The sequence below is a fragment of the Vombatus ursinus genome, unplaced genomic scaffold (assembly GCF_900497805.2).
Source record: "Vombatus ursinus unplaced genomic scaffold, bare-nosed wombat genome assembly UNPS02014953.1, whole genome shotgun sequence".
NCBI lineage: Eukaryota > Metazoa > Chordata > Mammalia > Diprotodontia > Vombatidae > Vombatus > Vombatus ursinus.
In genome coordinates this window covers 179,171-251,259 of record NW_020954731.1, presented here as the reverse complement: position 1 = coordinate 251,259, position 72,089 = coordinate 179,171, and the positions used below count along the sequence as shown (strand labels likewise).

Sequence of the window (72,089 nt, the reverse complement as noted above, 5' to 3'; positions counted from 1 at the left end):
GAAATATGGAGACCGCTTGGTCAGATATATTACTCAGCAGAACATAAGCGACCTTATGGTTTGAGAAAAAAAAATTAAGATAACAATTTCCTAACTGGTTGCCTCTTTTGATTCCAGAACCATTGATGACTCAATAAACTCCCAGTTTCCCCAGGGAACTGCTCCACCCTCCAGGGTACCATGCAGGCCTTAAATCACAGCACTACTACATTCCTTCTTATGGGCCTCCCAGGCCTAGAGAAAATGTACATCTGGCTCTCTATCCCATTGTGTACCATGTATATGGTGGCTGTCGCTGGAAACAGCTTGATTCTGTGGGTGGTAAAGTCAGAAACAGTTCTTCACCAGCCAATGTACTACTTCCTGTCCATGTTGGCTATGACTGACCTGGGGCTTTCTTTTTCCACACTGCCCACCATGCTAACCACCTACCTGCTGGGCCAACGGGAAGTGAAGGTGAATGCATGCCTAGCCCAGCTCTTTTTCATCCACACTTTTTCTGTCATGGAATCCTCTGTGCTTCTCTCCATGGCTTTTGACCGCTTTGTGGCCATTTGTAATCCACTGCGCTATACAACCATCCTGCCCAGCCCCCGAGTTGTTGGCCTGGGCTTTGCAATTGTGGTCCGTAGTGTTGGACTACACCTCCCTGCCCCCATCATGCTGAAAAAACTTCCCTACTGCCATATTGGTCAACTCTCCCATTCCTATTGCCTGCATCCAGACGTCATGAAGCTTGCTTGTGTGGATACTCGTGTCAACAGTGCTTATGGGCTCTTTGTGGTACTCTCCACTCTTGGCATGGACTCTATGCTTATCGTGGCTTCTTATGTGCTGATCCTCCATGCTGTCCTCACCATTGCTTCCAAGGCAGAGAGGCTTAAGGCCCTTAATACATGTGTCTCGCACATTTGTGCAGTGCTGCTCTTCTATACACCTATGATTGGCCTGTCCATGATCCACCGTTTTGGGAAGCAGGCTTCACCCTTTATCCGGGTACTCCTCTCCTACCTGCATTTTCTCATGCCACCTATGCTCAATCCCATTGTCTATACTATCAAGACCAAGCAGATACGTCAGAAGATCTTCCACTTTTTCAAGTCTAATGGAGACAGAATAAGGGTTGGGCAAGAACACTGAGCCCTAGCATATTGGGCTAGGAAGGGACAATGGTGTTACACAATGCAGAAGGAAAATATCTCCTTTTGCAAGGTAGGGATAATCACCACCACTTCCTTATCTGATGGAAAAAAGATATAAACCCTGTCTTCTGGAAGCCTCCTATTTGTGGAGGTGACACGACCCCATTTCTGCAGATATTCATCTGGTGTAGGAGACATAATTCCCTGGTTTGATATAAATTACCTGACCTTCTTTCTTGAAGAATTTCTGAGCTTATTTAAGGGATACAGCTCCCTATTCTTTTTTTTTCATAAATCAGCATTTATTAAAGTTCAAGAACAGGTTATGGAGAGGGTGGGGGGCACACTGAGGACAAAGAGTCAAAAGTGGAAACCTAGGTGTGAGGGAGGAGAGAGGAGACAGGGGGACCAGAGCCTCTCATCTGTATCTGCTCTAGACAGGGTTGATCCTGATTTCTGAGGCTTGGTCAAAGACACACGATGAAGCACACGATAACGTGAAGTTCCAGGGGGTACAGTTTTATGAAAACATCAAGGGGTGGTCAACGTTACACATCCAACCAAAGGTGGGGGCTCAGATTCATAGAAGTTTGATGAGTTCCATCCCACTTATTTCAGCTCTTATGAAACATTCTTTAGTTAGTCTTTGTGCTAAAGAATTCTTTCACTGCCTCTCTAACTTCTTGTACTTTGCTTCTAGTTTCTTTGAATATGCATCCAGCTTGCAGGCTGCCTGCTCAAGAGCTGCTACTTGCTCCTCCATTAAAGTGATCTGATCCAGATAAGGCCGAAGTGCTGCACGTTTCTGGTTTAAGTCCTTTAGGTTTCTACTTATGTTTACTGCAATAATTTTCATTTCTAGATACTTCAAGCTAGTCAGTTTGTTCATATTTTCCAGAAGTTTATAGTCTTAACTGGTGGCTGTCAGCTTACCTCTCAGGTACGTGGCCATTTTGGAGAACATATCCTGGCACAGCCCCAGTGATGTCTGCCTCGGCGGGCTCCGTGGCCTCCTTGGCTGTCTCCACCACTGCATTGTCTAGACCGAGGATGAAAGGAAGGATAAAAGATGGAGAGAAGGATGGGGATGGGAAAGGAGAGGGACAGGGGAGAGGAGAGAAGCAGGGAGAGGGGAAAGAAGAGGAGGGGAGGGAAGGGGAGAGGAGGGGGAAAGGAAAGGGAAGAAAAAGGCACAGTTCTCTATTCTGGTGGGAGAGATATGGCCCCTTACTTTAGAGAATCTCTAGTGTAATAAAAGAGAAATGGCCCTTGGTCTGGTGGTAAGGGCAAGATTCCCACACAAAAGACAACGACCAATTATAAAAACTTTTTTTTTGAAAAAATCAGCCCTTTGATTTCATCGGTATTTGAAACCCCCAGTAAGGAAATTTCTTCTATCAGCAGTAGATGTGTACCCACTCTGCACCTTAACAGTGTTAGAGAGTTACCTAGGGAGAATGAGAGATGTGATGTCTTGCCCACAGTCACTCACATAGGTTGTATCAGATATAGGACTTGAATCAAAATCTTTCCGACTCCCAGATCAACATTCTACCTACTATGTTTAAAACCACACAAACACATATAAATTATTGTATTTAAATGTTGAATAAACATAGAACAGTGGAAATCATCAGTCAGGAAAAAATAATGAATAAGTACATAAGTGAAAAAAAATATTGTATCTGTTATTTTCTGAGCACATAATCAGGGAAGGTTTCCTGAAGGAGTTGACTGTTGAATGAGAGTATTATTGAATGAAGAAAAGGGTGGGGGAGTAAGAGTGGGAGGATAAACAAGTGAAAAATAGCATGGAGGGAAATACACAATTAGTCATAATTATCATATTAGTTATTATAAATATGAATGGGGTGAACTCACCCATAAAATGGAAGTGGACAGCAGAATGGAATAAAAAAAAACAAACAGAATCCTACATTACGTTGTATTTGAAGAAGAGAGACACAGGGTAAAGGTAAGGGGCTGGAGCAGAATCTATTATTCTTCAGCTGAAGCAAAGAAAGCAGGGGTAGCAATCATGATTTCAGACAAAGCAAAAGCAAAAATAGATCTAATTAAAAGAGATAAAGAAGGAAACTATATTATACTGAAAGGTACCATAGACAATGAATTCATATCAATACTAAATATATATGCACCAAATGGTATAGGATCTAAATTTTTGAAGGAAAAGTTGAATGAGTTACAAGAGGAAATAGATAATAAAACTATGCAAGTAAGGGACCTCAACCTTCCCCGCTAAGAATTAGATAAATCTAATCCCAAAATAAACAAGAAAGAAGTTAAGGAAGTAACAAAAAATCTAGAAAAATTAAATATGATAGATTTCTAAAGAAAATTGAATGAGGATAGAAAGGAATATAACTTTTTTTCTCATCAGTACATAGCACCTACACAAAAACTGACCATCTATTACAACATTAAAAACCTCACAATCTAATGCAGAAATGCAGAAATAGTGAACATATTTTTTCAGATCATAATGCAATAAAAAGTACATTTAATAATAGACAATGGAAAGTGAGATTAAAAAAAATTAATTGGAAATTAAATAATTGAATGCTAAAAAGAGCAAATGAGTGAAAGAACAAATCATAGAAACAATCAATAATTTCATTAAAAGAAAATGACAACAATGAGACAATGTGCCAAAATTTATGGAGTGTAGCCAAAGTAGTACTTGGGGGAAATTTATATCTCAAATTATTTAATCAATAAAACAGAGAAAAAACAGATCAATGAATCTAGCATGTAACTAAAAAAATCTAGAAAAAATTAAAAATCTGAAATTAAACACCAAATTGTAAATCCTGAAAATCAAAGAAGAGATTAATAAAATTGAAAGAAAACCATTGAACTAATAAGTAAAACTCGAAGCTGGTTTTATGGGAAAAAAATACATAAACCATAGATTAATTTGATTTAAAAAAAGAAAGAAGAAAATCAAATTACTAGAATCAAGAAATAAAGGGTGAACTCACCAACAATGAAAAGGAAATTAAGATAATTATTAGGAGCTATTATGCCCAATTACATAGCAATAAATCTTACAATCTAAATGAAATGGATGAATACATACAAAAATATAAATTACCTAGATTAACAGAAGAAATGAAATGAATAAATCACCAAGTAAGTCCTAGAAGAAGAAATTGAACAAGACATCAATGAACTTTCTAAGAAAACATCCCCAGGACCAGAGGGATTCACAACATAAGTCTACCAAACATTTAAAGAACAATTAATCCCAAAACTATATAAACTATTTGGAAAAATAGGCAAAGAAGGAGTCCTACCAAATTCTTTTTATGACACAAGTATGGTGCTGATATCCAAACTAGGAAGAGTCAAAATAGAGAAAGAAAATTATAGACCAGTTTCCCTAAGGAATATTGATGCAAAAATTTTAAATAAAATACTAGCAAGGAGATTACAGATACATCACAAAGGATTATACGTTATGACCAGGTAGAATTTATACCAGGAATGCAGAATTGGTTCAATATTAGGAAAACTATTATCTTAATTGACCATATCAATAACAAAACAAATGGAAATCATATGATTATCTCAATAGATGCAGGAAAAGCCTTTGTCAAAATGTAGCACCCTATTCCTATTAAAAGCACTAAAGAGCATAGGAATAAATGAAGCTTACTTAAAATGGCAAGTAATATTTATCTAAAATCATGAGCAAGCATTATCTGTAATTGGAATAAGCTAAAAGCCTTCCTAATATAACCAGTGGTGAAGCAAGGAGCCCCACTGTCACCTCTATTATTTAATATTGTACTAGAAATGTTAGTTGTAGCAATAAGAGAAGAAAAACAAATGGAAGGAATTAGAATAGGTAGCAAGGAAACAAAACTATCACTCTTTGCAAGATGATATGATGTTATACTTAGAAAATATTAGAGAACCACTAAAAATCTACTTGAAATTATTAACTTTAACAAAGTTGCAAGATACAAAATAAACCTTCATAATCTATCAGAGTTTCTATATGTTACCAACAAAGCCCAGCAGCAAGAGATAGAAAGAGAAATTCCATTTAAAATGACTATAGAAATAAAAAAAAAATCCTTGGGAGTCCACCTGTCAAGACAAACTCAGGAACTATATGAACACAACTATAAAACACTTTTTCCACACAAATAAAGTCAGATCTAAACAATTGGAAAATATTAATTGCTTATGGCTAGGCCAAGCCAATATAACAAAAATGACAGGTCTACCTAAATTAATCTATTTATTTGGTGCCATACCAATCATATTATCACAAATATTTTATAGAGAAAGAAGAAATAATAAAATTCAACTGGAAGAACAAAAGCTCAAGGATCTCAAGAGAATCATTTTTAAAAATGGGAAAAAAAGGTGTTCTAGGCATACCAGAGCTCAAACTGTACTATAAAGTGGTAATTATCAAAACAATATGGTACTGGCTAAGAAATAGAGTGTTGGATCAGTGGAATAGATTAGGTATTAATTACATTATATGAAATGACCATTGTAATCTAGTATATGATACACCCAAAGATCCAAGTTTTTGGAACAAAAACTCATTATTTGGCAAAAACTGGAAAACTAGAAAATAATATGGCTAAAACTAGGTATAGACCAACTTCTCACATTAAGACATGATTTACACACAAAGGGTGACACCATAAGCAAATTAAAAGTATATGGAAAAGTTTATCTGTCAGATTTATGGATAAGGAAGAATTTAGGACCAAAGAAGATATAGAGCACATTACAAAATGTTAAATAGATAATTTTAATTATATAAAAATGTATAAACAAAACCAACTGAACCAAAATTATAAGGAAAGCAGAAAAAATGAGAAGGGATTTGTAACAAGTATATTTGATAAAGGCTTTATTTCTCAACTATAAAGGGAACTAAGTCAAATTTATAAAAGTACAAGTCATTCCCCAATTGACAGATGGCCAAAGGATATGAACAGGCAGTTTTCAGACAAAGAAATCAAAACCAACTAGAGACATATGAAAAAAAATACTCTAAATCACTATTGATCAAAGAAATGCAAATTAAAACAACTCTGAAGTGCCACCTCACTTTTATTAGAGTGGCTAATATGACAGAAAAAGGAAAATGTTGGATATTGGAGGGAATGTGGGAAAACTGGGACACTAATGCACTGCTGGTAGATCTATAAGCTGATCCGATCATTATGGAAAGCAATTTGGAACTATTCCCAAACGGCTATAAAACTGTGGATACCCTTTGATACAGCAAGAACACTGATAGGTCTATATCCCAAAGATATCCAAAGAAGAGGAAAAGGACCTGTTTGTACAAAAATATTTATATCACCTCTTTCTGTGGTGGGTAATAATTGGAAATCAGAAGGATGGATATCAATTGGGGAATGGCTGAACAAGCTATGGTATATGATTCTAATGAAATATTATTGTGCTATAAGAAATGACAAGCGGCATGATTTCAAAAAATCTTGGACTTACATGAAGTAATGCATAGTGACATGAACAGCACCAGGTGAACATTGCACACAGTAACAGCAATATTGTCCCGTGAAAAAATGTAAATGACTTAGCTACTCTCAGTAATACAATGATACAAGACAATCCCAAAGGACTAATGATGAAGCAAACTATCTGCCTCCAGAGAAAGAACTGATATTGATTGAATGCAGATTGAAGCATGTTGTTTTTCACTTTTTTTTCATTTTTTTCTTTTATTTGAGTCTTTTTGTACAAAATGACTAATATGGAAATGTTTCGCATAATTGCACGTGTATAATCTATATCTGATTGCTTACTGTCTCAGGAAAGGAGGAGGCTGGGGGGGAGAATGGAATTTAGAATTCAAAACTTAAGAAAAACATTACAATATTAAAAAATAAAAAGTTATACTTATTTCAAGTATTCAAATAATTAAGATAATTTTTATTAAAATTGAATAGTATAATTATTCTTGTCAGTAATGTTTGTTACAGTGTTCCAAAACTAACATCAGAGTTGTCCAAGGACTCTAATTCTGGTTTCATCTTATGTTCTTTTCCATCTACAAACTATATTTTGTTGACATGTTTTAAATAATATTTTCTCCCAATTCCATGTTAAAATAAATTTTAAATTATTTTTAAAAGTTTTAAGTTCCAAATTCTATACCTTTTCACCTCTATTCCCCCCCATCATCTTCTCCATAAAACATCCTCTCCTGGTCTAGAAACTCAACCTTCCTACTCTAGAAATTCATTAATTCAACAAAAAACATTTAGTAAGTATCTATTATGTACAGGTCTCCATCTAAGATGCTGGAGGACATATGAAGATGGATACGACCCACCTTGGGCCCTTTAATCTTGGACCCATAGAGTATCAAATTTGGGAAGAACCTCAGAAGTCACTGAGACTCTCCCAGAATCCCCTATTCTTTTGTATCCCCAAACTTTATCCTTCAATTTCCTTGGTATAGAGGTGGGTTTTCTCCACATGCCAAATATGGTATGATGGAAAAACAAAAGAAAACATGAGATTAGGAATGAAGAGACCTTCATTTTACTAACAGCTCAGCTTACCTAATTACATTATTTGCCTAAGTCACTTTATGTACCAGGGGTTCTATTCCTTCATCTGAAAATTAGGAAAAAAAAATAATCTAAAACAGAATCATGGGGTTTTAAATTTACATGCAGCCTTCAAAATCAACCCATTCCTTAACCTGATTTTACAGATGCAGTCCAAAGTAAGGGAAGAAGAAGAGCTGAGACTAGATGTCCTTCACAAGGAATTGTATATTGTGTAGTCGAGGATATTAGGCTTCCTTGGGCCTATTCCATTCCTAACACTGTACATAGGATTATCCCCATATACCTGGGCATAACTCTCTATCTATTGCTGTTCTTTCTAGGGCCTTTGATGTTTATGACACTAAATAAAACCTACTTGATTACAATAGTTACTACTGTTGTTCTCCATGCTGTAAAAGATGAGATTTCCTTGGTCTTCATATTCATCTTCTGCCCACACCCATGCTCTATCAAGCCCTTGGGAGTAACGTCTGTGAAGATTTCTTTAACTGGATCTATTTCACAGGAAGTCATCGAATTTTATGAGCATTAACTTCTCAGGCATGGGTCTCATAGTCTCTCCACAAGTTATCCTTTTTCCCACAAGTTTTTCCTTCCTGTCTCCCACACATTTACACCAGGTTCCAGTCTTTCTAATTAAGACTAATGTCAGGAAGTCTTTATACAAAAGAAAATCCCCCTTGATGACTCAAGAAACTTTAGTTTTGTGATTTCTGAGCAATCTCAGGCACAGAAATACCCATTGTCCCCAAATGATTGTAAACAAGGTATCACCACCTCAGGGATTACAGACGCTATTAAGAATTTTCCTCTCTTCTGCCACTACTCCCTCTTGTTGATGGCAGAGACTACAAATGTCTATAAAGGCCCCTGCCCTCAGAGCTATAGCAAGATAGTACCAGTTTTTGAGTAGGTCCATTTCCTTCTCTTAATTTTGGCTACTCTGAGGAGCCCTACTACCTGATTCTCCAGGTAAGTGTCCTGACACTGGGTATCTCCTTATACAAAAAGTTCCCTCCCAGCCAAAGTCTAAGGAACAGGAAAACTATGGGATTATTGAGCTACCTTCCTGTATATGATTAGTACTAATTTTGATGCTCCTAAAACATTTTTTCATTTGTTTTTAAATTAATAAATATTTATTTTTTCTTATCCCCCCTTCCACTGAAGGTGTGTGTATGTATGTGGCAGAGTGGTAGTATTGGAGGGAGGGGGACTGAGGCAAGGGAGCTTGTAACAATTGTGTATAATCATTAATAACAACAAATCGCATATTGGCCATATCCAAAAATGTGTGACTCATTCTGCTTACTCTATCCACCTCTCTGACAAGAGATGGATAGCATGTTTCATTAGTGGTTTTCTGGAATCTTGCTTGGTCATTGCATTGATGAAAGAGCTTAATGTCTTCATCTTTGTCTGTTCCCTGGAGACTTTTAGGCTAGTCTTTCAGTGTGGAGCTGAGAAGAGAACAGCTGGGTTGGAGTCTCAAATATAATATTTGGTAAACATGAGATTGTAGTCAACCTTTTCCTCATTAACCAGCCTCACTTTCTATGTATTTAAAATGGGGGTAATAGTAACTATCTTAGGTATGTTGTGGAAAATAATGCTTTGTTAATCATTAGGTACTGTGTAAAAATGAACTATGATTACATTATTATTATTGTAATAATAATATTTGTTTGAGACCTTGTTCTAAGCCACACTTCTACTGGAGAAGAAAAGAAGCTGTCATAGTAGGTAAAAAGAGTCCTACCCATACAGTCAAGACACTTGCCTTCTATTCTGGTATCTAATTTGCTATATAATTTTAAGAAAGGCACTTTGACATTCTGAGCCTCAGTTTCCTTCTTTTTAAAGAGTAGAATATTTCTGAGGCCCCTTCCAGCTCTAATGTCCCATGAGCCTATGGATATCCTGTAATTCACCATTTATAACTATCAAGAGAGGGTAGCAATCTCCTTCCAGTTAGAGTAATTGGCTTTGTGGCTATTGGAGGAGTCTGGGAGGAAAAATCTAGAGGGAGTTTGTGCAAAGATTCCTATTGACCTTGATATGTTTTAAATTGAGTCAGTGCCAGAGAGTAGCAGGCAACAGCAGATTAAATATTAATTGCAGACCCCTGCTTCTCAGGAGTAGAGGAATATACAGAGAATGGCAGGAAATGAAGAGGAAGGAAAGGTTCTGGGCATAGGTGAAGGAGATGCTTGCCTTCTGCCAGGCAGGAAAGCAGCTTCCATGCTGAGATGCCCAGCTCTAGGTCTCTCAGCTCAACTAGGGAAGGGGGGAGGCTGGGCATCTGTTTCTACTGCAAATAAATTCTACTTCCATTGGGGAGGGTTTGCAGCAGAGCCCCTGGCTCATATCTCTGCATTTTGTAGGCCTGTGTTACACTTCTCCATGATACTAGAGGTTCCATTGCAGCAAAGGTTTTTAATCTGGGCACCCCAGTGTCCTATGACTTCTGTGGATATATTTATGGGGTCATTGAACGTGGATGGGGAAAATATATCTTCATTTCAAGATCATTAGTTTCTTTTGTAATTATGTATATTTTATTTTATGCATTTAAAATCATTATTATGAAAAAGGATTTCATAGGTTTCATAAGACTTCCAAAGGGGTGCATGACACATAGAACCTCTACTTTACAGAATTTCTGCCCTTCTGCTGTACACCTCTAGCTGCCAGTGTCTTGATTCCTAATAACAAAATATGATGGCAAATATATTTATAGTCATGAGATGAGAAGACTAAGAATGGACTTTCTAAGTTAAAAGGCTACATTAGCTTCCTCTATTCCCCACCATATCCCCTGTCTGAAGGCCAGACAGACAATGTAGTATTAGTCAGTCTGGCTGACTGATAGATCAGAGACTGTCTCCCATCAGACATAGTTTTCACACACCCATGAAGCCTTTCTGAACTGCTCAGCAGAGGTGAAACTGTTTTTCTTACTTTTCCCTATTGAAACAGAGAACTTAAAGTAAGCAAAAAAAATAGATTGAATAGTTCCCCAAACCTTACCATATCTTTATTCCTGCTCTTAGCAAGTTAACTTCTGAACTTTAGGGAGAGAGGTAGATTTTAGGATGAGGAAAGAAAAATAAAAGAGAATCAGAGAGAAAGAATCCTGAAGGATGTTGATAGACAGAAGTTGGGGGCTGGGATAGAAGCAGCCCTCTAAAGATTATAAATGTTTCTTCCTCCCAAACTTCCCACATAATCCCTAGGGGATAGGACATGAGTTAAGCGATCAATTGTTGAGTTACTAATACTAAAACCTTTCGTGAACTATATGAATTCCATTCTCATCTATAATTGGCCCTCAAAATATACTTCAATAGACCTTTAGAAAAATGTTACCAATAGAAGGAGTTTGCAAATGTGCAAGGGGAAGAAAATCAGTGTACTTTCTAGTCATTGTTAATTAAGTTAATTAAGAAAAGTTAATTCACAAAGTTAATTAAGAACAACAGTATAGAAGGCTCTTTTGAGGGGCAATGGAATTAAGCTCGCTTTTCAGGTTGTGCCTATTCCTCTACCAAGGTGGCCTCTTGAAAAGAATTATTAGTCATCTAGTTTCTATTAAATGCCTACTGTGTGTCAGAGATGGTGTTTAGTGCTGGAGATTCAAAAGAAGGCAAAAACAAAAACAGTCAAGTCTCAAGGATCTCACTGTCTAAAGAGGGAGACTACACAAAAACAATTATATACAAACTACACACACACACCATAAAGTGGGAGTTATTACAGAGGGAAGAGACCAAGATTAAGGAGAACTAGGAAGAGACTTCTTGCAGAAAGTGAGGCTTTAGCTGTCTTATTATCACTTTGAATATTCCTGTAAAGAAGATGCCAAACACTTACTGTCTTATTAAGGAATTTTGTTTGACTTCATTTCTCCAGTTTCACTAGGAATGGGGAATCTTTACCAAGGCTTGAAATTGTTAATTTCAAGTTGTAGGACATTAGCAATTTAAGAACTGTTTGACATTTGTTTTAAGTGTCAACTGTGGGAAAATGCATTCAATCCCCAAACGTTTACTGAGCACCTACTAGGTCTGGGCCTGGGAGTTTCCAGTTGATGTTAAGTGGAAGGACAATCCACAGCTTCTCCTTGGAGAGAGAAATAAAGGAGTTCACAGAATTGGCTTTTTTAGCATTCAAAAGAAATAAGAAACAGCTTTTCACAGAATCCATAGTCATTCATATTGCATAAATTTTATATTTATTTATCAGCATACCTGACATTTGTGTCTGTGCCTACTATTACTTCATAAGGTAAGTATTGCACATCATTACTATTTTGCAAATGGTGAAAATGAGACTCAGAGAGGTTAATTGAATTGCCCAGCATCAAACTAGTGACCACTGGGGAATATCTCAGGCAAGATCTGAACCAATGTAATAGGTCCAGAGCTAGAAGAGATCGAATAGGGCATCTAGTCCTACTCCATTTTTACTTCAGGTATTATTATCATTATTTTACAGATGAAGAAACTGAAACTCAGAGAAGTTGATACTTTTTTTTTAACCCTAGGAATCATCGTCCATAGTCATAGCTCCCAAATTTGATGATTGATTCCAACAAGCTGGGAATAGGCTTGCCAGATAAGGTTTGGTGTTAGCATTCACAGCTCTCTTCCTCTTCCCCAAGGTTCAGCGAGTAGTTTCAAGGTACCTTTCTATGTAATAGAGGCAAGATTATATAGTTGCATATTTAGTAGCCTATTTGAACTTAGAGCCTTTGTCTCTCGCATCAGTGGTCATTTCCTTATACAAGAAAGTCTTCTATACTTCAAGACATTCTATCTAATCAATTAAGTAAGCATTTATTTTTTTCTTCTTTTTATGATTAATTTTAAACAAAATTAAACATAAAAACAACCACTTGAACTTACTTTGAAACTACATTTAAACATATGAATTTTTGCTCATAAAATGTCATAAGTTTTCAGTTATTCCCTCCATTTGTCTAACAGTAGAAATATATTCATTTTGTTATTCATTCATTCCCATTCCCTAAGTGCCCTATATACATATTTTCATCTAATCTCATTGTTCCACCTTATATTTACATAACATTTTAAAGATTTTTTAACTTTTAATTTTTAAGTATTACCTTCTAATATTATGCAAAAAATGAATAATTTAAAAATCCTAACCAACAATTATATGTATGTAATCCAGCAAAAAAAAATTTCCATATTGGTCAATCAAGTGCCTGCTATATACTGAGCACATATCTGAAGCAGCTGAAGAATGCCTATTGCCCAAACTATGATACATGGCTGGACAGAAAATCCATAGACTTGATCCCCTGGTATCTCCATTTTATACAGACTCTGCAGACAGATGCTGAACTTAGCCTAGAATGGAGTATGAGGAGAAGCTGCTGCTTTGCCTTTCTGAAAACAGTTTATTGCTTTTATTGACCCCAAACTGAACTAAAGGCCCATCTTTTTCAACTCAAGTCAACAAGTATTTATTAAATGGCCACTGTGTGCCAGATACTACACTTAGGCGATACAAAAAAGGTAAAAAGCAGTCTCCGTACTCCAGACACTCCTAATTGGGGAGACAATGTGCAAAGAAGAATGTTCAAACGAGATATGCACATGATTTTGTTACTGTTGTTGTTCAGTCATTTCAGTCATGCCCAACTCTTTGTGACAGTATTTGGGGTTTTCTTGGCAAAGATTCTGAAGTGATTTGCCATTTCCTCCTTCAGCTCATTTTACAGATGAGGAAACTGAGGCAAACAAGGTTAAATGACTTGCTAAGGGGTCACACAACTAGTTATTTCTCTGAGGCTGGATTTGAACTCAGGAAGATGAATCTTCCTGGCTTCGGGCCCAGCAATCTTTCCACTGTGCCACCTAGCTGTCCTATATACAAGATCACTTGGAGATAGTCTCAGAGAGAAGACACTAGCATTAAGGGACACCAAGGAAGGCTTTTTACAGAAGCTGATTTTAGCTGGAACTTTTTAAAATCAATATTATTCTAGTGATGCCATAATCCTAGGATTCACAAAATACTAAGGTTTCTGATGATTTGGAGATGAAAAGACAATAGAGAGGTACAAGACGGGCCTGAGTAGGGGATAACATAGTAACTGACCCACACAGATTCACAAAACCAGATAAAAATGTTTGGTGGAAGTGGTGATGATGAAGTAACCCAGACTATTTTTCTGTAGAGACCCAGGACATCCTTCTCGCTGCCAATGGACTCTTTCAACAACAGTGACTTCAGACCCTTGCTTCTGACTGGTTTTCCAGGCCTAGAGGCTTCACATCCACAGATTTCTGTCCTCTTCTGTTTTCTTTACCTGATTGCCATTGTAGGGAACAGCTTAATCCTGGTCGTGATCTGGCAAGAACAGTCACTCCATGAGCCAATGTACTATTTCCTTTCTATGTTAGCAGCCACTGATCTAGGTCTTTGTGCCACCACCCTGCCCACCCTGCTCAGGCTCTTCTGGCTCAATGTCCGCCAGATTGCTTTCGACTCTTGCCTGGTTCAGATGTTCTTCATCCATGTCTTCTCTCTCATGGAGTCAGGCATCCTGTTGACCATGGCTTTTGATCGATATGTAGCAATCTCCAACCCACTCCATTATATAACCATCTTTACCAACACTACCATTGTCAAGATCGTCTTTGGCCTCATGCTTCGGGCGACCTCAGTCATCCTGCCAGTACCATTCCTCATCAAGCAACTAAAGTTCTGTAAAGCCAATGTCCTTTCCCACTCCTACTGCCTTCACCCTGATATTATCAAGCTCTCCTGCTCTGACCATCGTGTCAATAGCATCTATGGCCTCATCATCATCTTCATTACTTTTGGTCTAGACTCCATGCTCATTCTTCTCTCTTACTTGAGAATCCTGATCACAGTGTTGGGCATTGCCTCTCATGAAGAACAGCTCAAGGCCTTCAACACCTGTGTCTCCCACATTTGTGCTGTCTTGATGGTCTACATCCCCATGCTAGGTGTATCCATCATCCACCGCTTTGGGAAGCATGTCCCACCTGTGATTCACATCATCATGGGCTATGTTTACCTGCTGATCCCTCCTGTGCTCAACCCCATTGTTTACTGCATAAAGACCCATGAGATCCGCACCCGCATTCTCAGACTCTGTCAGACAAAATAAAAAGAGGGAAAAAGGGAATATCTACACAAAGCAAAAAAAGGAATGTCCAGGATAGCACAACATATGTCTGAATCATTAAGTCATCAATCAGTAGAAAGTAGGGTAAGATGCAGAGAATAGTGATTATGGTGAAAATAACAATAAAGCTGATAATTATAAACCACTACAGTTTGCTTTTCCTGGTTTACCTGATTCGATCTTGTGCAGAGGATTTATGTTAAGAGATGTGAAGCACCTGCAGCAGCTTTCAGTGGTCCCTGGAGGACTATAATAGATGTTGTTGGTGACCTGCAGACCAAATTGTGCTCTTTTTGGGTCAAAACTCCCTTTTTCCAGGAAGACATCCTCTATTAATCTGCCCTGCTCTTATCTCTCTTTGGTACCCTCTATCAGCAAGACTTAAGCATTCCCTGTTCATATTTTAGCAATGTATAATTTTGTAAATGTCCTGAGTCTTTCTTATTTATAGATACTGAAACTCTTCAACTGGACTGAATACTTTCCAGGAGCCAAGACATTTCCTGAAGATTAATCAGCAAATGCTGCCTTGTAAAAGCAGGAATGGGCAGAGCAAAAGTCTGAAGGAATGGGCCATCAGGGTCAGATTGTATCTATCTAGATCTTTGCCTTAAATGACTCATTTTATTTTTTTTTCTTTTTTACTATGAACTGAACAAACATCAGCAAACATAAGTATTCCAGTACACAAAGAAAAACATTAAAGGATAAAATATATGGAACTGAGCAATTTATTATTATGGTTCAGCTGTTTTCAGTTGTGTCCAACTTTTTGTAATCCTATTTAGAGTTTTCTTGGCAAATATACTGGAGAGGTTTGCTGTTTCCTTCTTCAGCTCATATTTACAGATCAGAAATATGAGGTAAATAGGGTTAAGTGACCTGCCCAGAGTCATACAGTTAGTAAGGGTCTGAGGCCAGATTTGAACTTAAAAAGATGAATTTTATACCAGAAGATTTGTAAGAGCCAAGATGGCAGAGTAAACCATAAATCACTGTAACTCTCCCATTCTTAGATCAAACAATCATAAAATAGAGCCCCCAAACAAATCTTGGAACAGCAGAACCAGCAAAAAGATGGGGTTAAACAATCTTTTATCCCAATAAACTTGGAAGATCAGGAAGGTCCATCTCACTTGGGTTAATGGGGAGTGTAGTCCAGGATGGGAAGTATCCCAGCAAGCCAGCAACAAGCCTCACCTCAGAAAACCAGGGGGAGATCCTGAGCCCTAGTGTGGCAGAACACACAAACACCAACACCAGAACTTCTCCATGCCTTAGCATACCCAGGGGAGACAGCAGACTCTAGCTTCAAGTAGCCCTGGGAAAACAGGCAGCCTCCAGAGGTCAGAGGACCACATCAGCTTAGTTTAGCTACAGGGAAACACAGAAACACCCCACTGGGCCTCAGCACACACTAGACCTCACTAGAACCCCAGCTCAGCACCAGGTAAATTGCCAGAGCCCTACAGTCTACAGCAGTGCCAGCCAACCCCCAACCCAGCCCCTCAGCACAGCACCAGACACAAAGGGTCTCCTGTGGGCCTCAGGGCAACATCAGTGAAATGTCAGATAAACAGCCAGGGCCTGCAGCCACTCTCACAAGAAGCCTGAGAGAGTGCCCCTTCCACCCTGGGAGCAGAGCTCAAACTTAAAGGAAAGGAAAAGATTCCACTTCCAGGAGCCATGATGGTGGAATAAGAAGTAAGTTGCTCTTACTGTCCCTTATTAACCTCTGAAAACCCAGAAAATATTGCCCCAGGAAAAACCCTAGAACAGCTGAATCAGAAGAAAGACAGGACACTGCAGTCAAGTAGCCCAAGTAGCTTGAGGGATTAATGGGAAAGGCACCCCCTTGCCCGGGGAAGGGGAGCAGTACAGCACTGGGAGGTGTCCCAGCAAACTAGTGAAAAGCACCATCTCAGCTTACCAGGGGGAGATCCTGAACCCCAGGTGGTGGACCAGGCAAACACCAACACCAGGACCCCCCGAGTGCCTCAGTAAGGTGAGGGGAACCAGTGGAAATCAGCTAAAAAACCATCACTTGCCACAGCATTCTGTGGCAACTAAGTCTCCCAGTGCCTCAGCAAAACTCTGAGAAGCACTCCAAGGGGCCCCGGGCAGAGAAAAGTCCTGCAACATCCATCTGAAAGGAGCTGAAAAAAGTGAAAGGAAGGAAAGGCCCAGGTGAGCAGGAAACCTCCAGGGGCCGGACTACCCAATCCTACCCCTAGAGTTCCAGTGTTGCTGATTCCAGCCAAACACCAGGTAACCTGCCAGAACCCTACAGCTTCCAACTGTCAGCATCAGAGGCCCCAGAACACAAAGCCAGTGACCAGGCCCCTTCCTCCCAACACAAGAAGCTTGGGTCAATGCTCTCTGTTCCCTAACAGGAGAGCTCAATCTATTTAAAAGCCAGGAAATAAGCAAACACCATGAGCAAAAAGAAATGTATTATAGATTCTTATTATACTTATTCTACCTAAGCTAATTTACTTATTCAGTGCCATACCAATCAAACTACCAAAAAATTATTTTACAGAGCTAGAAAAAATAATAACAAGATTCATTTGGAATACAAAAGGTCCAAAACATCAAGGGAACTAATGAAAAGGAATGCAGGGGAAGGTGGCCTAGTCATTCCAGATCTTAAATTGTATTATAGAGCAGCACTCATCAAAACTACTTGGTACTGGCTAAGAAATAGAGTGGTGGATCAATGAAATAGGTTAAATATGAAAGACACAGTAGTCAATGACTATAGTAACCTATTACTTGATAAATACAAAGACACCAACTTCTGGGATAAGAACTCACTATTTGACAAAAACTGCTGGGAAAACTGGAAAAGAGTATGGCAGAAACTAGGATTAGATCAAAATCGCACATCATATACCAAATAAAGTCAAAATGGGTTCATGATTTAGATATAAAGGCTGACACAGTAAGCAAACTGGGAAAGCAAGGAATAGTTTACCTATCAGATTTACGGAGAACAGAAGAATTCATGACCAAACAGGAGATAGAGAACATTACGAAATGCAAAATGGATAACTTTGATTACATTAAATTGAAAAGTTTTTGCACAAACAAAGCCAACGTAACCAAGATTTGAAGGAAAGTAGAAAATTGGGAAAGAATTTTTACAACCAGTCTCTCTGATAAGGGCCTCATTTCTAAAATATATGGAGAATTAAGTCAAATTTATAAGAATACAAGTCATTCCCCAACTGATGAATGGTCAAAAGATATGATCAAACAGTTTTCAGAAGAGGAAATTAAAGCTATCTATAGTCATATGAAAAATGCTGTAAATCACTATTGATTAGAGAAATGCAAATCAAAACAACTCTGAGGTACCATATCATACCTATCAGATTGGCCAACATGACAAAACAGGAAAATGATAAATGTTGGAGAAGATGTGGGAAAATTGGAATACTAATGCATTGCTGGTGGAGTTGTGAAATGATCCAATCATTTTGGAGAGCAATTTGGAACTATGCCCAAAGGGTTATAAAAATGTGCATACCCTTTGACCCAGCAATAGAACTTCTAGGGCTGTATCCCAAAGAGATGATACAAATGGAAAAAGGACCCACATATACAAAAATATTTATAGTAGTTTTTTCTGTGGTAGCAAAGAACTGGAAATTTAGGGGATGTTTATCAACTGGGGAATGGCTGAACAAGTTGTGGTATTTTAATGTAATGGAATACTATTGTGCTATATGAAATGATGAGCAAGCAGACTTCAGAAAAACCTGGAAAGACTCGTATGGTCTGATGCTGAGTGAAATAAGCAGATGTACATAGTAACATCCATGTTGTGCAATGACTAATATTGATAGACTTAGCCCTTCTCAGCAATGCAAAGATCTAAGACATCTCCAAAGGCCTCATTATAGAATACTATCCACATCCAGAGAAACAACTATGGAATTTGAATGCAGATCGAAGCATACTATTTGCTATTTTTTTTCTCATGTTGTGTTTTATTTCCTCTTTCTGGTGATTCCTCCTATTGGTTCTAATTCTGACTTACAACATCACTAATGTGAAAATATGTTTAATAGGAATATATATGTATAGCCTATATCAGATTGCATGCCATCTTGGGGAGAGAGGAGGAGAAAAATTTATAACTCAAAAGCTTATAGAAGTGATTGTTGATAAATCAAAATAAATTAATAAAAAATAAAGGAAAGGAAATGCTGGCCCCCCCAAAAAAACGATGAGCAAACAACAACAACAACAACAACAACAACAACAACAACAAAGAATCTGATGATAGAAAGTTATTGTGGTGACAGGGAAGACCAAGACACCAGCTCAGAAGAGAACAATAATGTCAAAACACCCATGGGCAAAACCCCAACGAAAAATGGGAAGTGTTATCAAGCCCAGAAAGAACTCATGGAAGAGCTCAAATAAGAACTTAAAAATAATATGAGAGGTAGAGAAAAATTGGAAAAAGAAATGAGAGACATGCAAGAGAAAAAAGAGTCAGCAGCTTGGAAAACTATTTACAAAGTAGAACTGGCCAAATTGAAAAGGAATACAAAAATCCACTGAAGACAACTACTCCTTAAAGAGTATAATTGGCCAAATGGAAAAGAAAGTACAAAAGCTAATTGAGGAAAACACCTTAAAAGTTAAAAGTGGGGAATTAGAAGCTAATAACTCTATGAGACATTGTGAATCAATCCGACAAATTCAGAAAAATGATAAAATGGAAGAAAGTGTAAAATTCCTAATGGGAAAAACAACTGACCTGGAAAACAGATCGAGAAGAAACAGTATCAGAATCACTGGACTACCTGAAACCATAATCAAAAGGAGGACCTCGACAGCATCTTTTAAGAAATTATTAAGGAGAACTTCCCTGAGGTCCTGGAACCAGAGGGCAAAATAGGCATTGAAAGAATCCCAAAAAAGATCCCAAATAAAAACTCCAAACAACATTAGAGCCAAATTTCAGAATTATCAGGCCAAGGAAAAGTACTATAAGTGTCCAGAAGGAAACAATTCAAATATAGGGGAGTCACCATCAGTATTACACAGGTCTTGGCACCTGAGATAAGGAAGGAAACTACATCTTGCTAAAAGGTATCATAGACAATGAAGAATCAAATTAGAAAAGCAAAGAATAGTCTACCTGTCAGATCTATGGGCAGGGGAAGAATTCAGGACCAAGCAAGAGACAGAGAGCATTATGAAATGTAGAAAAGATAATTGAAAAGCTTTTGCACAAGCAACACCAATGCAATGAAGATTAGAAGTAAAGCAGAAAGCAAGGAAACAATCTTTACCCCAAGTATCTCTGATAAAGACCTCATTTATCTAATATATAGAGAATTGAGTCAAATTTATGAAAATAAAAGCCATTGCCCAATTGATAAATGGTCAAAAGATATGAATAGGCAATTTTCAGATGAAATCAAAGACATCTATAGGCATATGAAGAAGCACTCTAAATCACTTTTGATTAGAGAAATGCAAACTAAAACCATTCTGAAATACCACCTCAAACCAATCAGATTGTTAATATGACAAAAAAGGAAAATGATAAATGTTGGCGAGGACGTGGGAAAATTGGGGCACTAATGTACTGTTGGTGGAGTTGTGAACTGACCCAAACATTCTGGAGAGCAAATTGGAACTATGCTCAGAGGGCTACTAAACTGTGCATACCCTTTGATCCGGCAATACCACTACTAGGTCTGTATCCAAAAGAGATCATAAAAAAAAGAGAAAAGGACCTACACGTGTGAAAACAGCTCTAATCATGGTGGCAAAATATTGTAAATTGAGGGGATGCCCGTAAGTTGGGGAATAGTTGACCAAGTTGTGGTATATGAATGTAATGGGATACAATGCAATAAGAAATTATGAACAGGCAGATTTCAGAAAAACCTGGAAATGCTCATATAAACTGATGCAAAGTACAATGAGCAGAACCAGGAAAACACTGTTTACATTATTAGCAACATTGCATAATGATCAATTATGAAATGACTGGGCTCTTCTCAGTAACTCAATGATCCAAGACAAGTACAAAGAACTCAGGAAGGAAAATGCTATCCACAACCACATAAAGAACTGATGGACTCTGAATGCAGATCAAAGCATATTTTTTCCACTTACTTTATTCTTTCTCATGCTTTTTTTTCCTTTTGATCTGTTTCTTTTTTCACAATTATGATGAATATGGAAATGTTTTGCAGGATAGTACATGTATAAACCATGTAAAACTGCCTACCATTTTTAGAAGAGGGAAGGGGAAGGAGGAAGAGAGAAAAATTTGGAACTCAAAATCATGTAAAATGATTACTAAAAATTTTCTTGATATGTAATTGGGTAAAATAAAATACTATTTAAAGAAAAAATAAAAACAAAACAAACTAGCAAAAAATATTATGTACACCAGAGACTTCAGTGTATCCCAAACCATGTTCAAATGCAATTGGGAAATATTTAACAAAAGAAATTAAATTAATAAAAGAAATTAACAAAAAGAAATTTAATAAAAGAAATTAACAAACATAAAAAATGAGTCTTCCTGACTCCAGGCCCAGAACTCTATTCATTGTACTACCCAGCTGCCAAAGCAATTTATTACATTTTTAAAGTATACATTAAATTGTCCCTAGGAATAATAAAACTGTCCTGTTCATTTTTGTTTCTCTATAAATTCCCTTCTGCTCTCTTATGTGTATTTTTAAAATGTTTCTTTGAGATTTTTTTTCTTTTTTTGCCTTTGATGTTACTACTCACCAACCTCTGCCAAAATAGAAACTCTTTGTGAGAACATGGATAGTCAAGCAAAAGAAATTAACACAGTGGTTCTATCTGTAAATATATTTCATTTTTTACATTTACTCTATCACCTCTACACAAAATCTCTCTAGGTCCTTAAGGGTCCATCAAGGACCACCAGAAATCTACAAATATTCCAGAGAAAGAAAGCATGACAAAAGTATAGGGGATTTCTCATACCTCACAGAGGTTCCCATCCACTGTAGGAGAAAAGAGCAAACATCTGAAACAGTAAGAAATACTGCCTAAGATAGTTCCTGGATCTATTATAGAATCTATCCAGTTTTAGATTCTTACTCTCACACTGGATATCTGGAATGATTCATGGGAGACATGATTGTATTGACATCATCCTCAAAAGTCATAGATCTGTCCCATATATCAAGAATTTCTCTTAATAATTGTCACATTTTGGATCCTTAAGTATTCTTACGACCTCAAATTAGAAAATCAAGCTGAAGGCAGAACAAGTTGTGAGATACAACTTTTTGTGTTTGCTTGTCTAGACCTATGATTTAATCAATGTTGGAATTTCTCAGTGTAGAAATTCCCTAAGCAGATTAATAACTATTTCAGCACATCAACTAGAGAATTTCTGGAGGCACTTGGAAGTTAAGCACCTTGCCCATGGTATTGCTTATGTGGGTCAAAGGCTGGACTTGAACCCAGCTATTTCTAACTCAGAATCTAGCCCTCTGCCCTATCTCCACTATAGCAAGCTTTTTCTCAAGGAAAAGCTATCTCTAAATTAATATGTGCCTAGGTGGATCCTGTGAGTAAACTAAGTTTCCACAATGTACTTACCTATCTCACAGAGCATATGACCCTTAAGAAACTGGATGATTGGCCACGGATTAGCTATATAGCAGAGAACGCTGGTGCTAGACACAATGCTGAGGAGCACAAACCTTTCAATTCTTTGACTGAAAGCAAAAGAAGGATGGATCAGCAGTGAAATACCATGAGCCTTCTGAATGGAAGTGAGCTTCATCACAACCTGAAATAAATCAATTAGACAAAACAGGCAGAGAAGTTTCAGCGTTTGAAAGGGCCAGAGAGGCTATCTATTCTAGCCTACTCCTTAACAACAATACTCTCTGAGAAGATAAAGCCAAGATGGCAGATTAGAGCACCTCAGCCAAACTCTCCCAAAAAGCCCCCTTCAATTTTAAAATCATGTATCAAATAGAATTTTAGAGCGGCAGAGCCCACTAACAAAAGGTCAATGCAAAACATTTTTTTCTAGCCTAAGGCAGCTTGGGCATTCAGTAGGCCAGGTCTATGACACCAGGGTCGGGGCTGGCCTTGAGAACATGTGTTGGCAGCACCAATGGCAAGACTTGAAGGTGGCTGTGACAGAGATGGAAGCATCAGGAACTTTCAGCCTAGGGATGGTAAAGGGATCTAACAAGTGGTGAGAAAATGATTATGGAGGATCCTTTGGTGCCATGGGTACAGGGGCCCTGGCTGGCAATTTTATTACCCATAAGCAGTTCTGGGTCAAGGTTCCAAGGCTGAGAGGAACTTTTTTCCCTATTTCTTTTTTATTTTTAACTTAATTTATTTATTTTTAGTTTTCAACATTCACTTCCACACATTTTGAGTTTTAAATTTTCTCCTTCTCCCTCCCTTTACCACTCCCAAGATGGCATGCAATCTGACATAAGCTCTACATATACTTTCTTATTAAACATATTTTCACGTTAGTCATGTTATAAAGAAGAATTAGAACAAATGGGAGGAACCACGAAAAAAAAAGAAACAAAACAAAACAAAAGAGAGAGAGGACAAAGAGAGAGAGAGAGAGCAAATAGTATGCTTTGGTCTGCATTCGAACTCCATAGTTCTTTCTCTGAACATGGACAGCATTTTCTATCATGAGTCTTATGGAGTTGTCTAAGATCCTTGTATTGCTGAGAAGAGATAAATCTATCAAATTTATCATACAATGTGGCTGTTACTGTGTACAATGTTCTCCCGATTCTGCTCACTTCACTCAACATCAGTTCATATAAGTCTTCCTAGGTTTTTCTGAAGTCTACCTGCTCATCATTTCTTATATCACAATAGAATCCCATTACATTCATATACCACAACTTGTTCAGCCATTCCTCAAATGATGAACGTCCCCTCAATTTCCAATTCTTTGCCACCACGGAGCTGCTATAAATATTTTTGTATACGTGGGTCTTTTTTCCCATTTTTATGATCTCTTTGGGATACAGTACTTGAAGTGCTATTGCTGGGTCAAAGGGTATGCACAGCTTTTGGGCATAGATCCAAACTCTCTCCAAAATGGTTGGATCATTTCATAACTCCACCAACAATGCATTAGTATTCCAATTTTCCCACATCTTCTCCAACATTTATCTTTTTCCTGTTTTGTCATGTTGGCCAATCTAATAGGTATGATGTGGTACCTCAGAGTTGTTTTGATTTGCATTTCTCTAATCAATAGTGATTTAGAGCATTTTTTCATATGACTATAGACAGCTTTAATTTCCTCCTCTGAAAACTGCTTGTTCATATCTTTTGACCATTCATCAATTGAGAAATGACTTATATTCTTATAAATTTGACTTAATTCTCTATATATTTTAGAAATGAGGCCCTTATCAGAGAGACTAGTTGTAAAAATTCTTTCCCAATTTTCTATTTTCCTTCAAATCTTGGTTACATTGGCTTTGTTTGTGCCTGGTTTCTGCCATACTGTTTTTCAGTTTTCCCAGCAGTTTTTCTCAAATAGTAGGTTCTTATCCCAGAAGCTGGGGCCTTTGGGTTTATCCTACAGTAGATTACTGTAGTCATTGACTACTGTGTCTTGCATACTTAACCTGCTCCACTAATCCACCACTCTATTTCTTAGCCAGTACCAAGAAGTTTTGATGATTGCTGCTTTATAATACAATTTGAGATCTGGAACATCTAGGCCACCTTCCTCTGCATTCCCTTCCATTAGTTCCCTTGATATTCTGGATCTTTTGCATTGAACATACCCTTCCAATCACAGTAGAAGATGGATTGAGTCTTGTCTCTTCCACCAGCAGGAAAAAAAATAGTCCCTTTCCAACATTAGTGCCGTAAGACACTCCATATGCTAAGGCCACAAACAACCCCCAAAGAATACTGACTCCATGAATGACACTTCATATTCTAGAGTGACTCATATTGGAACAGTCCATCTTCTGTGGCAGGCTGAGACACATCACCTCCTGAGATAACATAGAACCAATGAGGACCAAGGGTTTTGTTTTATAGGGAAGGGAAAACACCTGAAATAACTGATTAGTTTTCCATATCTAATAAAAACAAGCAGATATAGGTACAGATTAGCTAGGAAACTGGAAGATTACAGCTAATAAACATTTCAGATATGAGGAGTTACAGAGAAGTGATACCAAGATTGAAAAGAAGATGCAGAGATAGATTATCAAAGAAAGATTAACTCCCCATGCATTTTTTCCTAACATCCCTCTTCCAAATCCTACATATAGCAATTCTTTTTTACCTAGCACTTCAACGTTTTTGAATTTTTTTTCTGATAAGAACCGTGTGAGATAATTGACAAAAGATAGTTCTGAGTATGTTATTCTTACCCAAGAAATTTCTAAGGCTTCTTATGAGGGAAAAGTGAACTATTCTTTTTGGCATTTAAGGTCATTGCCATTATGACATCTGCTTATCTTCCCAGAATGATTTTAGATCCTTCATATACTTTATGACATATCCAAATTGATTTATTTGATATTTTCTATATAACACATTCTATCAACTGTGCACATGTCTTTGTACAGGCTTTCTATACTCCATGCTTTTGGAAAGCTTTCTCACCTTGCTTTGATCTCTTTAAATGTATGGCTTCCTTTAAAGTTCACCTTTGTTACCACCCTCTTCAAGAGGTTTTTCTTGATTTTCCTGTTTATGCTCTACAACTGTAATTATTTTTATATTGTAACTTTTTTAAATATTGTCTCGTATGTGTACATTTTGTCCACCCCGACTATAGAATTTAAACTCCTCATCTATTCCCTCTACTTTGTTAATTTCTTCTTACATCCTTTCCATCTTTTAAAATGTACCCCATTAGAAGTCCAATCTAACGGGAGAAGTCCTTCCTGATAGCCCTGATCTTCGTCACTTTCGGTCCTCTAAACTCTTGTTGCTTGTGCCATGCAAGTAATTACATTGTATTGCTTTTGTTTTTGGTGTGACTCATCTTCAGAGTAGTCTGTACATTCTTGAAAAATATTTACCACATCTTACACATTTTGTCCCCATCACCTCCCCACAGTACCTAGCCAAGGACAGGTCAGATAGCCAGCAAATACTTGTTTGATTAGGGGTTCCATAATTTAGGTGAAAGAGCACTTTCAAGTCAGAACTGGATTTAAATCTCAGTTATGCTACTCACCACTGCCTAAATTCTCTGACCCTTAGCTTCCTAATCTATAATATGGTGGGGTTAGACTAGGGATCTCTAAAGTACCTTCTAGATCCAATTCCTAAAATATTCTATGATCCATCTAAGTGAGGGGTTCTCCTTCAAGGTGCCCCATGAATATGTGCCTGGAAAATTAAATATACTCCAATGGGTCCCCTTACCAGTGATATAAAATGGACAGTTAAGTGCCCTATTAGATATTCAGTAGTTTCATACAAAGGTCAGGCAAGAAAGTTGTGAAGGCAAACACTTTGCTCACCAAGGGACTCCCTGTGGTTTTTCATTTTCATTAGGACAAAGTTTATTTCCACAAGGGACTCAAATAACTCCATAAATAGAGAGATTTGCCTGAGGCATGGGTGCTGACCTGCTTTCCTTTCCTGTGATTCCACCTTCATCCATAACCTTGGAGAGCCTAGAAAACTCAATCCTCTAGGTCAAGGACATAGGAAGGCATTTGTCTGGGCTGAGAGCAACCATTCTGCAACTGAGTGAGTTGATGGAGGGGAAACAGCAACCAGGGATGGGCAAAGAAAGGACTTAGAAATAGGGAAAAAAGGAAGATGATTTAGGTGTGAAATTGGGCATGTAGGGGAAGGAAAGCAGGGACTTGTGCTGTTTTAACAGTTCTAGCAATGTCTGAGGTAAAGGGACAGGTGGGATACTTATTAAAGTTGCAGGAGACATAAGGCTGGAGGAGACCTTATATCTAAGATGATATAATCAAGATATGAAGTTATCTTGGTAGCTGATCAAGTGGGATAAATTAAATTTAAAAAATGCATTTCATTTATTTGGGTACATGAATAAATTTCATGAGGACAGAACAGATGAAGTGTGAATGGACAGCAATTATTATGGAAAAAAAATTGAGAGTTTTAGTGAAGTCCCTGGTCAATATATGTCAATTGTGTGATACAGTAGGCAAAAATAACTACAGCTTTTTTATGCAACATAAAATAGAGTAAATGATGTTGATAACGAGGAAAATTAAGGGGTTGCACTAGGTTACATGTAAGGTCTTTTTTTAGCTCAAGACCTTTTTTTTTTTTGCTTTTCTTTTTAGTCATATTACACTCTTATTGTACAGTGCTCTGCTCAGACCATATCTGAAATACCCTATGCAGATTTGAATTAATGTCAAGGGGCTGACAACTTGAAGCCTGGAGAATAGAAGATTGTAAGAAGGATAATGATGGGCCCGACACTATTTACTAGGAGAACAGGCTGAAGAAACTAAGCATATTTGCACCATAGAAAAGGAAATTAAGAAGGGAAATGATAACTCTCTTCAATTATTCAAAAACTGCCATTCTGATCAGGGATTAAACTTGCCTTGCTTTTCTCCAGAAGGCAGAATCAGAAGTAAGGTGTAGAAATTGCAGAAAAGCGTATTTGGAGTGATGCAAGGTAAAACTTGCTAACAATGAGAAAAAATCAAAAGTATATTTCAGAAAGTGTATTTCCAGAAGAAGCTGGTTGCCCATCACTGGAAATCCTCAGTAAGAGGAAGGGGGCTAGTGACTAGACTCACTTTAGAACACAAGAAGTTGGAGATTTATGGGGAAATGATTCCTGTAACCTAACCCCAAAACATTTGGCCTCTTGGACTCCTTTCCATTTGAGCACTATATTAAAATGGAAACAAACAGAGATAGAGGAGACAGTATTAACTGTGAATTGAAAAGGGAGTAGGAGGCAGTAGGCTGGAGAGAAGCACTGGGTCTAAGGTGAGAAGTTAATCCCCCACTGGGAACCAGGGAGAAAAGCTGCTAAGCAAAGCGGCATTTATTCCTTGACCAAGAGATGGGGAAGTGGAGAATGATTGGCAAAAAGGTAATCCTTAATGCATTATAAAGTTTTGCATTCCTTCATTCCATCTTGAAAACAAAACCCCCTCACTTCATAATCTTCCCATATAAATTTATATTAAAAATAATGTAATAGTTTGAGTAGCTAGAACCACAGACCCTATGCCAAAAAAGGGCCACAGTTTAACTGAATGGCTCTAAGACTCCTTTTCCAGGCTTCAGAACAGGCAGGAAGAGACTGGCCATAGAATCAAGGATATTGAACTAGTCGGAAGTGTAGGAGAAGTCCCTCACTAGTAGCTTTCATAGGTTTTAGAATTAGAATGATCTTATTTCCTAAAAGAATCCCCCCATTTTACTCAAGAGGAAATTGAGGTCTAGGCAAAGTAAATTCCTTGCCCAAGGTCACACAGGTTTTCAGTAACAGAATTGGAATTGAAATCCAGTTCTCCTAATTCCAAATAGAGGAGTCATTTTATAAGACTATCCTTCTGAATCTCACTAAATACTGAAAATATTATAGAATATGTCATGGAAGGAAAAACCATTACTTACAATTTAAAGCAGAAGTCGATAAAAGACTTTCTTTCAGCCATTGGTACCAACTTGGAGAAGCATCAATTAGTCCATATAGAAAGGAAATCCATATGGAGCAAGTGGAAATCTGAATTAGCCATTCTTTCCTCTCACTCACTACCACCTGCACGGTAATTATAGTACGTAGAAAACGTATCATCTTACTGGGTTTACAATGGGACAGTCACTGCCCTTGGGAAGAAGTTGTTTGGTTCCAGAGGAGAGGACAGGGGAATATTAAGCTGCTAGATTGACCTTACAGCATAAGACAGGGCAGAATCTATATGCTTTTTGGATGTCCTTGTATAAGAACAGGGAAGAATGAAAGCAAAACCTACAGATTAGACATGACTGCCCATTTATACTAAAATAGAAGCTAATTTTTTAAATCTCATAACTCATGGCAAGAAAGGGCAGATCTCCTCTCTTTGACTCCACATGTAAAAGGCATTTTTTTTGTTAAAAAACCAAGTGAGTATATTCCTCTCTCACCCCTTAATTTTATTCTCCAGATATGACCCTTCATTTTCAACTCACCCTGTGCCCTCTATCTATCTATCTATCTATCTATCTATCTATCTATCTATCTATCCATATCTATATATACATACATATAATTTTTCCCCTCCAACTACCCTAATACTGACAAAGGTCTCATGAGTTACAAATATCATCTATCTCATCTTTCCATGCAGGAATGTAAACAGTTCAACCTTAATAAGTCTCTTATGATTTTCTCTTTCCTGATATACCTCTTCATGTTCCACTCAAGTCTTGTATTTGAAAATCAAATTTTCTATTCAACTCTAGTCTTTTCATCAAGAATGCTTGAAAGTCCTCTATTTCACTGAATGACCATTTTTTCCCCTGCAGGATTATACTCAGTTTTGCTGGGTAGGTGATTCTTGGTTGTAATCCTATCTCCTTTGCTCTCTGGAATATTATATTCCATGCCCCGTGGTCCCTTAATGTAGAAGCAGCTAAATCTTGTGTTATCCTGATTGCGTTTCCACAATACTTGAATTGTTTCTTTCTGACTGCTTGTAATATTTTCTCCTTGACCTGGGAACTCTGAAATTCGGCTACAATATTCCTAGGAGTGTTCCTTTCAGGATCTCTTTCAAGAGGTGATTGGTGGATTCTTTCAATTTCTATTTTGCCCTCTGGTTCTAAAGTATCGGGACAGTTTTCCTTGATAATTTCTTGCAAGATGATGTCTAGGCTCTTTTTTTGATCATGGCTTTCAGATAGTCCAATAATTTTTAAATTCTCTCTCCTGGATCTATTTTCCAGGTCAGTTGTTTTTCTAATGACATATTTCACATTGTTGTTTTACAGTGTCTTGATTTCTCATAAAGTCACTAGCTTCCAATATTAGGAGAAGGAGAAAGGGAGAGGTAGAACAGGGTAAATTATCCCACAAAAAAAAAACAAAACAGAAAAGAAAAGGTTATTACAGTGGAGGGGAAAAGGGGGAAGGGTGAGAGGGTATGAGTGAATCTTATTCTCATAGGATTTGACTTAAGGAGGGAATAACATACACACTCAATTGGGTGTGGAAATCTGTCTTACTCCACAGGAAAATGGGGGGAAAGGGGACAAGGGAGTAGGGGAATGATAGAGAGGAGGGCAGATTGGGAAAGGGAGTAATCAGAAGCAAATAATTCTGAGGAGGGAGAAGGTCAAAAGAAAGAATAGAATAAATGGATGGGTGGGATAGGATTAAGGGAAATAGAGTTAGTTTTTCACTGCATGTCTACTATGGAAGTGTTTTGCATAACTGCACATATATAACCTATATTTAGTTGCTTGCCTTATCAATGAGGGTGGGTGGGGAGGGAGGAAGGGAGAAAATTTGGAACCCAAAGTTTTAAAAACACATGTTTAAAAAAAGTGTTTTCACATGCAACTGAGAAATAAGAAATACAGGAAATGGAGTAGAGAAATCCATCCTGCCCCGCAGGAAAACTGGAGGGGAAGGGGATAAGAGAAGGGGGGTAGAGATAGAAGGGAAGGCAGACTAGGGGAAGGGGTATTTAGAAAGCATGCCATCTTGGGGTGGGGGGAGGGGCGAGATGGGGTGAAAATTTGGAACTCAAAATCTTAAGGAAGTAAATGTCGAAAACAAAAAAAAAATAAAAATTACCATAAAAAAACAAAGTGAGGCAACAATAATTTAAAATGGAGAAAGATAAATTGGTCCTTAGGTCTTATTGTGCCATTAAGAAGCAAAAAGAGTTATTTCTGCCTGCTCAACTTGCTATTTAATATGACCCCTCGTTAAGAATCTTGTTTCCTTTTTACCTACACATACTCTTCTCCTATTTCTAGTGAATCCATGTTTCTTCTTTCCCTTCTCTTGGGAGATTTATGGGTATTGCCTTAAATTTCCCTTCCTTTCCTATGTTGGGATGTGCCCTTTTCAGACTCTGGCAATTTTGCTCTTTGAAAAGGGCAACTATAAAGACAAATATTAGACTTGAATATGAAATTAAAAAATAACATTATTAGACCATACTACAGAGATAATGTTGGCAATGAGGGCAAAGACTGACTCAGAGACTAAGTTTCTAACTGCTCAATTTGAATAACATCAATGGCAGAATAATAGACTTAAAAAATTAAAAAGAACTTTGAACACCAGAACTGTTTTATGATTATTGATCAAAGGAGAGGAGGGGAGGTAAAGAGAACAGACACACAATTAAAAAATGTGAGTAGATATAGGTTATGATTTGGAACAGTATCCAAATATATAGTGAAGTCTTCATTCTATCCTCTAATTTGTTTTTCATTTTCTTTTAAGGGCATGGGATTGTGGCCCTGGGGTCTGTTTCCATGGCAGACTTCAATGCCAGTATTATGCCTTCCTCCACATTCTACCTTACTGGAATTCCTGGTTATGAGGAGATACACCACTGGATCTCTATCCCCTTCTGCATCCTCTACTTTATTGGAATAGTCGGTAACTGCACCATTCTTCATGTTATCCGGACTGACCCAAGCCTCCATGAACCCATGTACTATTTCTTGGCCATGTTGTCCTTTGCAGACATGGGCATGTCCCTTCCCACCCTTATATCTGTCCTCCAAGTGTTGTGGTCCATATCCAGGGAGATTGAATTCAATCCCTGTGTGATACAGATGTTTTTTATCCATTCCTTCTCCTTCATGGAATCAGCAGTGCTCCTAGCAATGGCCTTTGATCGCTATGTAGCCATCTGCCATCCATTAAGGTACACCACCATTCTCACCCCACAGCGCATTGCTAGAATTGGAATATTTGCTATTTTCAGGAGCTCCCTCCCTGTCATTCCATTGATGATCCGCCTGACATACTTCCCATTCTGCCATTCCCATGTCCTCTCTCATTCTTACTGCCTGCATCAAGATATAATACGGCTGGTTTGTGCAGACACCAAATTCAATTCTATTTATGGGTTGGTTGTGCTCATTCTATACTGGGGATTTGATTCATTGGGCATCTTGGTGTCTTACATCTTCATTCTTCACTCTATGTTGAACATTGCATCCTGGGAGGAGAGGCTCAAGGCCTTGAACACATGTGCCTCCCACATCTGTGCTGTCCTCATCCTTTATGTGCCCATGATTGGCCTTTCCATTGTCCACCGTTTTGCCAAGCATGCCTCTCCCCTTGTGCATGTCCTTATGGCTCACATCTACCTGCTAGTGCCCCCAGTTCTCAACCCCATCATCTATAGTGTGAAAAATAAGAAAATTCGGAGGGGTATCATCCACCTGATCACCCCCAAGTCAATGCACTCTACCCCAAGATAGATATTAGTAACAGATAATCTCATAAAGCTTGTCATTGTGATGAACTGAGAAGAGTACCAAAAGATATCAATGAATCCCAGTCATCTCTGCTCCTCATACATATATGAGCAAACAGAAACACACACACACACACACACACACACACAAACACACACACACACCCCTGATATTCCAAATATGTGTATGTGTCCATGTAAGCTATTTATGTTCATATGAATTATCTAAACAGAATTCCTGGAAGGCCTTGATAGTTAGGATTTGAGATCTAGTCAATTCCCAAGGGGAAAAGGAGATACAGTGTGATAGAGGAGAGGGGAAAACATGCCTTAAGAGCACTCAGTGTGCTTTCTTTAAGTAAATGGATAAATGAATAAAGCAGTTAAGTGTTTAATATGTACAAAACTATAGTGGGCAGTTAGGTGGTGCAGTGGTTAGGGTATGGGGGTCTGAAGTCAGGAAGACAAATTCCTGAGTTCAAACCTAGCCTCAGACACTTACTAGCTGTGTGATACTGGACAAATCACTTAATCCTATTTGTCTCAGTTTCCTCATCTGCAAAATGAGTTGGAGAAGAAAATAGCTAACCACTCCAATATCTCTGCCAAGAAAACCCCAAATCAGATCATGAAGAGTCAGAGATGACTGAAAAACAACAACAATAAAGACTGAACAATAAACCACATATATTAACATATGTATGTACACACATATTATAGATAAATATAAATATATAATTTTGTGTAAGTTAATTACTATATATGCATAGAAAATCCACTTTTTTAAAGTGATAAGGTTTTTATTATTATTATTAATTTATTTATTTTTAGTTTTCAACAATCACTTCCATAAGCTTTTGAGTTTTAAATTTTCTCCCCTTCCCTCCCCACTTCCCTCCCCAAGGCAGCATGCAATTTGATATAGGTTCTACATGTACAATCCTATTAAACGTATTTTCACATTAGTGATGTTATAAGGAAGAATTAAAACCAATAGGAGGAACCAGAAGAAAGAAGAAACAAAACAAAACAGAAGAAAAAAAGAACAAACAGTATGCTTTGATCTGCATTCAAACTCCATAGTTCTTTCTCTGGATGTGGATGGCATTTTCCATCATGAGGCTTTTGGAGATGTCTTAGATCCTTGCATTGCTGAGAAGAGCTAAGTCTATCAATATTAGTCATCACACAACATGGCTGTTACTGTGTACAATGTTCTCCTGGTTCTGCTCACTTCACCCAGCTTCAGTTTATACATTCTTTCCAGGTTTTTCCAAAGTCTGCTTGCTCATCATTTCTTACAGCACAATAGTATACTATTACATTCATATACCACAACTTGTTTAGCCATTCCTCAATTGATGGGCATCCCCTCAATTTCCAATTCTTTCCCGCCACAGAAAGAGCTGCTATAAATATTTTTGTACATGTGGGTCCTTTTCTCATTTTTATGATCTCTTCAGGATACAGCCCTATAAATGCTATTGCTGGGTCAAAGGTATGCACATTTTTATAGCCCTTTAGGCATATTTCCAAATTGTTCCCCAAAATGGTTGGATCAGTTAGCAACTCCACCAAAAATGCATTAGTGTTCCAATTTTCCCACATCTCCAACATTTATCATTTTCCTGTTTTGTCCTGTTAGCCAATCTAATAGGTGTGATATGGTACCTCAGAGCTGTTTTGACTTGCATTTCTCTAATTAATAGTGATTTAGAGCATTTAGAAAATCCATTTCTTTCTTCTCTTTTAATTACTGTTGTTGTTGTAGCTTTTTCCTTTAATTGTTGCATTATTTTGAGGTGATGACCAAGAACTAAAGGCTTCTGAATATTTCATTCCATTATCTTGCCTTAAATTTTCTAAAAATTTTCAATTTAGCTAATTTTCTGAGGAGTATTTTACTACAGATATGTTTCAGTTCCTCACATAATAAATTTATTAAATCACTGTTTGTTGGCAGATGAGCTGAGTTTTGAGGGAAGTCAAACCTAGAAATGGAGGTGAGAGAATACAACATTCCAGGTTTGGAGAACACATAGTTCCAAGATATGTATAGGTGATTATGTAGTGTCGTGTTTCAGGAATAGCAATAGGATGGTATAGCTAAATTGTAGTGTGTCTGGAAGAAGGTAAGGAGTGAGAAAATTGAGAAGGTGAAAAGGGGAGAGTTCGGAAGAGCTTTAAACAACTAACAGAAGAGTTCATATTTAATCATGGAAATAATAGAGAGACATTGGAACTTAGCAAGCCTGGATATCTCAGGAAAATCTCTAAGAATCTAAGTTATGGACAAGTTTGCATGAGAGGAATTCTCTACAAACATGAAATCATAGGTCCAAAACTCTTCTCTAAAAATGTTTAGTATGATCCTTTTCATATAACAGATGCTTCATAGTTCTGTTTTACAATCTAAGACACCAAGGAAAAGCATATCCAAAATGAAGAATAACTCAAACACAGGCAGACATCAAGTTGAAGGATACCTTCCTCCAATACATTTGGTGTTGGTTGATTTTTAATTGAAAGAGGATGGGTGAAGTTCCCATTACAGTTGACTATTAGGGAATCAAAGGAACAAATGACCATTGAAGCCATATCCACTGGTGTTTTTAGTATAAAAATAAAAGTAATTGAGATCTTTGTGATGAGTCATCAATGGACATATCACACGCTCCTTACTGCTGAATAGTCCAAAGTTTCTTTGTCCCAGATGTCAATAGTCCTAGCTGCACACTCTCCCATATGCAGAAATATATGAATAATTGAGTTTTCTTGGATGTGGAGGTCTTTGTGTTAGCACACATATGAGAATTAATGTATGGGACTTGAAGTAAGAAAGACCTAGGCTTGAGTCCTCAATATTACTACCAATGTGACATGAAGCAAGATGCTTACTCATTCTGAGCTTCAGTTCCCCCATCTTTAAGATGAGACAATTTAAAAAGATTATGTCCAAGTTTCCTTACAGCTTGGAAAACAAAAACAACTATGATCCAATGACTCACTCTAAATATTTTTAATAAATGATCATAGCTAATAAATATTGAAAAATCAGTCTTGTACCTTTTTCTCTTTCTTCTCCAATCTCCTTTTTTGATCTTGTGTTTCTAGAAGTACTGGCATCATATGAGGGCTATTGTACTTTGTTATCTGTATAGATATATACACATATGGTTATTATTTAAATACCTGACCTAGAAAGGTGGAAATATTTTAAGATGCCACCGAGAGAACAATTAGCATCACTCCCTTGGATTTAGTCAGAAGTCAGCTCTAAGCAACTTAACATCATGGAGAAAGTAAATATTGAAAAAAAAAGTGATATGCAATGGAAAGCTTATTAGACCTCAATCTAGAGACACCTGGGCTTGAATAATGTAGCCTAGACTTATCAGCAATGTGATCATAAGCAAATCATTTAACCTTGCTGAGCCTGTTTTCTCTTCAGTAAAGGGGAATATTTAAATTTACAATGTCTATTTCATAATAAAGACAACCATGTGCATAAAGTGTTTCTCAGAATTTAAAACACTATGTAAATGTGAACTAGTTTTATTATGTCTAATATTTTATGAATAAAGATGTATCTTAGATGCTAAAGATATCAATAATAGATATCACTATTCTTGTCCCCCCCACTCATTTTATATAATTTTATTTCCCTCTTCTCCATCCCTCAGTCTTTTCTCTCAAATTAAATATTTTAGATGGCATTAGCTGCAGAGGCCCCTAACTATATGATCTTCAACCTGAAGGTCTTGGGGGAATACATAGGTAAGATATGAGCTACATGCATATCCCTCCATCAATCTCCCATAGCAGAGTCTGGAGCGAGTGGTAATATAACAGGAATTTTGCATCATTCTCTTTTTGATTCAAAGGTAGTCTGATCATCTCAGGAGATAAAGGTTCCCCTCAGGACTTATTACCATTTTCTTTCCTATAGGAATACTAGCAAATCTGTCCCTCCCTACCACAGAGGCTGAGGAATAGCTGGCTATGTCCCTTAGGCTCCATTCACTAGAGAACATCAAGGAGCAGCAATAATTGATTCCAGTTGGTTTTTTATTATCAATGAGAACTAATTGGAAACTGAAAAAGTCTGGGGAGACAAGTTAGACTAACTCAGAGCAACAGAGAAATAATTCCTCTAAAGTGCTGACCAATTCAACAACCAAGTTCAGACTAGCAGGTGCTTCTTTGCCTAGTTTATGGACAACAATACTTTAGACAAAGTGAAGTGCCAATATTGTGAGTGTTTCACATCTAGCCAAAAGAACTAATAATTCCTAAACTTGCCATAAAAATAATATTTCTACAACAAAGCAGTGCTCCCTACTTCTGAACTGATGATGCTTGAGGTGACTAAGTGATTATTCATTTTTTCAAAGCTCTTTAAAGATTAGTATGTAAGTGAGGGTTCTGACCTCACCCAAGAAATCCCTTTTGTCACTTATGTCAACTCCTCCTGGTCACAACCTCAGTGTCTCCACATTCCTCCTCACAGGCTTTCCAGGATTAGAACAATTTTATTCTTGGATTGCCGTCCCTTTCTCCTCCATCTATGCTATTGTCCTTTTAGGGAATTGCATGATTCTCCATGTGATCCGGACTGAGCCAAGTCTACATGAGCCCATGTTCTACTTCCTAGCTATGCTGGCTTTCACTGACCTGTGCATGGGGCTGTCTACTATTCACACAGTGTTGGGGATCTTGTGGGGGTTCAGCAATGACATCAGCCTGGATGCCTGTATTGCCCAGACTTATTTCATTCATGGTCTGTCCTGTACAGAATCTGGAGTCCTTCTTGCCATGTCTTTTGATCGATTCATTGCCATCTGTAATCCTCTCAGATATACAACTATCTTGACAAATACCAAAGTCATTCAAGCTGGGTTGATTATTTTATCAAGGAGTGCTTTGTCAATTCTTCCTGTCATCATCCGCCTGAAGTTCTTCAGTTTCTGCCATCACCACATCCTCTCCCACTCTTTCTGTCTACACCAGGACCTGCTCCGGCTGGCTTGCTCTGACATCCGCTTCAATAGCTTCTATGCCCTGGCTCTGGTGATCTGCACCTTGCTATTAGACTCCCTCCTCATTCTCCTCTCTTACATCCTGATCCTACATACAGTCTTAGCTATTGCATCCCAGGAGGAGAGATTCAAATCCTTTCAGACTTGTATCTCCCATATCTGTGCCGTCCTGGTCTTTTACATCCCAATTATTGGTCTTACAATGGTGCATCGGTTTGGAAAACATCTCTCACCATTAGTCCATGTCCTAATGGGTAACATCTATATCCTTTTTCCACCTCTCATGAACCCTATCATCTACAGCATCAAGACCAAGCAAATTCGCATCAGGATTCAAAGAATCTTCCTCTTGAAAAGAGATTGAACGGCTGTGGGACTCAAAAGACCTGATGTTTGGTCTCCCAATATAATAACTCTCTGGTACACTCAAAGGATCTCAAAGTGAATTTTTTGTCTGTTTGTCTTTATCAAAGATAGAAATTTTTGACCTAGTTAATTCTGGTGGGAATCAGGGAGCACTGTTTAAAGTATGATGCCTGAATTAGGAAGAGAGAACTTCTTTTTAATTTATGTGATACTCTTCATTCCCTCCTCTTTCTTGTCTTAACCTTCCTCCCTTTATCTCTTACTTCATATTTCTCATCTACACTGTCTCTCACTCTCTCAAAATCTACCCTACAGAAATAAATTAGTATCAGTCATTCTGATTATGTGAATTGAGTCCCCATTTCCCTTATCCAGAGATATTTTCCTTTTCATAATGATCTCTACTTATAGAATGTAAACCTGTGTCTTCTATTAAAGGTAAAGTAAAAAAAAAAAATAAAGATTCATCCAGGGACCCTTGAAATTCTACAACGTAGGAAGGCACTTATCTAGCTTATGTGTATGGCCAGCTCTGTGGCCTCTTTCCACTTGGATGGAACCTCCAGTCTTTCCAGGTTTTTTTATTAACCAATGACCACAATTTATTTACCATTGATAATGTTTTTCAAAAGATTGTTTATAGCAACCCTTGCTTCTAATGAGTTATATGCCCAATCAGTCTTTGATAGTGTCCTGTTGTTGTTAATGTTTGTCTCAATCTCTCACTAAACAGACACACATTTATACACATGAATGTACACAGAAGCACTTATATAAGGACTGAAATGAGATCACCTTGAATCTCAAGTACAGTGTTTCGAAATGCATTGTTGTCCTACCCACCATTTCCCTGACTTCAACAATTTGCAGCATTGCAAGGTTGAAAAATTGTCCTAAGAGCTTCTCCAGGCATATCTTGAGAGAATTACAAAGACTTAATCTTTGACCTCTAGGAGTTTACTCTGAGGTCAGAATAGTAAAACATGCAAAGAAAAACAAAAGAATAAGGGCAGGCATGGCTTGGCAACATTTCAGGTAAATGAGTCCTGGTGATTAAGATTGCCCAAAATCTAAATGTCAGTAGTTGCTTCTTAAAAAAAAAAAAAAAACCTAGAATATTAAGTTGTAAATAGAAGTCTAGTGTTCCAAAATAAGAATGTGCCAGTCCTTATGTATTCTGTCTTTACTAGACCAGATTTGGCATATTGGGTTTAGTTCTATGTTTATTTACCAAACACTGATGCTTGGAAGCCCTTTAACAGAGATTCAGATATCCATTCCATAGCTCTACATAGAAGGCAATTGTCCTTGGGAGAGGGGACACAGATTAATTCACAATTAGTGTTGATGTATGATATCACATCCCTTCTTCAGGAAGATTTTAAGAGGACAGAGGACACTGGCCACATGAAAAGAAATAGAGATGAAGAAAACATGGGAGAAGGAAAGGATAAGAAGGGAAAGAGCATGAGATAATGAACAGGTCCAATCCCAACTCTTTCCTTCAGAAGGTAACCTTTCAGTCTGACCAAGAATGCCCACTACATAAACTCTCTGACCTTAGTGGGGAACACATTTTTACTTTAATAATTCTTGTCTGTCAGGGAGTCCCACTCTTTCTAATCCTGGGAAGTTTTTCAATCACACTAAATTTTCTAAATCTCAAACAGGGGCACTGGCAAATTAGAGTAGGTCTAGAAGAAAGTGGTAAATCTAACTCAGTAGGTGGAAAATGATGGAATATGAGAAACAGTTGAATTGGGAGTGTTGAGTCTAGTGAAGAGAAGATTTAGTATTTTCCTGGTTTAGGGTCCAGGGTGCACAGAGAAGCATAATATATTTGTCCACTCCAATCCTTTCCATCACTCTAGTTGGCTGACATCCAGTAGTTGGAAATAAACTTGTTGTCTTAGTCATTTTATAAAAGTGATATACAGAATAGCAGTCCCTCCAAAACATATGTACTCTTTAAAAAAAAGTCATTGCTTAATGATATTTTGAAATATAACTAGAATATGAACTGATTCAACCATTTTTAGAGGAATTTGGAGCTATAGCCAAAGGGCTATAGAACCGTGCATACACTTTGATCTAGCAGTGCCACGACTAGATCTGTATCCAAAAAGAAATAAAAAACAAAGGGGAAAAGGATGTAAATATTTATAGCAGCTCTTTTCTGGGGATAGGGAGTTGGAAATTGGGGGAATGCCAATCAATTGGGGAATGACTGAACAAATTGTGCTATGTCATTGTGATGGAACACTATTGCGCTATAAGAAATGATAAGTAGGATGTAAGAAGATCAGCTGTGAATAATTTAGCTATTCTCAGCAATACAATGATTCAAGACAACTCTGAAGAACTTACAATGAAAACTTACATCCATTCCCAGATAAAGAACCGGTGGGGTCCAAATACAGATTGAAGCATCCTTTTCTCTTACTTTATTTTTCCTGAGGTGTGGTTTTTTTTGGTTGTTTGTTTGTTTGGTCTATGTAATAGCATGGTCAAGAGAAAGTCAGACTTGGAGCCAGGAAGATCTTCATGTCCTGCCTCTGACACAGAAGTTGAGTAACCCCAGGTAAAGCATTCAAAGGGTTTTAGGCAAATCTCGAATACAATAAATTAAAGAAAATGTGTCATCTTGCATTTGTAGAAAGAATTTTAATATCTTGGAATTATTTATACAAATGAAATCAAAGGACCAGTCTCTATTCCTATTTTATTATTATTTACCATTCCTACTACTATTGTTGTTGTTATTGTTATTATATCCTCATGGATAGATTTTTGGATTGATGAAGAATTCTGTTGAGGTGTCTTTTTCAACTGTAGCAGAGAGGAAATAATGGTTATCAATAAATAGTAATAATAATAGTAACAATAAGGGGCAATAGGGACAGCTTGACATAGTGTATAGATTACTGGGCTGGAGTCAGAAAGATCTTGACTCAAATCCTGTCTCAGATACTTACTAGCTGTGGAATCCTGGACAAGTTACTTAATTTCTATTTCCTTCAGACAATTCTCTAGCACATACCTATTAAATTTTAAAGTATTGTGACCATGTTTGTTACTCACAGTGAGGAAATCAGAGATTCTTCTGTTTATTGATTTGGTAATGTTAAGTTCCCTCTGTCCCATCTCTGTCTTTGCTCACTCTGTTATCAATTTGACTGTTTAATTCCTATCCTGATCATGGACTTGTGATTTATTTATTTAGATTAATAAGAATAACTCAAATCCTCCTCCTCCATAAAGCCTTCCCTCATTCCCCCACTTATAACAACCTGTAACACAGGAGCCAATGGAGTGTTTTGGGCTCCAGCCTCTAGAAGGTTCACTTTTGATCTGGGCAGCCAGAAAAACAGCAAGACAGCTTCAGAGGGGTTAAATAATAATTTATTCTTCTCAATGGTTCCTGATAATGGGACAGCAACAACCTGATGGGGGCCAGTTGAGACAGGCACAACATTCCAGCTTATGCAGTTCCCTAAATCCTTCCAAGCCTTGATGGGGGCATTTCAAGGCACACATAGCATTCTAGCTAGCATATTTCCCCTAAGCCTCAATGGGGGCTGGTTGAGGCAAGCACATTCACAAATCCCCCGCATCTCACTGCACAGTGGCAGTAGAAACTGTTTACAACCATGATCCTGGGAACTAATATCTATGATCCTGGGAGCCAGTAGACTGTTTTGGCCATGGATCCTGGGAACTAGTATCTATTATCCTGGGAACTATTATCAAAAAAAGAATAACAAAATCCACCTTACTTATACATCCTTTCCTAACTTCACATAGAGTTTTTTTACAGTTTTCCAATTTACTAAACAAATATTATTATCTATCTACATTACTCACCCTTCTAGAATGTAAGCTTTATTCAACAAGACAGTGTGTCTAACCAAAATTCTGTGTCTCATACAGCACTTAATTCCATACTCTGCACACAGTAGGTACTTAATAAATTTCTGCTGCCATTTAATGAATCAAATAATGATTCAATAAATTTAACTCATTTAATAGAATTAAAAATTTCCCAGAGAACCTCCTAAGAATTATCAAAATAGAAAACAGCTACTCATTTCTGATTATACTCAAAGGGCACTAACAGAATGGACCTGAAAGATATCCTCAATGTTTATAAAGTTTTGGGCAAGAAACTAAATACTACAGGAATAGCCATTGTGTTTTTCTTATTATTGCTCTTGGAAAGTAAAGGATGCAAAAGGATATAAAAATGATGGGAAGAGTAAAGAGCTATTCAAGATCTGATGATGGGATTTGGATTTGTAGGCCTTTGCTTGAAATAGAAGGATGACCAATTCCTGACCAGAGAGGGTGCACACTTACCAAAAGATGGTCCAATTTATTAGGAGCCTTGGAAATATAATCAATAGTATTTAAATTAAAATGTGTGGGAGATAGACAATATCATGTATATGAACATACATAAATACACATATGTACATATGTGTGTATGTATTCCAAGTTATCATAAAGAATAATTACAATGTAAGAAGAATAACATTTGAAATACTCAAAAGTTCATAGGAAACAAAGTACGAGATAAGACACAGTAGTAAACCTTGTGGCCTCAAATGTCTATACTCAAAACCCCAAAGCACAGCCATTGAAGAAGAGGAGTTAATACAAAGAAGTAAATTTAGCCTAATGGGTATCAATGAGACTTGGTAGGAAGAGACTTATGACTGTGTCATCATTCTAGACCAATAGATTCTATAAAGAGCTTTACTTAAAAGCAACATGATGGATGGGTGGAGCCATTTCTATTCTGTCTATACTCTATTCCTTTCCCAACCTTAACCCCTTAGTAAACTAGTTCAACTCTACACTATCCCGTTTTGTTGAATCCCTTGTTCCCTTATTCTATTGATGATCTTCTAAGCCTTAGCCTTGAATTACTTCTGATATCTGCTGCTTTCACTCCTACTCCTAATAAATGTTTATTGATTAACTTACTGCTTTACAAATATCTCGTCCCCACAACATCAGTAGACATTACTGTCTCCATTTTACAGGTGAGGAAACTGAGGCAGACAAGTTAAGTTACTTTCCCAGGGTCACACAGCTAATAAATGCCTGAGGCTAGATTTGAAGTCGGGTCTTCCTGACCTAGGTCTAGTGTTATAACCAGAGCAGAACTCAGCTGTCTTAGATATAATAGTGATATGTAATGAGAATAATGAAAATATTTATGTGTCACTTGAACATTTACAAAGCAGTTTCCTCATACCACTCTTCAAAAGAGTCAATGAAAATATGATTTCTGTTATACATAGGCAGAAGCTGAGACTCGGAAAGTTTGTGACTAAGCCAATGTCACACAGATAACAAGTGGCAGAATGAGGGAAATATGCAGCAAAGGAAAGATTGGCTTCATATCATGAGGGCATGGGCTGGACTCCTAGCCCCACTCATTGCAGCTTCCATATTAGGCAAATGACTGGACTTTTCTGGTTTTAGTTTTCTATTACATAAAATGAGGGAGTCTGATTCAATTCAACAATTATTTATTTAGTGCTTCAGTGCCTATGCTGGGCAAGGCACTATGCTGGGCACAAGGGAAAGAAAGATCAAAACAAAACAAAACAAAACAAAAAAAACCCATGCTATTTTTCTATTGGGTTGATATAGCATGTTCATAGATTAATAAATGCAAGTAAAAGAAGAGTATACAGACCCTAACACCTGGGAAGGGGAATCAAGAAAGGCCATCTGGAGATAGCAAACATTGAGCTAAGCCTTGAAGGAAGAGAAAAATTCTCAGTCAGAGGTGAGGAAAGAGAATATTCCAAATTCAATGTTCTTTAAGATCTCTGATTTCTAAATCTTACAACTACAAAATTATTTCTGTTTGCAAAACTGAATCTCAATCATAATAACAATAACAACAACAACAATAATATCTACTCTACCTAGTGCACAGGGGTTACAAGAACCAAATCAGATAATAATTTTATAAAAGGAGTTACATTCACAGTCATGACTTAATTATAATGAAAAACCAGAGTTCTTACTCAAGTAATTGGGTCCTGAGAGGTAGACTCCAAGGTAGGCTTGGTCTATTCTTTGCCTGATTGTCCCTTGATTCTAAAGATACCACTCTAGGGACTATGAGTCCTAAATCCTGAGGACCCTGATCTGAGAGCCATACCCCTGGCACCCATTCCACCTGGGTGTCCCTGTTTGATCCTATCCCCCTAAAAGCCTATGGGAATCCAGAGTGCTTGGAAAAATGAATATAAATCAGTTTAGTTTCAGGAGCCGCAGGCTATACCAGGGACAGAACCAGAGTCTCCATCCTCTGCAGCAGTAATTCTTCTCAGCCCTTTAGGGCCCCAGGACAGGTGAAATGTCTGGCATAACAACAAACCCATTTCATTCTAAGAGTGTGCTGGGTGAGTAAGTTGGGGATAGACAAGGGAGCCTAGTCTTTGGATCAGGAAAAGAAAGATAGGAGAAGCAAGAGGTCTAAATTGCCACAGACATCACATGGTTTTGAAACTGTCTTCAAGGAAGACATGGGTATACATAGTTCCCTTTGCTCTCCTTGGTTCACTTTTCTGTAGTGTTAGCAATTTCTCTGGCCTTGAACTGGGTCATTGATTTCTGTTAAAATGAAGACAAATTTTATAGGATATTTACTGGGCATTCACTGTCCAGAAAGCAAAGATGGAGTGACTGAGGCAAGAGGGAGGTTGGACTCAGGAAGGCTCTTCTTGCTTCAAGGTGGTTACATTTTCTTACATACTTGCCAACCCTCCTCCTTACATTCACAGCTTATAACACTGTGAATTGCTTAGAAGAGGGATTGTTGACTTTTATACCTAACCACAAGAACAAAACAAAACAAAACAAAAAATAGATGAGGAAATAGACTCAGGGGTCCCAGTGACTAGCCCAAGTTGACACAGGAAGAAAATGAAAGAAACATAGCTAAAAGGCTGGTTTCGATATCCTTAAGGAGTTTGTAATTGATTAGCAGAGAGAAGACACATATACGTAAAAGGATAGACTGTATGTGACCAATGGACATACCACTTAATTAAGCAGTAATTGTAATAACTCATATTTTGAAAGTACTTTAAATTCTACAAAGCCCTTTCTTCACAACAATTGCTATGGTGAAGAAAGAGTAAGTGCCTTTATCCCCATTTTACTGATGAGGAAACTGTGATACTGAGAGATCCAATGCTTTGCCCAGGGCCGTTCAGCTAGTTAGAAATGGAGTGGAGATATGGCCTTAGTTCTCCTTATTCCAGGTCCAGGGCTCTAATAATACAATTCTCTCCTAGGAAGTGCTATAAGAATAACTCCTTTAGTCACTTCATCAATTCATATAAAATGTCTTCCTCTTTTAGGCAGTCTTTCAGGACCCTCCAATGGACTTGAACCAATAGGTCGACACGTATCAGAGAATGTATGAGTTGATTGAATTTAGTAAAGGAACCAAAAGTTGAGTGGTTTGAACAAAACTTTGGCGTCTAAACTCCTATCACCTATTTTGGCTAAAGGAATATTTTAAAATGTTTTATTGATTTTTGTTTTTACATCATCCACATTTTCTAATGTATTCCTCTGTCCTCATTTTAGAGAATCATCCCTTATAAAAGTGATGTAAAAGGGGGGGGAAGGGAAAGGGGAGTAAAAAAGGGGAAAAATCAGCAAAACTAAGAAACACATAGGAAAAAATCTGATACTATACCTGTTGTTCCACATCTTTAGTCCCCCTCCTTTACAAATAAGGAGAGAAGGTACTTTTCATATGTCTTCTTTGGTGTCATGGCTAGATTAAACTTGACAGTTTGTCCCTATTTCCTCATTTGTAAAGAAAAAAAAAGGAATACCTATCTACCATGGCTATTAGAGAGAGGAGAGGAATGAGGCAGACCAGTCGTGTCAAACTCAAAACAGAACTGTGACTACTAATACATGCATGAGGATCCTTGCTGGCTTCTCAACACATTGCCTTACTTTTCAAATGTAATGTGATCTGTATTTTATAGTACTTTTATTTATCCCATTAGATATTTCCCAATTATAGTTTAATGTGGTTCAGAAGCATTTGGTAGTGTTGCCATCAGCCCACAGGTCCATTGTTTGTCAACTCTGACATAGACAATTGTTCCAAATTTCATTAAATTTTATTAACATAATTTGCTTTGGAGGGGCATTCAATTCAAATCAGCAGTCATTTAATAAATTTGTTTACCAAAAGCAGCAGCCTGCATGAGTTGTGGCATGTATCATTTGCTAATGACTGGCACCTTCCCACTCCTCACTGGGTAGGGTGGGGGGGAAGGAAAAAGTAAAATGGATGAATGTAAGTCACTTCATATATTTCACATAGAGTTGTCAAGTAAGGCTATACATACACTATAAACCACTACCAGAAACAAAGGTAAAGGTCTTGTTAGGTTACCAACATTAACATTAACTGACTAGCTAGAGGCATCTTTCTGGATCATTGATTATTTCTGAACCCACAGATTGAAAATCATCAGTCTCTATTGCCTCTATGAGGCAGGCCTGGGCCTCAGCAAAATGAGGAAGTTAATGAGCTTTCTCTTTGGTGCTTTATCATATAGTGTCACTCTCCTAATTAGTGGCAGGTACCCCAATCATGTACCAACAAGGACCTAGTCTATGTTTTATTACTAAACATTGTGCTCAGCTAGCTATTAACTGATCTTCTTTAAAGTATAGCTGATAATAAGGTTATCCCCCCCAACACTCCAAGAAATGTTTATAATTTTTTAATGTGTAAGTGAATCTACTCTGAGAATTATAGACTCTCAGAGATAGAAAGGCCCTTTAGAGTTCAATTACTTTAACTTTGCAACCAACGCAGGATTCCTTACTAAACAGTGTAGTTTTTTTCTTGCAGAAGTCACAACCCAATGCTTAAACATTGCCATTGATACATGACTCATTACCTCATAAAACAGCTCCTTCCTTCCCTTTTAGACAGCTATAATCATGCAAAAGGTCTTTCTTATAATTAGTTATTTAGTTGAAATCTGCAACATTGCAACATTCACACATAGGTTATAGATTTGCCTTCTGAAGTAATATACATTTAAATTCCTCTTTCATGTGATAATCAAATATTGGGAAACAACTGCCTAGTTATCCCTTCCCCTTAATTCTTCTATTCTCCTAGACAAATATCTACATTTTATAGAATCATGGACTCCTATTATCTCAGAGTTAAAGGGAAGTCTAGAGTCATGTAGACTGACTTATATGTGACGTGGAATATTTGCTTCAACGTCCCTGACAAGCTATAATCGACAATCAGCTTGAAGACCTTCAGGAATGAGGACGCTCACTCTCCCCTGAGTCATCCTATTGAAATTTTTGAGAATTCCATTTGTTAGGAAATACTATGTGCACTGAGCTAAAATTACCTCTCTCTGCTCCTTTTCCCCAATTCTTAGTTCTCTCCTCTGGTGCAAAGCAGAAAAATTCTAATACATTTCCCTGCCCACTTGGTAAGCATGACATTCATGCTTTTGCTAACATCATTCATAAAACTATTTAACAAAATGGCATCAAGGATAGAGACTTATAGAACTAAAGCAAAGACTTCCTCCCATAATAACAGTAATTATCACACTTTGTGTAATGCCATTTCATCAGATATGAATTAAACAGGCAAAATCTTTCAGTGATCTCCACCAGGATATTATGAAATATTTTACTAAATCTAGAGTTATATTATGTCTATGGAATTTGCTTCATCTGTCAGGCTAATAACATAATAGGAAGAAAGAAAGGGAAGGAAGAAAAAAGAAAAGAAAGAGAAAGAAAGAAAGAAAGAAAGAAAGAAAGAAAGAAAGAAAGAAAGAAAGAAAAAGAAAGAAAGAAAGAATGAATGAATTTGGGTCAATCTGGCATGACCTGTTCTAGATGAAGCCAACATTAGTCTCAAATTAATTTCTCCTTCACTCAGAAACCTTTTTAAAATAGATTTTATTGATAAATTTGTTTTTATATCAGTTAAATTTCCCTTGTATCACATCTTCTTTCCCTGACAGAATATAATGTTTCATAAAAATAATTTTCCAAACTATTCTTTTAATATTCAAGAATTCTTCACATTCTAGATCTCTAGAATATTTGTAGGAATCAAAATCATGTTCAACAACATATAGTGTGAAAACCCCATATTTTCTTCTGTGAAAATAGTAACAAAATTCACTTAACTCCAGACCTTTAGCACTATCTCAATATCTCTTAATTTTGGAGGATCCCTATCTTTGAAAATAGCTAAGGAATTATATTCACAATTTTGTTTCATTATTCTTGCATCTGAAAGCCTGGTCCAAAAATTTATTCAGATCAGCTGATGATCTTTTTAAAAGGTCCTCTCTTTTCTTGAGTTATAACTCTCCGTAAGTCACACTTTTTACCTTCTATCTCTTCCATTTTGAAGATTACTATCTTTTATGGAATTGCTAAACGTATAAAGAATCGAACATTTCTTTCTTCTCTCTATCAATATCCTATCTACCTAGGGTAAAAGTCCTATCCCTCCCTTCCATTTCTGTTTGTACCCAGAGACATTTAAGAGCACTTTTTTGTTATCCTTTTAATCCATCAAATTATCTGGGCTTTAAATAAAATACTTAGTATTATTCTTATGAACATTTGCTAATTTGTTTATACTCATCTTCTCTTATTCGCTGTTTCTTACATTATCTCAATATTAAAAATAGACATGGTCTACGTATTCCTCATTTTTCCACATGCATTTTTCTAGACTTCACCCTAACTTTTAAACATTGGAATCTTTATGTCTTTCTTAATTATTGAGAGTATTTCATGCCTTGTGAGGCAATTTTCTCTGCAGAGCCTTTTACTATGATATCCCACTTAGCTTTTCTGTATAATTTTGAAAGCTTTTTTTTTTCCATCTTCACTGCTCTCAGATTACATTTTCTTGCTAACCCATCAAAAGTTCTAAGGTGACGTGAGCACTTCCGCCTCCCCATCCCCTGCTTCACTGTTCCTATCATTTCTACTTAGCTAACCAGTTCATTCTTATTGATAAGGAATAGATCCAGTTTTCCTCACTGCTTTGTTTATTTTTTTGGAAGGATGATATCATTAAAATAAATTGAGAATTTTCCAGCTTCCTTATTTTTAGAAAAGAGAGATATCTAGCTATTGCACATGTAATTTGAATCTTATTGATGATACACTCTCTTTCTTAAATCAGCTTTGTAAACTGCTTTTAGAATTTATCATACTCCTTCTCATCTGTCAATACTGTGTTCCTACCACAATATTATTTCCATTTCTCCCTGCAATGATTCTCACCCAAATATTTTCTATCAATATCTCCCCTTTTTGATTCATGGCTTTCAATATAGAAGTCTTATATTTTTATATGCAATATTACCAGGTCATCATTCTTCTGCACTTCCCCACCTTTTAGCTAATCCATTACTTGAAATAAAGTGTATATCTCCATTGCTATATTTCAAGTATGAACAAAGCCATGCTAAATTTGACTTCTTGAATTATAATACCTAGTTCATATGATTTATTACCAATCTTTTTTCATATTTTAATAGAGACATCTGAGGAAGTTAGTATCATTACTAGCTCTCTTCCTGGATATTTGAATTTGAATTACTAGAATGCTTTTCAAAAGATTATCACAAGACATGGTTTAATATTTCCTGATCACACTTGTTAACTTCCTGTAGACACACTCTCATTTTTCAGTGTCTATCTCAAAAGGGAATAAGCGGCAGAGAATACAGTAGCTGAGCTCTGTTTGAGGAAGGATGGAATTTATTTGAGCTTTCACTTTTATTATTCTACAGAACAAACTTCCAGCATTACACCTCGTAAACCAACTTTTGTTGCTTCACAACAAACTGGTGAGTCATCTTGAGCTTAAAGTCCATTCAAACACTGAAGCTTTCAAACATTTGAAACAGCCAATTGTGGAAGAGAGATTAAATTTGTTCTGGCTAGCTCTAAAATGAAGAAATAGGGCTTGTGCTTGAGTGTTAAAGAGAGGCAAATTTCACATCCATAAAAGGAAAGACTAAATATCAGGGCTGCCTGGAAGCAGAATGAGATTCATTAGGAGATAATGAGTGTTGGGGCCTGCCTGTGGAGTAATCTTACTTTGAACTATTTCACAACATCCTTTTGAAAATTTCATTGCAAAAGAAGGATGCGATGACCTCTAGGTACCTCTGCTAGTGAATTGATTAAATATATTTTGGATCTATTTTTAAAATTGCCCAGCATTCCTTTATTATCTTGAACAAAACAAAGATAATTTTATTATAATTATACTAAATCTGATTATAGGACCCAAGTGTCAGGTAAAGGCAGCTGAAATGTAACATGGAAAGGAAATGGAACCCATTTTGACATTATCTAGATGTCTATCACTGCTACCAAAAAAAAAAAAAAAAGGAAAGGGTATTAAAATGCATAGAAAGATGAACTTGCATTCTCCTTAGAAATTCTTTCTAGTGTGGCTTGAGAATTCTGATGATTACCACAAGGGACAGTTTCATGTAAATAGCCACTAGAAAACCCAATATAGGAGAAGGAAATTTTGTGGAAGTACATACAATGACTAAACACTAGGGTACAATCCCATTTAAACAGAAATCATTTCTCCACAGCCCCAGAAGGATTTATGATGCAAATTAGACTTTTCTTATTTGTTAAATTATCATTTAGATTTTTTCTTTTCTTTTTTCAAATTTGTTATTGATTTATTTTTAATATTTTTTTTAAAAAAATTAATTACTTGGATGTTTTTTCAATTAGAATGGTAACAACCCCTTGGAAATGTGGCTCCTAGGAATAAATGAAGCAATTGCATTTCTTGCCTTCCCTTATTGAATGTTTCCTACCACGTCCCCATCTCCAATCCCCAATCAGTTCCTTATTGTTCCAAACCACAAAGCATATATTTTGACTAATGTATTTCAGGAAAGGGGACCACCAGAGAGAAACCTAGTTGTCTAAAATAGGAATGAAATGAGAATAGGAACCACGAGTCCCCCAATTATAGTTACTATGTTGTGATCCCTAAGGCTATGATCAGTGTAGATGGGATTTAGTGTAGATGAGAAAGATGTGGAAGAGGCAGGAATGAGGGAAGGGACTAGCTCCTGTTTACTTGTGTGTGGGAAGTTCTTTCACTTGGCTTTGCCTTGGTTGCCTCAGCCTCCATAGCTTTGTATATCATTTCTTTATATACTAGAAGCTCCATGGGCTTGATGGGCTTTATATTCTGGTCCAACTCATATTCAATGGGAATACCAATAGGCAGATTCACCTGTTTGATATTCACCTGAAGATTATTGCTCTGGGCTACAACCAGAATACATTTTCTCTGTTGATTTATGGGGTTGGTTCCTCATTTCAGATGGATAAATCCTGGGCTGTGCTATCTATCAGACTCTTGATGGTGCATAGCTGCCTTTCAGTTACACTTATATAGTGATGGGTCCTTGGTGGTATTGCTACATAATGCATGGTTAACCTTGACTTTGGAGATCATGAAATGTTGTCACTAGATCTTCAATAATACCTCATAATTCTTGGCATCCATTTCTCCTTTGTTGATCTGTGTTAGACTCCCATAGTGTGACCCACTACAAGCAAGCAATCTGGTGATTATTATCTAGCACTGTCCAAAGGTAGGAATTGTTATTATCCATAATGAAGTCAAGCAGATATGAAATTCTTTAGCAGCATCTCCTGGAACCTGGTCACTGCATTTTGTCTCCTCATGTTTAGTGTGGCCAGGTCCACATGACACTAGCCTTTTAAGCAGTTTTCAAAATTCTATGCACTCTAACTATGCTGAATCAGCACGATCGTGTTACGTGGCCATGGAAAGGTTGGGAGCAGCACTTGGATTAGACAAATTTTGTGGATGGAAGGGCTTGCAGGCATGAATTGAGATTCAACAGGATTTTCTGGAACTTTTGAGATATTAAAGATAATCTCACTGGCCTGTGAATTCTAGCTCTAGTTCTTTTTTATTTTGGGCTCTGATGATTTCAGAAGATTACTATTGTTAACTTGATATCTTCTTGATCTTTTTTAAAGGTTCAGAAACATCTGTTATCTTACATGTTGACTGTGGAAAAAAATGTCATTCTTTAACAGGACCAATCTCCATCCCTCCACTTTCATTCTCATTGGAATTCCAGGGCTAGAGAATGTTCACATTTGGATTTCCATTCCCTTCTGCCTAACATACATATTGGCTCTGCTGGGAAACTTTGCTTTGCTGTTTATCATTAAGACTGACCCTAGCCTTCATGAGCCCATGTACCTCTTCCTTTGCATGTTGGCTGTGGCAGACCTAATCATGTGTACCACTGCAATACCCAAGCTTCTCAGCCTCTTCTGGTTCAAAAACAGGGAAATTCGATTTGAAGCTTGCTTAACACAAGTATTTTTGATTCACTCCTGCTCCACAATGGAATCTGGTTTTTTTCTCGCTATGGCCTTTGACCGTTACGTGGCCATATGCAAACCCCTTAGACACTCAGCAATCTTGACTCACAGAGTTATCGGGAGCTTGGGGTTGGCTATTGTTTTCCGTGGAGCTGTGTTGCTCAGTCCTCACCCCTTTCTACTCAGATGGCTTCCCTACTGCAAGACTAATATCATCTCTCATACCTACTGTGAGTTCATGGCCTTAATCAAACTGAACTGTGCTGAGACCAGAATACGTAGAGCTTACAGCCTAATTGTTGCATTCCTTACTGGAGGACTGGATTTTATATTAATCATTTGTTCCTACATTCTCATTCTCCATGCTGTCTTCCAGCTGCCTTTCAAGGATGCACGTCTCAAGACCCTGGGAACCTGTGGATCTCATGTCTGTGTCATATTAGTTTCTTACACCCCAGCCTTCTTCTCATTCCTCACACATAGATTTGGACACCACGTTGCTCCTCATGTCCATATTTTTGTGGCTAACATCTACTTATTGATCCCACCTATGGTAAATCCTATCATCTATGGGGTAAGGACAAAGAGAATCCGGGAGAGAATCCTCAAAGTCTTTAGTCCCCTAAAGGCCTGAAGAGCCATTTCATATAATAATGCATCAACACTGTGCCCAGTCAGAACCTTGATTACATGTATTAGAGGGATCTGGGAAGTATGGAATAGGGAACTGACAATACAACAAAGATACCCACAGGGAAAAATAAATTCCAATCATTAATGGGGAGTACAATAGTGGCAAAAAAGAAGGATATACTTCTACTTCCCCTTTATTGGGGGCAACTTAGTTTCACTCTTCCTGATATCCAAGAATGGATCAATCTAGTTACATGCCTTGTTTCTGTTGCCAGAGACTGTAGGTCCTCAGGTCAATACAATGTTTGGTTATGACAGAAGAATAATTTTAGGGACAACTATTGGAAAACACAACAGTCTAGGGGGAACAAACTGTCAGAGAAGTTGATTGTTCAATTAAAATATTTCTGCATTTTACAGGAATAGTACTGGTAAATATGCTCTTGGAAACAAGTTCCTAGTCCTAATTCTATTATAAAATCAAATATTAAATCACATTCATCTATTTTCCATGCTGCTAGATGCACAAGTGAACAATAGGAGATATGGGGAGAAAGGGAAAGTCATCTAGAGACAGGATTTGAGTCAGTTCAGGGGATATCTTCTTGTCAAAGATCAAGCCCATTATACCCTCTCCCTGCCTGCCTCCATCTCATTTTGGTGGTGATAATGATGAGGCAAAAGTAATGATGATGTCAGAAATGATCAAATGATGATGATCATTTTGATGATCACAATAAAATAGTTGATTATGTTGATATGCATAGCATATATATGTATATATACATATATAGAGATCATAGATTTAGAGCTGGCAGAGACTTTAAAGCTCATTGGGCCAAATCCCTTTGGGATTTGGTATGGACGCTGAGCCCAGATTTAGCCAGGACCATACATCTAGTGTCTGATGTAGGATTGCATTTCAAATTTTCCACATTCCAAATCTATATTGTGTGCTACACTGTGTGGCCTTTCAATTCATTGTGTCAGAAGTGGGATTTGATGATAAATGTTTGTGATGCTGAAAAAAGAGATGATGATATTGATGCTGGTGTTGATGCTATTGATCAAGATGGTGATCATAATAATTATGATGGCAATGAATATGGCAATGATGAATCAATTGATACACACACAAAACTAAGCATTGCCATCCTCTAATGGAACTATGTTCACATTAATGAGTGTTTTCTCTACAATGGGATATGCATTGGATGACCCAACCATTTGTGGCCATAATGTCAGACTCTTATACATATAATACCATAAGTTTGGTAAAAGGTTTCAACTTGAAATGATAAGATGCCCTTGTTGAGTTCTCTTGACACTTTGGAGATACCATTTGAACATATGGACTCCATTATTATTTCTCACTCGAGCCACATGACCAACCGTTCATTCCCATAATGCCTCCACATGACTCTCCATTGTCCTTTTGGCGATCTAGAAATTTATCACTTCAGAACTCTAGTGTTACTTGACTCATTGCCAAACAGCATCACTGGAAGAAAACTGATATGAAAAAGAGGAACTTTTGCTTAAAGTATTCATTAAATTTTTTTTTCAATTTCTAAGTCAGTCCAGTCCACTCTCTTCTTCCTGGTTAATTCTGAAACTATTTCTTAGTATGTATGATTTTTAGTATACACACATACAGCTATATTGACAGATATATAATATATACCCATGAATATATACATATATGCATATATGTATATATACATATATTTATATGTATATACTATCTCTAAAAGTAGTCTACTTAACTGCAATATGGTATGAATAATATTCATTCCTCATACACCTGGTTATTCTCCATTAATAACTAGGCCAAATCCTTCTCTGTAATTATGAATCTCTTTTAGGAGAAATTGTAGTATTGTATGTCTTTTTTTTTTCAATCAGAAAAATGTCATATACCAACAGGACTATGTGAAAGAACTCTCCATGCTTTCACCTTGGATTATAGCACAAGAATTTATGCAAAAAATGATTTTAAAAATATGATCAAATAAAATGTCACATTGAATTTGTATCTTCTTCTAGGAAGTATTGGTAAATAAACATTAGACACAGAGAAAGAAAGAGAGAGAGAGAGACAGAGAGAGAGAGACAGAGAGAGAGAGAGCATTTATTACCTACTTACCATGTGCCAAGCAAACCACATAACAGTCCTTGCCCTCAAGTAGCTTAGATTTGAAGGAAAGAAAATAACATAAAATATAGTTGAAACATTCTGCAGGTCAGGGTCAGGTAGAGAAATACTAGTGTTGTGGGAGTCTCAGAACAATTCAAAGAGTCATGATCTAAACCAGGTATTAATGGGTGCTTCCTCAAATAGAGTTTTGATGATAAACTCATTTTCCAGAGAAGGAGACAGCAGAAGTGGACCATTTCCTCTGTAATTCAACCCGGATGTTAAGTGACTGTTTTTTTTTTTTTTATGTTTCAAGATGGGCAATATTTCAAAGGTTCATGGGGTAGGAGAAAGGCATACTAATCTATTCTTAAATCTGTATACTTGATTCCACCCATCCAGTGGGTATAAGGCCAGTATGAGACTGTAATTAAGGGGAATTAACAGAATATGAGAGCTCATTCCTGAGAAAGGGGGGTGTTGTGACTATGATGTCATGCCAAGTGAGATCCCCTGCTCTCCTGGCTCTGATTGGTGATCTTTTCCCTTACCTTGCCCTGATGCACATTTACCATTTCACATTCCCAGTCACTCCACATCATGGTGCTACCCTTCCCCTTTGCAAATGTGGCTCTGAGATAACAGTAATAAAATTATAAAACCAATAATTCTATTTCTGGAAAGGATATGTCACTGACCTGACCCTCTCTTCTGGCCACCACTTTCTGATATGTATTGTTTTTTTTCATTAGTGTATAAGCTCTATGAGATAAGGGACTGTCTTACTTGCTTATATTTGTATCCTCAGTATTTAGCAAATGGCACCTAATAAATGCTTTTTCGTTCATTCATTCATTCCATATATCACAGCACAACCAAATGCAATAGCTAGATTGGAGCTAGACTACAAATGGTCCAAATCTGTAAAAGTCAAGGAAAAGCCAGTGTCAAGGGCACTTATAGGGATCAGTAAATATTGTTTTATACTATGTGACTTTTTACTTAGTATGTGTTAGCTATGATCCTTCCTTGTTTCGCTTTACCATCATCACCATGGGCCCGAACACTAAGAATCTCCCTAGAAGAACTCCCAGATTCAAGTTTTTAGCATACTCTTCTTAGAAGACCTATCACTTTGCATGCACATTGTACATGCAGGTCCTATCTACTCTTCTCACATCTGTCTCCCTATTGGTCTACTAGTTCAAAAAGTGGCCTTCTACTTTCAAAAGATTAGAATTTGGGGGTCTGGTATTTCTCTTTGCTGTCAAAATTTTGGTTATTTGGAAATAATTTATTGGACGTAGTTTTGGATAGCAGAAAGTCCATCATAAAAAGAACCAATGGATTCAATATTGGATAAATTTTGAGGAAGGTAATATTAGCCACCAGAGCACAGAACTCTCTACCTCTCTAACTAGGACAAGGAAAGGTAAAGCTGTATCTCAAGAGTTTTGCATAGTATGGTATGGAAATAAACATATACTTGGGACCCCAGTTAAAAGTGAAGTGAAAGGGAAAATCATATAGCTGGGAAATTTCTGTCATGATCAGGCAAATAGCATTAGGAATAGTGTCAGGCTCACCATATAAAAGGAAATGCGTCATCTTTGATGACACATTGACCACTTTTAAATGCAACCTTTCTCCAGGATTGGGGGTAAGTTTTTTTTGTTGTAATGCAGGAATACTATTGCCCAGGGTTGGAGGGTAGTCAGAAGTGGTTGTAAAAGCTTAATGGTTTCACTATGGAGTCTTTGGTCTAGGCATATATCTAATAAAACTAGACATATTGTCATACATTTATATGTGTGTGTGTGTATGTGTGTGTGTTTGATCTGTAGTTGCTCCAAATTGTGTGTTAAGGTGTTTAATAAGAACATTTGATTTGAAGCCAGGGTGTCATGGCAGAGATGGGGAACTATGCTTCAAGCATTGTGAAAGACAATGTAAAGGTCTAAATGTCTGTCTTAAATTGACTGTAGGAATTATACCAGTTTGAGGAGCAGGAAACTGGCCTGATTTTGTAAGTATCAGGAATGCATCTGATCCTGACACCTCAGAACCAACAGTTCTGGATGAAGCATTAGGGTAACGTATCCTAGGGCCAGAGAGCAAAACTTTATAAATACCCCAAATGGAATACTGAAAAAATGTTTTCGTCCTTTAAATTTCCAGAGAACTTTATTGTATTTTAATTGTTTCTTTTTAATTCTTGACTTAAAAAATCACCAACAACTATAAAAATTTCAATGTGTACATAAAACCACAATTTCTTATGTCTGTCTCTCATATTTTTTCTCAATTTTTCCTGAAAGTAATATTTTGTGTAAATATTTCATATGCCCCACTAGCATGTAAGTTCCCTTTGATAGGGACAATGTCTTAAATTTCTTGTACTCTTTTCTGTCTCCATCACAGATATCTTTTTATAGTCCATATTCATATATCATTAATCACATGAATTAACTGTCTATTCTCTCAATCAACCAAATTGATTAATGTTTGTGACATGAACTTCAATGGAGTATATAACATGGAAATAAGCTCTGATGGGGATTATAGGAATTCTTAACTTACTGATTAGCTGCCCCTTCTTTAAAACCCAACTCAAAGGTTATTTCCTCAGAAGCATCACACAATTATATAATTTCAAAGAGCACTTGGATCAACATTTATGCAAACAATACTTCCTTTCAATCTCTGACGAAATTATCCTTTCTCATTACTAAGACCAACTCCTCTACTTGCACCCTTAATCCCATACCCTGCATCACCTCTAGAAGCTTACTTCTGTAACATTCTTTCCTTTCTCTATTTTCCTTTAATTTTTTGCTGTTTTGAACTTGACAATATCAATAAACACAACCATATTCATATACAAAGAAGAGAAAAAGAAGATTATAGTATAAAAGATTCTATAGATGTAATGAGATGAGAGAGGTAAGTACTTATGCTTAAAGGTATCATAGGTAATGAATCAGCATGAATAACATTTATGTAAATGTATATATATGCATAAATAGTTGAAATGTAGAGATAAATTTGCAGTAAGAACATAATAGTCAGGGAACTAAATGTATTCTTTTAGTACTGAATAAATCTAACAAAATATTAAAAATAAAACATTTGAGGGCTTGATAAGAAAGTCAGAAAAATAAGAAAATCAGAAAATATAATTCTCAGGTAATTACTGAATGGGAATATAAGAAAATCAACATTTTTTCCAGTGCATATGAAACATTTATAAAATTTTACCAAGTATCTCTGAGTAAAGGCCTCATTGAACATGCAGGAAAAAAATACTAAATATAAGATTTATTTATCATAATGCAATAAAATTACATTCAAAGAAAAACCTTTGAAGAAAAAGAAAAAAAGTATGTAATTGGTAAATCAAAAAGCATCATAAAGAAATAGAATTCTTATCATAAAATTATAACAATGAGATAATATGCTAAAATAGGTGAGTTATAACTAATGCAATCTCTTTGGCAAAATGTATACTTTTATGCACATTTATTAACAAAAGCAATGAACTGGACATGTAATAGAAAAAAAAAAAACCTAGAAAGAGCAATAAATCAATTCTCCCAAACAACAAATCCTGAAAACAAATGAAAGGAAAAGGTTAATCAAGTTGAAAGCAGAAAAAGCCATTAAATTGATAAACAAAAGTATGAACTGGTATTTAAAATAGTAACATAAAGATATATTTTTTCCAAAAGTTATGAAGCTAAACTGTTCTTAAAAATGCAAAACTAGGAGGCAGAGCCAAGATGGCAGAGAAAAGGCAGTGGCTCACTTGAACTCTCTCCAAAAGCCTTCTGAACACCTTTAAATAATTTCAAAAACAATTCCTAGGGTGGCAGAACCCACAAAAGGACAGAGTGAAATAATTTTCTAGTCAACGGCAGTTTAGAAGGTCAACATGAAAGATATGTCACACCAGGCTGACAGTGGAGCCCTGTCCAGCAAAAGCCATACAAGCACAGATCAGGCCACTGAATTTTCAGTGGTAGCTGCTGCTTCTAAAGTTCTCAGCCCATAGACAGTAAGGGTTTGAACAACTGATCAAAAGGAGATCACAGAGGTCTCTTGCTGGAACTAGGGGCAGGACTCTGTTGCCTTGTCCATAGTCAGATTGGAGTCACAGTCCTGGGTGGCAGTCCCAGAGCAAGGAGCAGCACTAGCACATGACAGCTTGTGGGCCACAGTGGAGCAGGGAACCTCCTCAGAGTTCCAGGGCAGAAAACGGTGCTTGTGGTCACTCACAGACCAGAGCATAGGCCACGAGAGTAGTAAACACCTCTCCTTAGATCATATCACCTTTGAAGAACTGAAAACTTACAGGTCCCGGGAAGTATCTCTGAAAACAGCTGCACAAGAACCCTGAAGCTTGGGACACAGCATCCCCCACTGTGGAAGCAGAGCCCACTTTAACAAAGAGTTCAAAGTCAAGAAATATATAGAACATATAGAGAACTGAGTCAAATCTATAAAATAAGAGCCATTCCCCAATTGATAAGTGATCAAGAGATATAAGCAGTTTTCAGATGAAGATTAAAGCTATTTACAGTCACATGAAAAAAATGTTCTAAATCACTATTGATTGGAGAAATGCAAATTAAAACAACTCTGAGGTTCTATCTCATACCTATTAGATTGGCTAATATGATAGAAAAGGAAAATGATAAATGTTGGAATGGATGTGGGAAAAATGAGACACTAATGTACTGTTGGTGTTGCGCCCTGATTCAACCAATTCTGTACAGCAGTTTGGAACTATGCCCAAAGGACAATAAAATCATGCATAACCTTTGACCTAGCAATATGACAACTAGGAATATATCCAAAAAGAGATTAAAAAAAAGGAAAAGTACCTATATGTACAAAAATATTTATAGCATCTCTTTTCTGGCGATGACGAATTGGAAATTGAAGGGATGCTCATCAGTTGAGGAATACCTGAACCAATTATGGTATGTGATTACAATAAAATATTATTGTGCTATAAGAAATGATACGCAGGAGGCTCTCAGAAAAACCCCAGAAAGACTTGCATGGGATGATGCAAAGTGACATGTACTGTATACAAAGTAAAAGCTATGTTGTAAGATGATCAGCTGTGAATGACTTAGCTATTCTCAGCAATACAATGATCAAATACAATGGTGTCTGAATACAGATTGAAGCATACTTTTTTTAAACTTTATTTTTCTTGAAATTTTTTGTCTGTTTTCTTTCACAACATAACTAATATAGAAATTTGAAAGAGAGAAAAATGGAAAACTAGAATTCACAAGAATTAAAAATGAATTAAAGGAAAATATCACAAGCTATTTTGCTCTATCATCTGACAAACTGATAAATTAGATGAAATAAACAAATTCTTAAAAATAATACCAAAATTAGCAGAAAGAAATATTACTTAATACAGTATCAAAATCAAAGCAATTCATATAAATATCATCATAGAAGTAAATTGAAGAAAACATAAAAGAATATGCAGAGGGAAAAAACAAACCCTAGACCAGATTTATAAGTGAATTACTTAAAATGTTCAAAGAACAGGTAATTCCAATATTATATAAACTTTTTGAAAAAAAAAATGAAAGAAGAACATTCCAGACTCTTTGTATGACACCAATTTGGTCTTATTATGTAAACTAAGGAGAAATAAAGCTTAGAAAGAAATCCATAGATTAATATCCTGAATTAATCTGGATGTAAATATATTAAGCAACATATTAGCAAATAACCTACAAGAACAAATGTTCTAAAACTGTTACATTCTCTCTAATTTTTATTAGTATCAGTAACAGAGGATTGGTTCAACATCAGAAATAAAAACGTAAAAGTATATTAATAACCACTTTTAAAACAATATGATTATGTCAATAGATGATGAAAAAGCAAAATCTAATACTTTTTCTATTAAAACACTACAAAATATAGGAATAAATAATGTTTCTTAATACAGTAAATTATTGTCTTGCCTTGGGTCCAATTTGTTGTTCTGTCATGTCAGTCATGTCTGACTGACTTTTTTTTTGTGTGACTCCATTTGGGGTTTTCTTGGCAATTACTGGAGTAGCTTGCCATTTTCTTCTTCATTTTACAGGTGATGAAACTGAGGCAAACAGGGTTAAGTGACTTCCCCAGGGTCACACAGTTATTAAGTGTCTAAGTTCAGACTTGAACTCGAGTCCTCCAGACTTTAGGGCCAATCTTCTATCCATTTTTCCACCTAGCTGTACCTAATATGGTAAGTTACATATCTCTAAAACCATGAGGAAACATTATATGTAATGAAGAATAATTGGAGTTCTGTCCAACAAAATCAAGGTTAAGAAAAGATGTCCATTTTCACTATTACTATCTAAGATGAATCTAGAGTCAAGGATCGTTATGATCAGTTTATTGGCCTTGTTTCTATGTGGATTTGATACCACTCACCTAGATTGGCACTGAGGACCCTTCTAATTAAAAACAAAACAAAACAAAACAAAACAAACAAACCTGTAATTTATTGAAGTTTGACATTGATAGAACTTTCCAACAGAGGGAACAGAATGTAAGTTTCTCAATGTCTTTTGTTTTGCCTTTGTACTTTAGCTTCTATAGCTAAATTCCAGAGAACCTTCCACAAAGGGTATCTTCATTTTTAACTAAAACATTGCTACCAATCTACACTTGACTAGTCCCTGAAAACAGATTGGATACTCTCCCTGACTCCAAATTCATCTTACCATCAGAGGAATCAATTCTTCCCAGCTGGCTTCCTCCCTGAACCTTTGGACTCTTTCTTCCACTGGTGAGTTCTTCCTGGAGGTTTCATTTTGGTGAAGGACCCAGATCAGCCATCTCCCAGTTTCTCAGACTTTTTTTTCTGACAACAGGGCCATCTGAAAGAATGTAAACTAATGTAAGCTAATGTAAGAGAATCACTTTGCTGGTGTTAAGCCTTTGATCACAAGGATCTTCAATCCTAAGTCAACTTTTGTCAATAGAGCCAATGACTGCTCTGGAAAGACACCTTCCAAAGTTTGCTGCAGCCTGCTTGTTTCAGTCTCCAGAGTGCTGATTATAAAATTTTCAGAAATTTGCAAATGCTAAAAATCAGGGTTTAATTTATTATTTTGTTGACTATCTAGACATAAAAAGTAATGGAGAAAATGTGAATAATTAAGGTTAAACTTTAAAACAACTTTTTTAATTTATTCTTTTCTCTGGAGAGGTGGTTGTTAAACACCACTATCATATGTAGTACCCTGGATTTGTTAGGACTGTGTGTTTGCATGCTCTAAGAATTCTTCAGCTGATTCTCCATTTGTATTCAAGCTGTTTTCTCCCACAGGAAAACAAAATAAAACAAAACTACAGGATGGTGTCTCCCAATTGTTTCTCCCAAAGTAACTCTTCTTTTTTTTCAGCCAAAGACAAGATTTATTAAAGATCTGCCATATTGGCCAGACTCTTAAAGAATCTGAACATTTGTGAGCTATTGGCTAGATTATAAAAATCTGAGCACCTTAATGGAGACAGGATGGACCTTATATCCAGAAAGACTGTGGGAGGGATCTAGGGAGGATCTTGATGAGAGTAGCCAGTAGGCTGGGGTGAACAGAATGCCAGAGACGTGGACCACTTGGCCAAGGGAGAATAGAGTCTAGATAAGATTAAGGGTGGGAAGTGGCCAGGACCTTGGGGAGGTAAGACAATGGAGGTCTAGGCAAGGTTAAGGGTAACAGAGAATTTGAGATTGGGCATAGGCCATAATGAAAGGCCAGTTGATAGGATTATAGCCTCAGGGGACCACTAGAGACTTCCTCGATCAATTCCTTGAGAATTCAAGGAGAGTCCAAGCCTTTAGGGCAGAAGACAAATAGTACATTAAAAAAAAAGATGATTGCACATGAAACTGCAAATCCACCATGCACAACTTGCTATTCCTTTTAAATATACAACAAAACTACCATGTAAATTTATTTTTTCCTTTTTTTTCTTCCCTATCCCTCCCTTGCCCTAGAGATGGCAACCATTATACACACACACACACACACACACACACACACATAGCATTGCATAAATTGACAAGGGAGATAGACTCAGAGACTCATCTGTTATGATTCCCAGGTGACTCTCATACATCAGAGGTGGTTTTCTAGGCTGTGTGTATAAAATATGCATGTACACACACATACATACAACATGCATCTCTCTTACTTACTCATAGTTGTTTCACCAGCAAAGCATGACCCTTATACCATTGTACGTGGAGTACCTCAGATCCTGAAAATAAGAGATTTTGTGCCTCATCAATTTCTTTGCCAAGTGGTTGGGAAAACAATGCAATTAAAAGGTACTTTCTTATCTTTTAACTATACTTTTGAGAGTAACTAGAAATAGGGGTCACCCCTATCAATACCCCAAACTCTAGGCTACCTTAAGCTGACCAGATCAATTATTTTCTCCCTTCTGATTTTTTGACTCCCATCTGGAGAGAAGAAAAAAAAGGTTATACACATAGGAGTTGTTTAATAATTTTTGTTGAAGCATTCCTAATGTACCAATAATACTTGTGGAATATGAGGGTAGGGCACTAAGGTAATAGAAACTAGGGAAATCTTTATCTATGGGCACATTTATGGATATAAGTTTTTGTTTATTAGAGGGAACATGCTGGAATGGATGGAGAAGCCAGGAAGACCTGGGTTTTTAAGGCCCACCTCTGAGAAATACTGGTTCTGTAACAAATAGGAAGTCACTGTACCTCTAAGTGCTTCAAGTCAGAGGTAGGTGTCAAACATGCTGCCCATAGCACCTGAGAGCAGTCTGAACCAGATAAATGTATACTTGGGAAATAAATAAAACAGAGATAATATTCCATTTTAAAACTAAGTCATTATGTAATCCATAGGGATCCTTATGTATGGATTAGTGGCCTGCATTTCTATTTGAGTTTGACTCCACCGCCCTAGGCAATTCCATAAAACCGTAAGTTGCAGAGAAGGTAGAGACCTGCCTTAATAGAGGGAATTTCCTCAATGAGACTTTACCCATGAAAGCACAGATCCAGTTCCTATCCTTGAGGATTGAACAGTGTCAATTAGATAATAGGAGAATGTACAGGGCGATTTAATGGTCCTTAAAGCTCCATAGGCTAACAGTTTTCCATGGACCTAATAATTATTAACAATGTCAGTAGTCAATGATTGGCAGACTAAACATGGAATGGTATTGCTTTCAACCAAAATATGCTTTTACAAATTACTCTATTCAAATCTTTAAAGATCATGAGAACGGGCCCTACAATCTTCTGAGGCAACCCATTCTACTTTTAAATGGCTTCAATTTTTACAAAGTATGTTCTAACATCAAGCCTAAATTGTCTCTCTGCAACTTTTATTCTTCACTCTGAGAAAACTTAATTTCTTTTGTATATGACAAGCCTTCAAATACTTATAGACTATCCCATACTAAGTTTTCTCTTCTCTTGACTATCATCCTCACCTCTGTCTTAACCTCTGTCTGCTTCAGTTTCCTCATTGGTAAAATGGGGATTATAATAATAGTGCATGTCACTCAGGGCTGTTATAAAGATAACATGAGATATTATTTATAAAGTTCTTTGTAAACTTTAAAGTGACATATAAATGTTAGTGGTAGTAGTAGTAGCAGTAGCTGTTGTTGTTATTCTCTTCTCTGATGGAACGATCTTTAGGCCCGTTACCATCCTGAATGCTCTCATCTGGTCAACCGTTCAGTTTATCAGTTGATTTCTTTCCTCAAATGTAGTACCTAGACCAACTACAAGATTGCAGATATAATCTTAACAGAAGAGAATACAAGAAAGTAATCATATTCTTAATAACCATGGGTCTCTTAATAGGGCCTAAGATTTTTCAGACACCGTTTTGAAATACTGCCTCATCTTGAACTTACAGATCAATAAAACTCTAAGATCTTTTTAAATGAACCTAGACCAGCTTCTTCTATTTTTTAATGTTATGTTTAAAACCCAAGTGTGATATGTTACATTTATTCCTATTAAATATCTTATGTAAAAATTGCTTCCTAGTAACTTCAGAAAAATTCTAAGGTCAGAAAGGAAATGCAAAGCAGAAAGTCTTCAAATTAAAAAAAAAAAATAGATGCGGCCCCTCACGCCCTTCCCACCTTAGAAAGTGTCTGAGAACTGAATATGAGCTATTCAATTCAATTGCATATGAAGAGGCCAGCAAGACAATGAACTCAACTCTAGATTAAAAACTGCATTCATACCTTTGTTCTGGCCACTTTCTGAGCTATATCCCAAAAAGAGGATAAGAAATTTATAGTTTTATTTTATATACTGCAACTCTACTGAAGTTGTTAATTATTTCAACTAGCTTTTTTAGTAGATTTTCCAGGATTCTCCAAGTATAACATCCTATCATCTGCAAAGTGATAGTTTTGTTTCCTCATTGCCTATTCTAATTCCTTCAATTTCTTTTCCTTCTCTTATTGCTATAACTGGCATTTCTAGCAATATTGAAAAATAATGGTGATAATGAGCATCCTTGCTTCATCCTTGACCATATTAGAAAGGCTTCTAACTTATCCCTATTACGGATAACGCTTGGTGATGGTTTTAGATAGAAACTACTTATCATTTTAAGGAAAGCTCCATTTATTTCTATGCTTTCTAGTGTTTTTAAGAGGAATGAGTGCTCTTTTTGTCAAAACTTTCTTCTGCATCTATTGAGATAATCATATGATATGTTGTTTTTGTTATTGATATGGTCAATTATGCTGATAGTTTTCGTAATATTGAACCAATCCTGCATTGCGGGTATAAATCTTACCTAGTTATAATATATGATGGTTTAGCAATTTCATCAGGAAGTTCTTTCAATACCCTGGCATGTAATTTATAATTATTTAATATCTTACAATCATAGATCCAGAGGGGGAAGAAATTTCAGAGGCCATCTAGATCAAGGGTATTTAACTTGGTGATTGTGACATTTTCCCCTCTATTTTGATACCCATTTTAATATAACTGCTATCCTGTGTAATCTTACACATTTTCTTTTATTTCTTTAAAAATTATTCTAAAAAGTCAATAGTTTTACCAGAATTCAAAAGGGGTCCATGAGACAAAAATACTTAAGAAAATCTCCATCTGATCTAGTCCACTGACTCCCCCTGCCCCACCTCCGAGCATTTTACAGATGATACCACTCAGGCCCAGGGAGGTTAAATGACTCGCTTATATCATGCAGGATAAAAGTTTAAAAGGCAAAATCTGAATCCAAATCCTCTGACTCCAGACCTAGTTTTCTTGGTATAATTCCATGATAACAATTAGGTCAATTAGGAGTATAGCTAGGTTATCTTACAACCTTCTTAATTATCTTGGGCATCTTACTATTTTCTAACTCATCTTGGGCACATGATATTCAAGTATTGGAAGAATTGATATATGGAAGAGTGACTAAACTTTCCCTGTTTGGCCCCAGAGGGTAAATCTAGGAACTGTGGGTAGAAGAAATTTCAAAGCCAGATTTAGGCTCAAGGCAAGTGGGGAAAAATCCTAAAATTAATTGTTTCTTAAAGGCAGAACTGGCTACCTAGGGAAGTAGTGGGATCCCAGGAGGCTTTCAAGTTAGTGGAGATTTGACCACCATTTTGTTGGTGTGCGGTCAAGGGAATCCCAGCTCATGTCAGAATATCTAGATGACCCCTGTGTTCCTTTTCTACTCTGAGATATTGGTTGTTATTCCTTTTCTCACTTACCTTTTCTGTGCTTTTTTTTCTATTCTACATCACAGAATTTGGTTCTTTTGCTCTTCTAGAACCCAATCACACTTCCACTCGCCCTATGACCTTCCTGCTGACTGGTATCCCAGGACTAGAAGCAGCACATGTATGGATCTCCATTCCCTTCATCCTTATGTACCTTCTGGCAGTGGTGGGCAATACTCTGGTGATGGTGGTGATAGCTGGGGACCAAAACCTCCACGAGCCCATGTACCTCTTCTTAGCCATGCTGGCACTCAATGATATCATCCTCTGCACAGTCACTGTGCCCAAAATGCTTGTTATCTTCTGGAGGGGTCCAGCTATCTCCACTTTTGCAGATTGCCTTACTCAGATGTTCTTCGTTCACGCTTTGTTCCTCTCAGAATCAGCTGTGCTCCTTGCCATGGCCTATGACCGCTATGCTGCCATCTGTACACCACTCCACTATACTTCTCTACTGACTACATCTATCATTGGAAAGCTAGGGCTGGCCCTGGTGGCCCGGAGCGTGATTGTGGTCATTCCTGGTGTTCTCCTCATCCTTCGTCTGCCCTTTTGCCGGACCAATGTTATCCGTCACACTTACTGTGAGAACATGGGCATAGCCAAGCTGGCCTGTGCCAGTATCACACTCAACAGCGTCTATGGACTTACAGCAGCTTTCCTCACCACAGGGATGGACTTTATCCTCATTGCTATTTCATATGGGCTAATCCTCCGAGCAGTGTTGGGACTGTCCTCACGTGAAGCCCGAGCAAAGGCTTTTGGGACATGTGGGACACATATTTGCGTTATCCTAGTTTTCTACACATTGGCCTTCTTTTCTTTCTTCACCCACCGCTTTGGTCCCCATGTTCCCCGTCATGCCCACATCCTCCTGGCCAACCTTTATCTGCTGGTGCCCCCTACAATGAACCCCATTGTCTATGGGGTAAAGACCACAGAGATACGAGTGCGTGTACTAGGGCTTTTTCACCTGACGAAGTCTTCTTAAAAGAGATGTATGATGGTTCAGGGGAACCCAGTGTAGATTCTCTGCATGGGACTTCTTACACAAATCTATTATGTGGGCTCATCCTCAAGATGTCAAGCCACACCCAGTGTCAAGAGGCCTTAGCTCCAGAAAAAGAGAAAGAAATTTTATTGAACCTGTGCTCTAGAGATTCCCAGTCTGGTTAGCACAAACCACACAGGTTATAGTGTCAGAAGACTTAGGTCTTAGATTCAGTTCTTTCACTTGTAAGCCATGTGGTCTATGGACTAGAGGCACTTCACTTTTCAGACTCACTTTCCTTGTTGTAAAATAGTATCTTAGAATAACTTTGGGCATGTAAAATTCATTCTTCCTAGTCAAAATTTTCAATTTTTCTTTCTTTGATCCGTAAAGGAAGAATCTATCTTTGTGACTCATGGGGTTAAATTTGTGGTGAGAAGTTGGATGTAGTTATCTGATACATATGTGTTGGATGGTGTCTCACTGAATAAGGAAGGGGTCAGTGATGTAGGGGAAGACGGAACCATTGATTCCCCCATAATTCTGGTACCTTCCCTTTATATCTCTCCAATTTTATCTTGGGTGTAGCTTCTTTGCATCTAATTATTTGCATGTTGTTTCCCACTTTACAGTAGGAGGCCTTGAGAGCAGGGACTGTCTTTTGTCTTTCTTTATATCCTCAGAGCTCAGACTAGTGCCTGGCACACTGTAGGCGCTTAATAAGTGCTTTTTGACTGATTGAACAAATGGCAATGTTTGGATAAGACCAATGGCCACGCAGGAGGTGATGGCCATTCCTTATTTACTGAGACTGTGAATTTTGAAATTAACCAATTGTCTTAAGGCCTATACCCAGAAGCTGAATGTAACTGACCTTGTGCAGAAAATGCTGGGAAGAATCTCCATTCCTGGAATATCAGGAGGAACAAGCTCATAATTTGAGATCTAGACCTGATCACAACTAGAGAGGATGTTGAAAGTTAGGAGAGCCTGGGACTCAGGTCAGACACATGTGCCAGTTTAGAAGTTGTATAGATTTAAGTTATGTATCCAGTATGTTTTAGCCCTCATTACTTGCTATAGTGTCCAGACTCCTGGTATTGGATTTAGAAAGTCTGACTGAGTAATAACTCTGAAAATCATCATCTACGTGACCCTGCAAAACCTCTCTGAACCTCAGTTTGCTCATCTGTAAAATGCTGATGTTATTTGTACTACCTATCTGTGGAAGTTTTTTTGTTTGTTTCGTTTTGGGATTTTTTTTTGGACATAGCTTTTTTTTTTTTCCATGTAGCCGGGTGTCTATTCTTTTGATACTTGTTTCTTGTTCTAAAAATTTCCATACCCCACACTTGACCAACTATATATCCTTTGGCTGAAACTTGGCTTCTCTCTTTTTGTGATATCAAGGATGAAAAATCAGTCCAACTTGTCTAAGTACCTGATCCTCTTCCAATAAAAAACAGAACGCTTTCTTATGCCATTAAGCTCTCAAGCTATACTCCTTCCTTGGCCTTTATGTGGAGGTGTCAATTTCTGCCTGAGGTGTATCCTTCTCATGTTGTTCCTGTTCCTGTGCTCCTAACCAGAGCTATCGCTTTAAGCATTAAACTTTTTCTAATGTGGATGTACCACACTAAAAACCTATTGTTTTGAGCATTTATGGACAGCCTGTTTCTTTTATGAAACCTCCTTGAAGTCTCCATATAACTGTAACAGATTACTACACTACCTTTGAAATGTTAGATGTACATCTAAATACAATTGGTATTTTGAATAATATTCCCTTGTATTTTCACATCATTCAGAGATTAAATTCTCCCTGGTTTAAAAAAATGACAACTACCTATAAGAAAAACACCTAATCTCAATTGTGAAGGGATAAAAGAGGGATAAACAATAGATTAAGGACGTTTGGAAGTATTGGTAGAGAAGGAATGAATATAAAATGTAGGGCTAACATTGTGCAATGACTAACGCTGATAGACTTAGCCCTTCTCAGCAATGCAAGGATCTAAGACATCTCCAAAGAGCATTTCCATGATGGAAAATGCTATCCACATCCAGAGAAAGAACTATGGAGTTTGAATGTAAATCGAAGCATACTATTTGCTATTTTTCTCTTCTGTTTTGTTTCGTTTCCTTTTTCTGGTGGTTCCTCCTATTGGTTCTAATTCTTCCTTACAACATCACTAATGTGAAAATATGTTTAATAGTAATGGATATGTATAGCCTATATCAGATTGTGCACCATCTTGAGGAGGGAGGTGGGGAGAGAGGGAGACAAAAATTTAAAACTCAAAGCTTATGGAAGTGATTATTGATAAATCAAAATAAATTAAGAAAAAAATAATAAAATGGAGGGCTAACCAGTAAATCTTCAGACTAATCCAAATGAGATATGAAAGGGGGTAAAACTTAACTCCTCTCCAGAGACTAGGAATGAATATCTTTTAGATCTGGACAGTTGTGGGCAGTGACAACAGTCCTGTAGAAGTCCATGTTCCTTACAAATTCATATCATTCTATGTCTTCCCCCATATTGCTTTTTATCTCTCCAACTTCCTTTCACTCCAGCCTTCAGAGTTGGCTCTCTCCTATTACTCTAATAGCTTGTGATCTCCTATCCCATCTTGGAAACCTTTCCCAACTAAGAGGTCACTACTTATCTTGTTGGAATCCTCTTTCTGAAGAACACCATTTACATGAACACATTTATTATATGTAATGTAAATAGTCTTGCGGTATAGCTATTGAATTTTGTGCTTTGAATTTCCATTCTTCTTTTTGAGTTCTCTCGACATTGAAATATGAAGCTTGGTTCAGGGTTCCATTTGTACATAAGAACAAAATTAAAATGTTGATGATGGTGGTAGGAAGGGGTTAGGATTTGTAAGGTTCCTTTCAGACACATTCTATTGATTTATGATGACAACTATGGTGTAGATTTGAAGAATTATGAGGAAGAAGTAAAAGATGTGCAGAAACTGTTATCATTATGCTAATAAATCACCAAATACTGTCTTTATATGGAAGTTGGATTTTTAAAAAAATGTTATAGAGGGGTCCCCAGTTTAAATATGGATTGGACTTCTCCCATTAAGAGATCTAATCTCTTGGAGATCTCTCTTCAAGAGATTCTGAAATTCTCTGATTCAGTGGTCATGGTGATGATTTAATGGCCATCCTCTAGCACATGGCCAAGTGGCATTCCTTTATCACAGCTCTGATCACGTCTTTCTCCTACTCAGTAATGTTGAATGACTCTCTATTATTTTTAGAGTCAAATACAAACTCCTTCACAATCTAAATCCAACCTACTTTTCCAGACTTAGACATTACTCCCCTTTACTGATTTTACGGTCTAGTGGTCAAACACATTCTTGCACCAATCATTATCATCATCATTATCTTTTATGTAGTGCTTTAAGGTTTTCAAAACATTTTATAGATTTCATCTCATTTTAACCTCATAACAATCTAGGGAGATAGGTGCTACTATTACCCTCATTTTACAGTTGATAGTCAGCCAGCCAGCCAGCCAGCCAATAAACATTTTCTAAGGGCCTAGTATGTAGCAGGCACTAGGCTAAATATTAGGAATAAAATTACAAAAAAAGAACCAATTCCTGCTCTCAGGGAGCTTACAATCTAATGGAAGAAGACAACCCAGAAAAGGAAGCTGAAAAATAGGGATAGGAGGTTGAGGTAACTGAAATATCCAGAAGTTAAGTGACTTGACTAGGATCCCACAGCTAGTAAATGTCAGAGGCTGGATATGAACTCAGTTGTTTGTTTGTGTGTTTTTTAATCTCTAAGTTTTTTCCTGTGAGTTCACGTAAATGATGGGCATGGAACAGGTATAGAAGTTACTCTTCTCTGGGAAAAATCATTCAGTCAAAAAGCATTTAAAAAGCCTGAATTATGTGCCAGACTTTATAGTCATTGTCTCAGGTACTTTTCTTTCAGTATGCCTATGAGCTGCTTATTTACTGAGATAATGCCAGAGGAGTCTGGGTCATAAAGCTGATACATCACTTTCCCTGTGAGTATTAAAGTTAATAAGTCAGTAACAAAATTATCTTATTTCTTTTTTTGGTAATTTTCTATTATTTTCAACTTAAATACAAAACAAGAAAAGGAAAAAAAAAACATTGCCACATACACAGAAGAATATAACAGAGGATTCAATATAAAACAATAAATTTCCATTTCAAGAAAGCCTATATAATAAATACTGCACGTTGTTTTCAAAGCTGCCCAGCTTTCTTTGTTTCCCTG

The 72,089-nt window shown here is 37.1% G+C and overlaps 6 protein-coding genes across 6 annotated transcripts; all 6 read left to right on the top strand.

The window, feature by feature from the left end:
• The first annotated feature begins 180 nt into the window (after positions 1-180).
• On the top strand, positions 181-1,140 carry LOC114030291 (olfactory receptor 51G2-like). Its single transcript, XM_027845097.1, has one exon. The coding sequence runs from the start codon at positions 181-183 to the stop codon at positions 1,138-1,140; it is 960 nt and encodes a 319-aa protein (XP_027700898.1).
• Positions 1,141-13,976: 12,836 nt separating this feature from the next.
• Positions 13,977-14,909, top strand: LOC114030290 (olfactory receptor 51L1-like). Its single transcript, XM_027845096.1, has one exon. The coding sequence runs from the start codon at positions 13,977-13,979 to the stop codon at positions 14,907-14,909; it is 933 nt and encodes a 310-aa protein (XP_027700897.1).
• A 16,503-nt stretch (positions 14,910-31,412) lies between these two features.
• LOC114030289 (olfactory receptor 51G2-like) lies at positions 31,413-32,372 on the top strand. The gene has a single exon (XM_027845095.1). The coding sequence runs from the start codon at positions 31,413-31,415 to the stop codon at positions 32,370-32,372; it is 960 nt and encodes a 319-aa protein (XP_027700896.1).
• A 4,454-nt stretch (positions 32,373-36,826) lies between these two features.
• Positions 36,827-37,771, top strand: LOC114030288 (olfactory receptor 51V1-like). The gene has a single exon (XM_027845094.1). It carries the CDS (start codon positions 36,827-36,829, stop codon positions 37,769-37,771), a length of 945 nt encoding a protein of 314 aa, XP_027700895.1.
• Positions 37,772-51,943: 14,172 nt separating this feature from the next.
• LOC114030300 (olfactory receptor 52K2-like) lies at positions 51,944-52,888 on the top strand. The gene has a single exon (XM_027845106.1). The coding sequence runs from the start codon at positions 51,944-51,946 to the stop codon at positions 52,886-52,888; it is 945 nt and encodes a 314-aa protein (XP_027700907.1).
• Positions 52,889-58,955: 6,067 nt separating this feature from the next.
• LOC114030287 (olfactory receptor 52D1-like) lies at positions 58,956-67,808 on the top strand. The gene is made up of 2 exons (XM_027845092.1): positions 58,956-59,067; positions 66,868-67,808. Exons 1-2 carry the CDS (start codon positions 58,956-58,958, stop codon positions 67,806-67,808), a joined length of 1,053 nt encoding a protein of 350 aa, XP_027700893.1.
• Positions 67,809-72,089: the final 4,281 nt, after the last annotated feature.

Coding starts and splice junctions, on each gene's coding strand:
- LOC114030287 (XM_027845092.1), top strand. CDS start 58,956: ATGAAAGATATGTCACACCAGGCTGACAGTGGAGCCCTGTCCAGCAAA. Junction 59,068..66,867: donor TGCTGCTTCTAAAGTTCTCA/GCCCATAGACAG, acceptor TTGCTCTTCTAG/AACCCAATCACACTTCCACT.
- LOC114030289 (XM_027845095.1), top strand. CDS start 31,413: ATGGCAGACTTCAATGCCAGTATTATGCCTTCCTCCACATTCTACCTT.
- LOC114030300 (XM_027845106.1), top strand. CDS start 51,944: ATGTCATTCTTTAACAGGACCAATCTCCATCCCTCCACTTTCATTCTC.
- LOC114030290 (XM_027845096.1), top strand. CDS start 13,977: ATGGACTCTTTCAACAACAGTGACTTCAGACCCTTGCTTCTGACTGGT.
- LOC114030288 (XM_027845094.1), top strand. CDS start 36,827: ATGTCAACTCCTCCTGGTCACAACCTCAGTGTCTCCACATTCCTCCTC.
- LOC114030291 (XM_027845097.1), top strand. CDS start 181: ATGCAGGCCTTAAATCACAGCACTACTACATTCCTTCTTATGGGCCTC.